Below are 66,104 nucleotides of genomic sequence, written 5' to 3' on the forward strand. Positions count from 1 at the left end.
CAGGTTGATTCACATTAAAAGACAGAAAACAATAAATATACAATAAATCAACCGCAATAAATAAAAGAGCAGAACGGCAACAACAAAACAGCATAAAATATAACATCAGTTTAAAAGGTCTGGGAAAATGGAAAGGTCTGGTGCCATTAGAAATTCATGTAGGTGACAGGGAAGCCTCCCTGGAAAAAAGAATTCCATATGTAGGACATCGTTATTCCGAAGGCCCTCCCCAGTCAGCACCCAGTCTTATCTCAGATAGTGGAGGCAGCCAGAGGAAAATCCCTGGAGAACATCTCTGTGCACTTGCTGATTGTAGGTTGATGAGGGAGTAGATACTATAGCTAGGACAGGGCTAATGAAGAAGATTGGTTGAGGATATGTGTTCCACTTTGGCCCAGCCCTACCATTAGGCAGAGTGAGGTGACTGCCTTTGGCAACAGATGCTGGAAAGGTGTTGAAGAGAAGAATTGTATGTACAATGAGGTATCCCTTGCTAGCCACTGAGCTAGCCTGCTTACCTCAGCTGTAGCAGAGGACACACAGTTCCATTGCCAGTGTAGAAATGAGATTCAAATGTTGACTTTTGTATACAGAATCGGGGAATGCACGATATTCTCCTTTGCCTCAGGCTGCAAGGTGTATTGGGTCGGCTCTAAGCCCACAGTGTTTATGGGAGAAACACACAGATAAGGGCTGCTTTCGTGGCTTAGCCTCTTTGCCGTAAACCAGCTCCCAAGTCCATTTCCAGTCCCCTCCCTCTGAAGGGAAGAGTCTGGAACCTGGACTGTGTCAAGCAGAGCCAGGGGCCAAAATACTCTGCAGCTTAACTAAACAGTTGCTTCTGTGGGCTGGCCTCTTTACCAGCAGGCAGCCCCTGAGTCCAGCTCCAGCTCCTTCCGCCTTCTCGCTCAGGGGTGAAGAGGCTGGATCCTGGACTATGTCATCAACCACCAGGAGCTAGAAGAGACTGCCATACACATACCAACATATCCATGATTTTATTGTACATCTGTGTGGATTTTAATTGCAAGTGACTTTGTAAGCTAATCTTGGCTGAAAAGCAGGATATAACTCACTGACTCCTTCTGCTCTCTACTGTAACTAAGACTGAGCACATGCAACCGAAATATCTTCATGTTGTTTCTCTGTTTACCCACACTTCACTCATTTCTGCTACTCCCCCCTGCACCCTTCCTCTGTCATATTCCCTGCTTAGAATTGCAGACTGTAAACTGGTGGCGCTGTGGTCTAAACCACGGAGCCGCTTGGTCTTGCTGACCAGAAGGTCGGTGGTTCAAATCCCCACGACGGAGTGAGCTCCCGTTGCTCTGTCTCAGCTCCTGCCAACCTAGCAGTTCGAAAGCACGCCTATGCAAGTAGATAAATAGGTACCGCTGCCGCGGGAAGGTAAACGGCGTTTCCATGGGCTCTGGTTTCCCTCATGGTGTTCCATTGTGCCAGAAGTGGTTTAGTCATGCTGGCCACATGACCCAGAAAGCTGTCTGTGGACAAACGCCGGCTCCCTCGGCCTGAAAGCAAGATGAATGCCGCAACCCCATAGTCGCCTTTGACTGGACTTAACTGTCCAGGGGTCCTTTACCTTTTACCTTTTTACCACATAATTTCAGACTGTAAGCTCCTTGAGGCAGGGACTTTTCCTTTTGTACTCAATAAAGGGCCATGCACATTGTTGACACTAAAGAAAGGGCTGGAAATAGACTTGCAGAGACCTTTACAACAGGGATGGAGAACCTGTGGCCCTCCAGATGTTGTTGGACTCCAAATCCCATCAGCCCCAGCCAGAATGAACAATTGTCAGAGATTAAGGGAGTTGCAGCCCAGCAGTAGATGCAGCACCTCAAGCTATTCCTTCTCCGACTTCAGGACATGTGACAGCCATGACTGGAACTCCCAAATGTGCCGTTCTTTTTTCTAAAAGCAGCTACAGTGTGTGCATGCCACAACCGTAATTCAAACCTCTCCCTGAAAACAATTATTAGCCACAGAGGAGGAAACATACAGGTGCAAGGGCCTGTGTATTTTCCCCTCTGCGGCTAATAAAAACTCTAGGAAAGGGACAATTTGGGTACCTGAGGCAATGAGGAGGGAGAGAAAAGGGTTAGACCATCCCTGCACCACAGTCCCAATCCAAAGTGGGCGCCCCACAGGTTCTTTGAGAAGAGAGGAGTTGCTGGATCTATGTGCACCTGCTCTGCAAAGTAGGGACAGGGTAGAAATTTGATTCACTTCCTGTTTAAAGGTGAGCCTGTCAAATCTCCACTATCTGGTACAGTTCACGAACTGAGACCCAAGTGTCCTTCAAAATTCACACTTTTCTGAATTTTGCAATCCAGTTCTTCAGCCAAATAACGTGGAGAGAAATGCATATAGTAGGTAAAGTGCCCATAAAAATGCATGTGTTAGTGAAAATAATATACAAAAATCCTAAGGGTGCAAGATTTCAACCCCAGGTGCTGCTTCAATCTAGCTGTGTGCTCCATTGAAAACGCCTTTGCCATGCGAACCGATAAGTGTTCTCTCCAGACAATGGAATGACTCTTCTTTTCTTATCTCTGTGGCTGCAATCTCCTGGGTGACACGGATGCCGTTAGTGTTTGCCCCACAAGAGACTGGATACTGAAGGCAAATGTACACACAGACTGTGGTTCTTTATCAGGGAAAAGGGGCATAATGCAAAAGCAATTTCCTGACCCTTGAAGTGGTTACGGATCCCAGATCAGATAAACTGCAGTTTAGGAGGCCGTTCTATATAATCTGCCCAGCTAGAGTTAGGATGCCAGCTGTCCCCTCCCCCAGTGAAATATATTCAGGGTTCAGCTCTAAACGGTAATGTTTGGGGAAAGCACAATCTAAAACAGACAAATCTGTATGTGTTTAGGTTTTGCTTTCTTTCCACTTTTAAATATTAAAAATTGACTCCAGCTGTGGGGTAAAGTAACGCCCAGCCTATAAAGACATTGACAAATAAATCACAGTGCAATTTGCTGCGCATTTTTGTGAGGTCTAAACACCAGTTCTTGAAGGGAATTTTCCATTATTACATCTTGGGAAGAGGTCTCTGCCACCAACAACTCATTTGACTTTTATACTTCATAGAATCATAGAATTGTAGAGTTGGAAGAGACCATGAAAATAATAATAATAATAATCACTGGATTCCAGTGGGACCAGCTTCTGCCATTACTCTTCTGGAAGATGGGTCATTGTGTTCAACTCCCAAGCTTGTAAGCCAAACTCCACAGAGGTGGTCACGTTAATCTTCTGTAGTGAAAGCAACAGACAGTCTAGTACAAGGGGAGTTCATGTAGTGCCTTCTACCACCCACCAGCCCCAGCCAACATGGCGAATGGTCAAAAATTATGAGAGTTGTAGTCCAACAATATCTGTAGGGCCCACACTGGCGACCTCTGGGATGATGAGGACTCAGGACTCCTGTAGAAACGTACAACTGAAAGTAGGACCTTAAAGGTTTTTCTGTTTGTTCTTTAAAAAGGAACAAAAAGCTAGGAGGAAGTTAGGGCTTTCAGTTGCATGGAACCACCTACATTATGGGAGAGGAAGCAGAGGCTTTTTATGTCAATAATGTGAAAAGAAAAATCCTGTGAGATTCTTTGTGAAATTTCATTGTCAGTCCATATCATACATTTAAAGCATATGGCTCCTCCCAAAGAATAATGGGAATGTAGTTTACCCCCACAGAGCTACAATTCCCAGCATCCTTAACAAACAACAGCTCCCAGAATTCTTTGGGGTAAACCAAGTACTTTAAATGTATGGCATGGTGGTGACCTAATATTGCTATTTAGTGACTTTTGGTTTTTGAACAGAGAACCTGTTTTAACTATTAAATAAGTCCTTTGCTTTGGTTATTTAACTTTAGGGAGGTTAAATATTCATAGGGCAGATTTTCCTTCAGGTGAGAGTGGGCTCTAATTTCACTGAAATACCTTGGCAATTCTTGATCTGAGGGATAAAACTGACACCAACAGATTGTACAGGTACATTGAGAACTTAAGTAGGACTGGGTGGGCCTGGGTAAGTCAGGCCAATGCTTCATCTAGCTCAACATTGTTTGCTCTCTAGGGTTTCAGATGGTGGTGGGGAGCATTCCCAGCCCTACCTGAAGATGGCAGGGCTTGAATCTCTCCAGCTACTGCTGAGCTACAGCCCTTCCATAACTCTATGGCAGACCATTCATTTTTTCTTTCTTAAAAACCCCATAAACCACAATTAGAAAAGTTCTCAGAATGGTGTTCAAAGTTTATAAATTTCATCCTTTCCCCAATTCTGTTCCTCAGATGAACTTTATTATTGCTCCCTTTCTACTGAAGATGTAGCTGAGATGATGGCTTCTTACTATGACTGAACTATTATTTGAATGGAGAACCAAACCCTAAACAATCTACACTGAAGCACACTCCTTTGAAGCTCCGACAGCTGTACAAAAGCACTTATCATCAAATCACTATTTTCTTTTCGTGTCCACTTGGATACGAAATGCAGAGTTGTGGGGGAAATTGTGCAGTTGGGAAGAGGATAGTGTCCAGACTGGAAAAGCGAGGGGTGGAGAATTAGACATGGTAGGCTTATGTGGTTATCAAACACTGAATGGTAGGCAATGTCAGCATGTACACAAGTTACATATGGGTAGTGTGCTCATTTTTATACTACATTAAAATGCCTTATTCTTCTGGGCCAGAACCACTGCATCATCTTGCAGCAGGTGACACCAGAGCAAGGACACCAGTAGAGATGCTCAGCCAGCTTTCCAGAAGGAAAATGTCCTGTGATTTGTGACCACACAATTCCAAGTCAATTTATATCTGGAATGGCGCAACCTTTGCTTGTTTGTCTCCCAAAGCGAAGACAAATGAGAGAAGATCAATTGGTCCTTTCCTCTCTTTGTCTGGCGCTGATTAAAACAAAGAAGAAGTGGTGTCTGGGTTTTGGCTGCTCAGTGCTGGGATCAAAAGGGCACCCAGTCCTTTTAGTCAAGGATTAAAATGGGTGGGGCGGGGGATACTGTGAAGCAGCCTGCTATGATCTCGACTGTTTAAAATTCAGACCCTCTTTAGTGGCAAAGCATCATCTGCTCCCCACCATCTGGCAGCTGTGAAGAAAATAAAATTGCATGTACAAGTACTGTCAATTTACAATTTAAATGGGGTTCTTATGTATGGTTAAAAAAACAAACAAAAAAGTTGGGTAACAAGAGATCTGTTTATATTAGGTTAATTACACTTCATATGTATCATGGGAGGCGAACACTGTTCCTTTATCCCAATTAGCTTTCTCTATGAGGAAAGGTTAAGCAATTTAGGCTTTTTAGTTAGGAACATGGGAACATAGGAAGCTGTCTTAGACTGAGTCGTACCATTAGTCCAGGCATAGACAAACTCAGCCCTCCAGATGTTTTGGGACTGCAACTCCCATCATCCCTAGCTAACAGGACCAGTGGTCAGGGATGATGGGAGTTGTAGTACCAAAACATCTGGAGGGCCGAGTTTGCCTATGCCTGCATTAGTCCATGCAGATCAGTTTGGTCTCCAGCTCTCCAGCAGCATTCCAGGATTTCAGAGATAAGTTTCTCCTAGCTCTACATGGAAATACTTGGGACTGAGCCTGGGATCTTTGGCCTACAAATCACAAGCCACAGCCCTTCCTACTTTTTATTTGGTTTAGAAAAACAGAAGTAGGCAAACAGGTTGTTTTCACAAACGAGCATTAAATCCCTTCAGTTGGATGTGTGATTGAAATGCAAGCCCACATTGGACAGAATGCCCATTTATTTTTGTGTTTGTTTATTGGGCACCCTCAATCTGAATAGTTCTTTACAATAGGGACTGGGAAATTGTGTCGTCGTCCCCCCAACTCAGATGTTAAACTACAGCTCCTGTATTCCCTAACCAATGAGAGCACCGAGATGAAATTGGGATGAGGCCATCAGGGTAGCCACTAATGGACTGCCGGCGGGAAAAAAGAGGGAATGCATCACCCGAAAATGATAAAGGCAAAAGGAATGCAGATTTGCATAAATATTTCCACATGCTAATGAATGCAGATTTGAAATGATTATTATCATCCTCTTGTAGGAGACATATGGGCCTTCTCGTGTGCTAATGGTTGGTGAACATGTTCCAACCAAGCTCCTGTGCTTAAATATATACCAGACTTGGGGCAAAGAGGGCAGCCCTTCAAACAGAGAACTGCCCTCCTGACAGTCCTTCAAATCAAGAACTGTAAAGGACATGGAGGACTTATGCAGGATCTTGGAGAAGGCAGGAGAAGACAAACCACAGAAAATACTTCTTGACATAGTACATCATAACAGGATGTTTAGATAGTTTTTTTTCACGGAGCAGAAATCATTAACAACTAGTTGTGATGATAGCTAAATTAAACACAGAAGTACAGAAGCAGTGTTTCTATACCACTGGAACATATGAAGCTACTTTGTACTGAGTCAGACCCACTAGTTTTTAACATTGTCTATCCTGACTTGCAGTGGCTCTTCAGACAGGGAGTCTGTCTGAGCCCTACCTGGAGATGTCAGAGATTTGAAGGGCTCCCTTCTTTGTCCAAGTCTGGTTTGCCCATGATAAAGAAACACAAGAACAGTGGCCTGGAAGTTGCTCAGCAAGATCTATCTGGGACCTTCTTCATGGGAAACAGATGCTCTACCACTGAGATTGGCTCTTCCCTGCACCAGATGATGGGACAAACATCCAGAGATGGCCTTCACGCCTTGCTTGTGGGTTTCTGGAGGCATCTGGCGGGCTGCTTTTGGAAGCAGAAATACTAGGATAGATGGGCCTTGTTTTGTTCCAACAGGGAAGTTCTTATCACAGCATCAATATACATAATAGGGCCCGAATGTGCTTGTGTATGCACATTTTTTCATACTACCGTCATGAAAGATCGTGAAATAGCACCTTTTATTTTCCTAGCCCCTCAACATGTGCATACTGTAATTTAAAAGGTGCACAGCAAAGGTTTTAAGGGGAAAGATGAAAGTAGTTGTGAGCTCGGAAGACAGCTCAGAAATATGGCTTGGGTACAGCAAAGCACATGTGTAGTTCTCTTCAAGTCCAAGGTTCCATCAGATGCAGAACGATGTAGATCAGATAAAAAATGACTGCCATGTATATATTTGTAAAGATTACAAGTGTGCTTCGCTTGTTTGATGAGACCAAGAGTAGTTAGCATAGATGCTTTAAATGAACAGATAAATGAACAGATGCTAAGACAAATGTAGGTACAACTCCATCCATCCACAAAGCAAAAAGATTAAGAGGAACAGATTTCAGGGGGAAAGGCAGTGCTCTCTAGATGGATGTTATGTTGAGAATAGATTACAAGGTGAAATAGAGGGAATATGGGTATCAAGATGTTTAGCATGACTAAGGCACAGATCATAGAGAGTGCTGTGACATTTCAGTATGGGGGAATGAGATTTCCGCCATATTGCACCCATCAGCCCCTGCCAACATGGTAAATGATCAAGGATGATGGGGTTGGAGTCCTAAATATTTGAAGAGCATTGCAGGAGACAGATATAGCCAATTCCAATGGATATCTGCAAAGTACCCACCCACAAATTAAATTCAGGGTGCAGAGAGAATACATGACTGTGAGGAAAAATGACCCCATAAAAGATTATGTCCAAGATGTTAAGAGGACATCTTGGAGACATCTTTACATGTAACATACACAACTATGTGCCACTTCAAGTGTTCAATGTTACCGAGGGGGAACATTCTTGGGCAGGAAATACTGTGGTGCCATTGTGCAGATTATCTTTTAAACACATATGGACGTCTGAGAAGCCACAGCTAATTGGCGGCTGGTTTGTGATAAGATCTAAAAAGACGTAGCCCCTTTTGCTTCTGGGCACTCACTCCAAAGAAATGACTTTTTAAATCATCACCTCACAATTTTAGGAAATATATTCCCTTACCATAAGTGCTAGATTCTCAAAGTACCTTTAGATCTCCTTAAGGCAATTAATTTATTAAAAATAAAAAAGACATTTTGCTAAGTTCCACCTACGCAATAGCTGTAGAAGCCAAGTTTTGGGGTTGTTTTTTTTTAAAAGATAAATGGGGCTTTTGTTTTTGTGGGGGTGGATTCATGGGAGCTACATTTACATTGAAGATCTGGATTTAGGGCCTCCATGAATAATTCCCAGCAGCTTAAAAACATGGGAGCAAGCCCCTTCCTTGCATTTGCACAGCTGCGATCAGCGCTTTAAGTTTTTAATGATGCTGTTCTACCCCTGCGCTCATATGGCTGCTGCTTCTGACTTAAAACCACTCTCTCTTTTCAATCTGCTTTTTTCCTTTGTGGTTAGTGTCATGCACAATCTCATCAAGAGGAATCTCATCAGAAGCCACTTCAAAGACAATTCCCCCCCTTTTTACAATGGTAACATCATCTCTCATGCTTCAGCAGCGCTCGCATGCACTGGAAAACATCTATGTGTGATGGGAGGGGTGGGGTAGGAGAGCAGAGGAAACAATGCATCACGGAGGGAGTCCTTAAAAGGCATCAAAACCAAACTGAAAGTCCGTGATTGCAAATGCTTTCAAGGCCTGGGAGTGGTGGACAGGATTCCAAGGGAGCAGCCAGATGCAAATATTGCTGCAGCTCTCAGTACTGAAGTTATGTCCCCATGGTTTTAAGCACCAAGATTACCATGGTCTGCTATGAGGCTGTCGATTCCCAGGGGTTTTTTAAAATTAAAATGGGGTAAGTGGGAAGCATTCACTTGTTTGCAAGTGCAGGATGAATGGGATGGGAGGTGCTGGAGTAAAGGGTGTGCTATAGAGGTATCCTTTTGCAGTATTTTTCTGGGAGGACAAGGTATACTATGGTAAATTATAGCATTCAGAAAAGCAGAGGGGGCAGCAATGGCTTCAGGCCATCTCCTCTACTGATCCTACCTGGCAGGTAACCTGGTGACTTGGCTACAGAGGCTCCTGGTCCAGTGCTGCTGCAATTCTTATTATGTGCCACATCAGCACATAATAAGGCCATAGTTTAGCTATGAATGAGGGAGCTCACCTGACTTGTATAGCTGAGACCTGGGTGGGTGAATTGGGTGGAGTGGAATTTAATCAGTTCTGCCTCCAGCTACCCCTAGGGTACTTGGTGCTAGAAGGCTGCTGTGGCCCATAAGACATCTATTCTGCTCACCAGAAAGTCCCTTTGTCTTGGAGTTGGCTTTGAATATGTTTACCTGTTGTGGGAAAGATTGGGGATGCTGTTGGTGTTACCCAATGTTCTCCTTTACTGAGCTGGCAGAGGTCAATTTGAGTGCAGTGTTGTATAACTCCAAAACAAAAAAAAATCCTTCCAGTAGCACCTTAAAGACCAACTAAGTTAGTTCTTGGTATGAGCTTTCGTGTGCATGCACACTTCTTCAGATACACTGAAACAGAAGTTACTCCAAGTCAGTGTTGTAGGACTGGCAACGTTCATGCTGAGCCTGCCTTGCCTGGAGCAGCTCAGGACTTCATGGCTGTCCCATGTTGTCAGTGGACCACACATAGGGATGAGCACACACTTGATTTGGTCTTCACTGCTGAGAGAGTGGGAGGGTGGTCTGGCTATTGGAAGGATAAAGCACATCACCTTGCCTTGGCCAAAGCACTATCTGGTAACGTTTTGGCTTATGACAGCAGTTTCCTATCCCCTGTCCCCTCACAGGAGCAGGGCCACCTTATCCATAGGCATTAGAGGTGCAGGGCACCAGGCCGAGAGTCCGGGGTCTGAGAGTTAAGTCCGGGGAAGAGCCTGCCCGTTGGTCGGAGTGCCGCGGTGGGCTCTTCTGCTTCGGGAAGCTCTGCACCGTGAGTTCAGGGACGACCGAGCCAGTGAGATGCTGAGGCAGCTGGCTGGCTCCGCCCTCCTGCACACCTGGGAGTGGGCAACCTGGGGGGGGCACTGGGCAGATCTTTGCACCCTGGTGCCACATATGCTTAAGACAGCCCTGCACAGGAGGCATGGGGAACCACTTCAGGTGGTTCGTCTCCTGAGATATATAGAACCAGACAGAATCCTAAAGCCTCTCATGAATTTTCTTTCACCCAAAGCTGGTGATTCTGCTGAGGCATTTTAAAAATGAAATCCTCACAGGGCTCTGGCTTTGGCATTCTGAACCACTGTTTATGTGCTGTTTATTTCATTAATTATCTGCTTTTATTCTTCTCTGTGATGGAAATGTTTATGCTGCAAATTGTTATTTTATGATATTGTGCTTTTAATTGGATGTTATTATTTCATGCTGTGAGCCACCCAGGGAAATTTTTTTATTGGGTGGCTCTATTTAAATATAGTAAATAAAGAAAATAAATAGAAGAACAGAGCTTACATTGCTCCATTGCTTACAATAATGAAATAATGTGAGGTAAGAATGGAATCACCTCTCCCTCCCTTCTGCTTGTGGACCAGTTGGACTACAATTGTCACGAAGAGTCGGACACGATTAAACGACTAAACAACAATGACAACAACTTCCACCAACCCTGAAAATACTCACTGGCTGCTGATGAAAGCTGGAGTCCAACAACAACTGAAGGAACAGAGTTTCCCCACCTCTTTATAAACAGAACCTCATGTGCTTCATATGTGAATGTGATAGAAATGTCAACAACTGCCTCAAGACATTTAGTTTGGTTCTCCATCAGTCAAAATCCCAAATGGAAGAGGAAGAGTGCAAAACACAAGGTCATCCACCAACTGGGAGCGCGAACGCTTTCTGCAAACGAATAAGGAAAAGTCCAATTCACAATTGTCTTTTTGCAAAGACTCCCACACGGCGAGCTCTCTTTGTGTGTTCTCCAGCAAGACTAGAATTGATAGCCATCCCATTTCCAGAGGGCACCACTCACCCCTAATGTTGAAACAAAACCAACTTTAATAACTTTACTTTATATATACTCCATACTTTAATAGTGATTTTATAACCTATGATAATCAAATGAGAAATTCTTGAACTCGCCAAGCTGTGCCTGTTTTATGGAAGAGAAACTATTGCACTGGATTATATAGATTCGTCATGTATTTCTCCAAACTGCTCTGCATTGTTATTATTGTTTTTAAAGCCCAACCCAAAAATTCTCAATCAACTAGAAAGTGAACTTGCCTCCCCCGCCCCACCCCACTATGCATATGTGGTGGGATTACTGTCCTTCAAAAAAACACACAAAAACTTTTTCTTGTAAGAGTAAATTACAAAGCTAAAGAAAGCCTTGGGGGCTTGGAATTTGGGTAGATTCCATTTATTCCATATGTGTGAAAACTGGACATGGAACAAGATGATCCACAACAACCAGCTCTATGTGTTACGCCCATAAGCCTCTCTGATTGAAATCCCCATAAATCTTTTCCATCTATAATCAACTTCCTTGTCTGGTACAGCTTGATTTCAATTTAGGACTCTCTCTCTCTTTCTTTTACATTATTCTTTCCATCATGTTTATACCCACAGTAAAAAGCCAATCTCTAAATACTGTATATCAAACGACCTTTAATACACACACAAAAAAAGTTATTTTCAAAAGAAAGATCAGTTCCTGATGCCTAAACAAGCCAAAAAGGGGACACAGCCATGAAATATGGAATAAACCACTGACCTTTTAACTTTAAAATTGTTATAATATGGTGGAAACATAATAAATATGATAAGGAATGTTCTGCAGATTCTAAACACAGAATCAAATTCATGACAAGAAAAGATTTACCTCCCCTGAAGGAAGGTAAATCTTGCGTGGCATTTCTGCAAAACATATTTTACATACCAATTGTTTTCAAAAAGGGTTCAGCAACATTGTTAACAGAAAACTGGTGTGTGGGTTGTGTGCCTGAGTGTGTGTGTGTCTGCACATGTGTGCTTGAAGTAAGCAAATTATGTACCTATCCAAGTCATTTCATTTGGTTTCTTACAGTGGGCTGCTCAGAAAGTACTCTGCCTTAAGGGAGCAGACAGTATAACCTGAAGTATGTATCTACATTTGATTGCCATGTACTAACAATTATTATGGTAGTGTCAGTGACATGATAAATCCCCCTGGCAGTAATTGGTTGAACCACTCAAATATCACAAAGGGATGTGGCAAGCAGGACATAACAGAGGGGTAACCAAAGCTTAAGAAATGAATAGCCTGCGGAGGCAGCAGAATGTTACAGCCTCCCTAAGAGGCTACTGCCCGTTGGGGCTGGTGGGACAGAAGCCAAGGAGACCAAAAGTAGATGGAACCAGAGCCAACAACAGATGCAAAAAAATAATAATCTACAGATGTAAACCATGGTTTGTACAAATCATAGTTTGCCTGTAAACCAAAACTGAAAATGCCAGTCAAGTTATTTGGATGTAACGGCAAGCTATGGTTGACCACAAAAGTAAAAGTGCAAGAGCAAATTGGTGTGTGTGAGAGAGAGGAGAAGGAACTTTGTGAGCCTAAGGCTCATTCAAGTAATGTCGAACTATGGTTTGGTGTTATGTCCAAACAGAGCTAATACCATGTCTCTTCCAGTCAAAGTAGGCCAGGTTTTCCCTTCCAGGTATTAAGGACTACAACTTTCATCATCCCTGACCATTGGCCATGTCCCTGGAGCTGATCTGGGTTGTAACCCAAAATTTCTGGAGGGCACCAAACTGGGGAAGGCTGGTGTGCCCAGTTTCAGGTTAGATGGACCAAAGATCTGCCATGTATAGGGCAGCTTTCTGTGTTCTATATTTCAAAGCTTTACCCTTTTAGAAGTTAGCTCTGGACTACGTTTAAGCACATTCCACCAGCCTTAACTGCTGAATCAGAGTTAAAAAACACTGAGTTGCTGAAGAATTGTGGGTTTTCAAGACACATTTAAGCATTTTAGTTTCACCGAGAAGTGATCAAGTTAGATCGACAGCACTTACCATCTCTCAAGGCAGCTAAACTCCTGCTACTTTGCCTGCACGGTGGGTGGAAAACAATGGCATGCTATGGCAATTGCTCCATCAGTGCTTGCATATCAGCTTGCCACATGGAACAATTCCCTCTCTCTTCCCACCGTGCACTGTGTTGTGGGTTCTCCTGACCCCTGCAAGCCAATCTGAGGCTCATAGGGGGCACACAGGGAGGAGGGGAAAGCCCCATTGTGCTAGGGAAGTCCTTGTACAGGCTTCTTATAGCTCTACTCCTAAATTAATCTGGCCCACTCCCTTCAGGTTGCCCAAGCCCATTACTGGGGCTCAATAATTAGCAGCGTCCTAAAAGGGAAATCACTTGCCATCAACTAAGTTTCCTTAGCAATAGCAGATCCATAGAAGAGAGCTGGACATGTTCTAGGGTACACTAGCAATCTGAGCAGATGAAGAATTGGATGCAACATCCCTGCCCTTTACTCTGTGAGGCAAATGGAGAGCTCAGCTTAGAACTTTCACAATTCTAGAAAACAGCTGAGAATCCTTGCCAGCGCATGGGAATGCAGTGGCAAACATGCAGGGGTTCCTCAGTAGACAAATAAATGTAGAAAAATATTCTCTGAGTGCAGATTGTTTGAAAACCACCAGGACAGACAATATGGCTTGTATTTATATGCCAGCCATATGGCGCTATAGCTCCTTCTGCAAAGCTATTCTTATTTTATCATCTCCGTATTCTTCAGCAGAAGCGTAGAGCTTCTGAATATGTTTTGCAGATTGGAGTTTCACTGGAAAAGATGAAGGCATCAGCTGAGAAAGCTTAGGCTGGGAGAGCATTGGTTTGAAATCTACCTGAACTGTTTTGCATATATATTCAGGCTACATAATGTGTAGCATTTGATATTTGGGGCTGAGGCAATCTTCTCTCTGTGGGGCAGCACAGAAACAATCCAGTTTGTCCAAAAAGAGGGACATGTTTGCACAACTCTGCATGGATGGAACCTGCTTTGCTTTTAGGAAAGTCCCATGCTTGCTTTTAGTCAAGTAGTGTATGCTGACATCTGGTGGCACTGGGGAACCAGGTCTTTGGTAAAGAAAGAGAGCACGATAGGCTTTCAGAGGCTCCTGTTCTTCATCCGTTTCTCATTTATTATTCAGCAGTTCCTTTTTTTTATTACTGATTTCAGAACTTAGTGCTGCAATGTTAACTGCACTGTGCTTAGAAGCAGTGAACTAGCTTAATGATAGTAAAGAGTAAATTGCCCCAAATCCAACTAGCTTCAGCCGAATGCATGACATCTGTTAGAACAGAATTTTTGCTGGGAAGGAGCATTCAGTTATATATGAAAGGACTGCACACCTGCAATCTAAAGTGGCACAAAGGATGCTGGGAATGCTAGCTTGCTAAGGGTGTTTTGAGTTGTATCCCTTGCAGAGCTAAAGTTCCTAACGTTCCCTTGGAAGAGGCGTTGCTTGTGAAACCATTCTGGAAAAGTGGAGCCCTGAATGTGCATTGATAAAACAAGGCAACTAAAGACATCAAGGAGGTTACAATTTGTCAAGTTTACATAAAATTAATGGCAAAACAAAAACCTCTCAACAAAGCCCAAATAATTATCAGATAAGAAGCAGTACAGTTTGAGGAATATATTTATAATACTATTCAAACTGACATTTTAAGACACCATCTGAATAAGAAGGAACCCAACCATTTTGCTTGTTTGATAATCAGTTGTCAAGGTTTACAAGAGATCCATTATAGGACTGTTTCTTGCATTAAATTTTGGATTAACGTTACATTTAAATATCACTTCCTTTACTCTTACCCTGCTTTTGATTAGCTTCAAGAGTAGCTGATGGTCTTGTGACTTGGATTTTTTTTAATTTTAATATTTTGTGTACATGGACTGGAATTTTATATGAAATTGTGGGTTTGATCTCTGACCTCTGTTTACTGGAATACTGATTTCCCACTAATTTGATAGCATAGGTCCCTACCAGTATAAGGGTCTACTGTAAACAAGCTGCTCACTTTACATAGCTGTGTTTGGCTCCTAAGTGAAGAAGTATGCATGGTGTATATTTTGGATACTGTAGTCTACTACAGGAATAATAAAAACCACATAATAGCTGTTCAGCTTCACAGGTAGCATACACATTTGGGGGGGGTGGAAATGCTACATGACTGTTAGGGAGAGAAAGATCATTTTCATACAGTCAGAACCTGTGATTACTCAGAAGTAAGTTCCACTGTATCGAGTTCAATGCGGTTTACTTCCATACAACTGCATGTGACATTTCAGCCTTAGAACTCAACCCTATGCATATTTGCACAGAAGTAAATCCCATTTAGCTTGATAAGCCTTACTCTCAGGTAAGCCTTAGTCACTTGATGGTGGGATGCTTGAGAACTATAATCTGCTTCATTTGTTTGTCATTGAGATCTGTTGCTGTTGGCATTAGCCAAAGGAGGAAAACAATGGTGCAAGGACTAGCCAGAAACAAAGAGCTTTGAAATCTAATATAATCAGCTCTTGAAGAATGGTTTTTTCTCATTCCTTGTTTTGGCTGCACCTTGAGCAGGATGGGGAATCTGTGGTCTTCTAGATGGATTACAGCTCCCATAGCCTCTGACCTTTGGCCATGCTGGCTTGGACTGATGGATATTGAAGGCCAACACCATCTGGAAGGTCACCATTCTTGAACGTCAAGCTGATCTTGGTTAGCTATCTGTGCTTTACCAAGCTCAAGTTCTCTCATGTCCATCCTGACCTTCTGGTTGGTCAGAAGAAGCCCTGCAGGAACCCTTCTGGGTCAGCCTCAGTTCTGAACGTTCTCTCTGCATCTCCTTGCAAAGAAAACAGAACTTCCTTGCCTAAGCCTGTGCAACCATTCCATCTTTGTGTCCCTTGTGACCTTGCCTTCTATTTACTTTTGATATAGATTCCGTCCCTGTGACTTCAGTTTCCAATTAGCTAAAGAAGAGACCTCACAAATCTGACTCAGCTACTAGACTCAGGTACTAAGTTAACTGGAATCTGTTGGCCAGGTTCCTGATACTACCTGCAGCATAGCTGCCAACTCCCTGGAGCCCTGGGTGTCCGAGCACCCACAAAATTCCCCATGAGGTGTCCGGGCACCCACAAATTCCAGTACCAGGGCCATCCATGCTGCATGGCACTCATGGCCCTGGGCACCCACACTCATGGGGCCAGTTTGGCACTCCTGACCGCACAGATTAACTAGACAAGAGTCAATCTTCTGATGCATTCTAATCAATGCAGGTGTGGAAAAGACCAGGTAATTGATTGCACCTCATGGGATGGGCAGGGACCACCGTCAACAGAAATACTGTTTTTGGTGGCATCAATGTGCTTCAATGAAATGGTAAAAAGGAGGATGCAAATGAAAAATCTTTTCTCACATTCTTTATGTTTTTACCTCTAAGTTTGGCTTGATTTTCCAAAAGGAGAAGAAGGGTATTTAAAACAACGAGGCACTTTAGATCCAGCAGCTGCAGTGACAGGAGTTTAATAAAAGCTGACAGAACTGGTCCAAGGTAGGACTTTGCCTGAGGTGTCAAATTTCAGGGGCACCTAGGTTAGGTATGCAAATGTATTGGATGGAGAATATCACTGCCTCCATGTTTAGAAGGTGTACACAGTTTAGCAGTGCATGGGGTGGTTAATATCCTCTCTGTTCAGCAGGCACTGTGGAGTGACATTGGGTAGGAAGACACGGCAGGCTGTACGAATGAAAATGAGAATACAATATCCCGGTCAAGGCTTGATCATTTAATGGGCTATTGTTATGCTCAGCATAAAATAAGGCACAAGAAGGCAAACCTTTTAATATGCTGCAGGGAAGGGCAGCCATGACTGGAGCCAAATAGCCTGCAGTTTATTAAAGTTAATGTGACCCTCCTCTGGGGTCATAAGCTGGTTCTCTTAAGAATATATTAACAGAGTTTTGAAACTAATCTGCATAAGGTGCCAGAGTCAATTTAAAAGTGTCAGAATACCTTCAAGGTTTTAGCAGCGAGGAGGCTGGGACTGAAGTACCTGAACTGAGGTTACACTAAGGGTTTGAAGTCGACTTCATTAGTGATATCTCACTAAAAGCAAAATGTTGTCTGATGAATCTGGCAACTTGTAATATATAGTTGACTTTGGGGACTTTTATTTTGTTGTCTCCAATCCCAGCTGCATGACCTACCACTGACCATTTCTATCAGATCTCATCACCCTATTCAATAAGTCTTACTCTAAGTTAACCGTGTAAAGGATTGCAGTCTAAGGGGGCAATACAATACTGCTGTTTTTGTCTTTCCCTTTTGATTTAGGACTTCCAACCCCACAACATAAATGTTGGTGTTTTTGGTAGATCAAGGCAAAAGGAATATTCTGTTTCAGAACATTATCTGCATTAAGGTTGTGATCTTACAGAGCTTTCTACTGCATATAATTGTGTGTGTGTGTGTGTACGTACTCCTTGTTTATACCCTTTCGACTATTTTCACAGTATGACTCGTAGAAAATTCAACCTAACCAGTATTAACATATTGGAAGTGGCTCTGTGTTTCTTGATTTTGAATAACCTTTCACTGACTTTTTATTTTATTTAAAAGAGCACTGAAATGCATTTTTAGATTTAAAAATAATAATAATGTGTAAACAGAAATATAAACTTCAAAAGTATTTACACAATGGAATTGTAGCCAGGGTGGGAGCCACCATTGTTAGACCAGAAGTAACTTTTCTTCTGACATCCCACCCTAAAAACAAATCTTCCCTGTGAATATACTGAGTTTTAAAAAAGTATTGTACTGTCCTTCTCCAACCCAGAGGTCAATGTGCAGTCTTGCAAATAAGGGTCCTTTTCACAAGTGGATATCCCCATCCACTTTAATGAAGGGAGCAGCTCTACACAAACATTCCTTTGCACATCTGGGGCTGTTGAAGCAACTGAGAAATCCTATAGAAGTTCCTTGAATGCATTGGATTTCATACCCCTACAAAACACTGCTGGATCAGGATTATATTGATTGCCTTTTATATCCAAGAGATGTACTGGCATTTTCTGGCAGGGATATTAGCCTTTGTGTATTTTTTAAAATATATATATATTGCATTTATTTATTGCCTGAGTGCCCCAAATCTCTGAGAATTCAGCAGCCAATTAGTGCAGCCAACGATGAGCAAGCTGATGATGCATTGAGGGCGCTTCAATACAGGAACACCTCGAAAGCATTAAGGGCATTGTCAGAGGGGACTGAGAGTGTGAGAAAAAGGGGCTGGGATTAGCCAGAACAAGTCATGGTTTCTTGGGTCATGTCTGAGACTGAAACTTGGCTTAATGCAGGCATAGGCAAACACAGCCCTCCAGATGTTTTGGGACTACAACTCCCATCATCCCTGACCACTGGTCCTGTTAGCTAGGGATGATTGGAGTTGTAGTCCCAAAACATCTGGAGGGGCGAGTTTGCCTATGAAGAGTTTGGATTTGATATCCCGCTTTATCACTACCCGAAGGAGTCTCAAAGCGGCTAACATTCTCCTTTCCCTTCCTCCCCCACAACAAACACTCTGTGAGGTGAGTGGGGCTGAGAGACTTCAAAGAAGTGTGACTGGCCCAAGGTCACCCAGCAGCTGCATGTGGAGGAGCGGAGACGCGAACCCGGTTCACCAGATTACGAGTCTACTTCTCTTAAACACTGGCTCTCTGCCTAGCTTAATGTGAGCACAGGTCTCCAACACTGGCCACGACCAACCAGGTGGCTCTGGGAAGCTCAGGTAGTGAGTGTGTGAGAGGTAGCAATTCCCTATAGTCTGCACCACTCGCTATCAGTTATTGACAGGCCTGCCTCTCCTGAATTTGTCTAATCCTTTAAAAACCCTTCTAAGCTAGCGCAATTATCATCTACTGCCTAACGAAAGCACTTCCTTTTGTTTGTTCTCTTCTGTTCTCCTTCCTCTCTGTTTCCCATCCAAATTGCTCTCGCGGCGATTCCTCAATAGTAATATGTGCATTCATTGCCAGTGGAGCCATGAGTCTTTTCTCACAGTAAATGAGCAGAGATGTACTAGAAGGGCATGCTGCTATTATTACGGCTGAATGGCTTGTGTTTCTGGGACTATTGCCCAGTAATAATAATAAGCAAACCTGGAGTGGAGCAGAGAAAGAGTGCAGGCTGCCAACCTAATTATTCAATCAAAGAGTTTTGCTTGAAAATATGGTCTCCCTCCTGTGCCAGTTTAAGGAAATGGCAGCAGCGTTCTGGCTCTGGAGCCGCAGAAGGCTTACAGGTGGGCGGTATTAAACATTAAGGGCCAAAGAAAATGGGCACTTCTTCTGAAGGTTTCATACCCTTTTCAGGCAGCTTTCCCACAAACAAAAAAAAGAGAGAAATATTAATATACCTAAATATAAACCTGCCATACCCAGTAAGCACGCCAATGGCTCCCTTCATTATGCTATAACCTGGGGATAGGGCATCTCTGGTCCTCCAGATGTTGTTGGACTACAGTTCCCATCCTTCTTGACTATTGACCTTGTTGGCTGGGGCTGATGGGAACTGGAGTCCAGCAATCTCTACAGAACACAGGTTTCCCTACTGTAACCACATTCCCTCGGTGTCCCTTTAAACATTAAGGCTCCCTTTATAGAACAGTTGGAGAAGCTTTGGACATGATTGACACGTTTAGGTGGGTGTACAGAAAGTGAAATTCTCCATACTTCCCCATTTCACACTTCTCTGCCGCATGCAAAACAGAGCATCAGATCTCTCCCAGTAATTAAATGTGCAACATAGGAAGTTGCCTGGGTCAGAGTGTTGATCTATCTAACTCAATATAGTCTAAACTGACTGGCAGTGGTCTTCCAGCATTTCAGCCCCGGCGTCTTTCCCACTCCTACTGCAGATGCTGTGGATTGAACTTGGGACCTCCTACATGCAAAGTGGATGCTCAGCTACTGAGCCATGGCCCTTCCACGGGTTTAAGTTCTTAGAGATAATTTGGAAATCCAACCCTGGGGAGATTTGTGCAGCAGGAGAGGGACTCCCCAGCTGGTTCCTCCCACCATTCCTCTGCACCCAACCGGTCAATGACATTGGGCCTATACTGATTGGATACCAGTGTGTCCAGTTCACATGATCAACCAGCTTGCTGTTTGGCACTTGTGTGCACATGTGAGTGCACATACAGCCACTTCTTACTTATTTAGGACTTTCTTACCTGCTTTTCAGCTGAAAAGAGTCCCATTGGACTGGCCCATTGGTGGGATTCGCACAACGTCATGCTGGTGTTGCAGCATGATCTTTTGCAATAACCAGGCAAGAGGCACAATGAGTGAAACCGAAGGAATTTCATGTGAAACAACTCAGTGGTGCTGGCCAGCATACCTAAGATTGCCCCATGTGCCAGATCCAATTGGATTTTTACATATGATGATGAACATGGGGTCTTCATGCTCAAACGAGTGTCAAAGTGTTGGTACTGAATTTTAAAGCCCTAAACGGCCTTGGCCCAGTGTACCTGAAGAAGCGTCTCCACCCCCATCATTCAGCCCAGACACTGAGGTCCAGCGCCGAGGGCCTTCTGGTGGTTCCCTCCATGTGAGAAGTGAGGTTACAGGCAGAGGGCCTTCTTGGTAGTGGCAGCCACCCTGTGGAACGCCCTCCCTTCAGATGTCAAGGAAATAAAACAACTGTCTGACTTTTAGAAGACATCTGAAGGCAGCCCTGTTTAGGGAAGTTTTTAATGTTTGATGTTTGATTGTGCTTTTAATTCTGCTGGGAGCTGCCCAGAGTGGTTTGGGAAACCCAGCCAAATGGGCGGGGTATAAATAAATTATTATTATTATTATTATTATTATTATTATTATTATCCAACACTATCCAGGGGAAAATATTTTTGCCCAAGGCACTATGAAGTAACAAGAAATAGGATTCAGCACAGTAACTTAAACTCACCCATTGCCAAAACGCAAGACTTTGATAATACTTTCTGGATTTAATCTACATATCGCGGCTTTTCTGCTCCCAGTCTTGCAGGATCTCTCCTTTTTTTTTTTTTACTGAGGATTTACAAACACTGCACTGTCCCTTGGCTTAGCCTTAATGCAGTCCAATATGTCCCCATTCAGAAGGAACGTCTTGGGCGCTTGCATTCCCACGGCCATTGGGAAATCCATTGCAACCCTATGGCCGTTCGCAAGGAATCGATGCATTTCATTGGGCGTTCATTTGAACATGCCCCCTTCCCTCTGATCCAACGGCCTTTCGGTGTGATTCTTTTCTATTGTCTCCTCCGTTGGTATTGAAAGAGTTAAATGGCAGGCTGCTGCAGCTCAAACAGGAGGTAGGTGGGGCTGGAATATACGAAGCACACAAGCAGCCTTCAAATCTACCCTTGCGCTGCTGCAGAACTGTCCACAGCTACTTGCAATATTTTCCTCCCTCGCGCAAAAACAATAAAAGGAAAACACCTAAATAAATAAATAAATAAATAAATAAATAAATACCGCGCCCCCCCAAATCTCAGCAAAGGTTCTCTCTTTTGCCAAGAGCTCTTTAAAGCACCTGTGAACTTCCGGGCAAAAGAAAACAGTAACCACTTCTCTCAAAAAACAAACAGTCCTTTCTTCTTCCTCCTCCTCCTCCTCCCCAAACAATCCTAGACCAGGAAGTGGGAGAAAAGTCTGAAATCCGGTTTCCTTTGCTGCGATCGCTGATGGCGTTGCTTGGGGCGACCCGGTTGTCCGAGGCGCGCAGCTGAAGACCCCGGAGAGCGCTTCCAAAAGGTCGCCTTGACAATGGCGAAGGCGCGCTTGGCGCAAAACGCCACCCTCGCGCGTAAAGAGAGCAGCAGCGGGTTTCTTTCCAGCGGGTGGTACTACTCAAACCAGGTAAGCAAAATGTTACACAGAAGTCTTCACCTCTGCCCTGAATAAGGGACTTTTAGGGTCAGAAGTGTGCATCTGGCACACCGATAATGTTTAATGTTGGCCAGTAAAGCAACAACAAGACCTCCGCAATTCCCTACTGCAAGATAGCCTCGTTTTGTCCCTCTCTTTGCACCCAGCACCATAAATGTATTGTCGACGTTACATACAGGACCAGAGAGGTGGTTGTGACGATGCTATAGGGCAAAGGAGAACCATTAATTCTTTGGAGGAGGGGTGCACTAAGTGTGCCAACCTCGTGGGCAGTGTGCAAAAACCAACCAACCACTGGGACACCAGAAACAACCAGAGGCTGTTTTCAGAGAGCGATTTGGCTGGTGGAAATGTTTCAAAATCTGGGTGGCCTGTGGTAGCTCTTCTGTGGGGTGATAGGGATGCCCGAAATGTGGAACCACTGGTGTCAGATGCTGCGCCCTGTGAAATTGTGGGAAAGAGTGCAGGAAGGCAAATAACTTCTCCTCACCTTCCCTTTCTACGGGTGGTAACCTTCTGCTTGCGAGGCAGCCTACCACTGAGCTACAGCCCTTCCCTGAGGCAGTGACTAGTTCAAAATGACTTAGCCAATGAGCAAAACATTTCTCCTCTTCGTTCCCCAGGCAAAAGTGGTTTTGCCACCCTAACAGCATAAAGTAGATACGAGGAGGTGACGGTGGCAGCTGTATCCTTCAGAAATGAAACACATGATGTGGCCTCATTGCAACCAGTGTTCCTCATTCTCTTGCAAGGGGCAGACAGTGAGCTGAGGTGGGGGAAATGTGGAGTGTTATGATGTCAGGTCACACCACTTTTGTTTTACTGGATGTTACCATGGCAATGCACGGGAACGATGCGGTTGGCCATAGCTACGTCTACTCAGTAATGTCTAGTTAAGCCTTTTTTAGGACAGTAGAACCTTGGATTATTACCAAATGCTAATCAAACTGTAGAATGTGAGTAAACAGCATTAGCATTTTGAGATCAACTTTCTCTGGACCCAAAATGTGAACAATGGCTCCAAGAGAGAAGTTTTTTGATGGCTAACCCCTCCATCTTGGGGACTTATCAGAAGTCTGAGATTTAGTTCCACCCAGACTGAGGTCACATTGCTTTGCGTGGGAGTTCAGCACATGCTTAACCCTTGCTCATTAAAATCAGCAGGATGTAAATGTACTTAAATTTGGCTGGATTATGCCCACAGTATTATTTTTTAAATCAAAATTGGCATTTTATCTTCTTGGCTTTATCTTGTTTTTATTGTTCCTTTGTAATTATTGTGACATATGTTATTATTCTGAACTTCAGTCCATTGGGATGGGGTGTAATATACATGAAATAATTTTTTTGTGATGGTCTAGAGAGGTTGTTTAAATGCACATTTGGTGACTATTGTGTTGCCAGAGGAGCTAGGAAACGCTTGCATTTAGTATACATACATTATCCCGTTGGTATTTCTGTTAATGCAAAGCAGAAACAAGAAACAACCTCCCTTTAGATCTCAGATTATTTGTAAAGAATTCGTGCGAAAGCTTAATTGCAATATTTATTACACCAGATCTTATTATGTGTGTATTTATTATTTATCTTCCATGATCCTCAAAGGTGCCGCTATTAGTTACATAAGCTTTTTTAGGTGCCTTGCCCTTTTTATTGTTGAAAATGATGTTGTGGTCTTAACCAAACCACACCTGATGAGGTGTTTCTCTTTTTATGATAACACAGCATGGTACTGCCCTAAATTTTTCTTGTTTGCTGTCGCTTTGTTAGCTATAGTTGATCCTCAACATTAGTAATACTCAGAGTAGACCCACTGAAACTGAAATCACTCCAGTTGATTGATTTCAGCAGCTGTGTTCCAAGTATCGCTGGATATAAGTAGATCTTGTGGATTGGTAAATAAATATACAAATCCAGCAGTTAACACAGTTATATAAAACTTTCACTCTGGGCATTTCAAATATTCTAACCTTGGTTTAGTTCAAGCCAGCTATTTTTTTTCCTCCAAACTTCTATAAAAATTCTGAATGGTTCTTTCAGAAAGGTTTCAGCCTTGATATTTTTACATGTCAAATCTAGTAAGGCACCTTATATTCAGCAAAAGCTGGAGGACTTAAGCAATGCAAAACTAAAGCTGGAATTAATCCAGGGTTGTTGTTGTTTTTCCTTTTAGGTGGTGCTTGGATTTAAACCGATCTGTTGCTTTTGAAATATAGTTAGGAGTCTCAGAAGTGTGACAGAACACAGATATTTGGCACGGAACCTTGATGTTCTCTCTAGAAGTGCCTTCATATTTCAGTCATGCTTAAGCCCAATTCCACCAGCAGAAATATCTGTAACAGGATTAAAACCCCAAAGTATCAAGTTTCCTGTGTCACTGGTGTGATGTGGTGTCAAAGGAGAATTTACCTTTTCTCGGGGGTCACTTCCATGACAAGTGAACCATTCTTGGATTGTACAGCCAATTCTGATTCAGTAGTGTCCAGTGGCACACCATTGTGGACTGACGTTCACCTGGAGTGTAGGCTCAGCTGCACTGAACTGGTGGACCCTATCCATTACATCAGAGCCTACTGGGTTTATCCTGTGGCAGTGTCTCTTCCATCAGGCTGGAAGCATATCTGAGCAGTAGGATATATACTGCCTAAATCATCTCTTGTGTACAGTGGTACCTCGGGTTAAAGACGCTTCAGGTTACAGACGCTTCAGGTTACAGACTCCGCTAACCCAGAAATAGTACCTCGGGTTAAGAACTTTGCTTCAGGATGAGAACAGAAATTGTGTGGCGGCGGCGTGGCGGCAGCAGCAGGAGGCCCCATTAGCTAAAGTGGTACCTCAGGTTAAGAACAGTTTCAGGTTAGGAACAGACCTCCAGAATGAATTAAGTTCTTAACCTGAGGTACCATTGTATATGTATAATGTTGGTGCGATGAGAAAGGCCTGTTATGCTGCCATGCCAGGAGTGGGAAACCTGCGGCTCTCTAGATGTTGGCCTCCAACTTTCAATAGCCACAGCCTCATGGCCCATCGCTCAGGATGATGGGAACTGTAGTTCAACAACATTTGGAAGGCTGCAGGTTTCCCATGCCTGCGCTATCTATATCACTTTGTATTGACATTGCGGAAATGTGGCTATTTGGGTAACATTGTGAGAGTCAACGGCATGTTCTTTTAGTTTTTTGATGGTCGCATATAGCATAAAAATATTGAGTGTGCTGTTGGTGAGAAACAAGTGGGATCTGAAACAAAATGCTGTAAGTGATTTCATTGAGTCATGCCCTTTCTCTGGTTCTTCATCCCTATTGCTATAGAACCTTTGGCTATAAAACTATCTTTAGGGAGCTGTTTGAGTAGCCTTAGAGGAAATGAGCAGTCAATCTTGGAAAGGTTTTGTTTCAAGCTTAAGCAGTGAAGCTAAGTTTATCTGAACAGTATGTTAGAAGTTTAGGAATGGAGCATGCTAGAAAAAAATCCACCCTCTTGAAGCAGAGGTTGTCTAATGCATCTCTTTAGATGGACAGAGTAACTATAGTGTATCAGCATCTAAAGTAGCACCATTGTATAAATATTTCTACTCTGCTGCCTTGTGATTTTAAGGACTTAGAGAAAGAGAGCGAGAGGATGGCTGTTACAAAACAGCCTGGTTAGATCTGTTGCCTTAAGCTGCATTAGAAGGAAGGTATAGAAATGTGTCGTACAGTTGCAGGAGCGTCCTGCAGCCAATTGGAAGCTGTGACAGACGTTCGGCTTCCAAAAATTGTTCGAAAACCAAAACACTCACTTCCGGTTTTTGATCATTTGGGAGCCGAAACATACGAGTTCCAAGGCGTTCAGCAACCAAGGTACGGCTGTACTTTGAAAGTATCTCTCCTTGTAGCTTAAACCAAATTGTAAACTTTCTACATGTTGTTATATACTGTCCTTTATATATTTCTTTGAGAAAGCAATACCTGGAACAGATTTGTATACAGTTACGAAAACTGCACATTTTCCTTTGGCAATAAAGTAATTGATGAGATAATAAAATTCTATAGGGAGAACACTGTGTTTTGCCAAGTTGATTCAGAATCTTAAGCTTACGTTGGTTTTGCATACTTTTAATCAGATTTGCATAATTTATATATATTTTTTCCGTTTTAGTATTTGCTAGAAATCCAGAACTCTTTTATTTACTTGTTGAATTCACATCCTGCACTTTCTCCCAAAGGAGTCCAGGGTGGCAAACCACAGATAAAATAATACAATTAAAAATCATTTTTTAAAAATAAAATACTTAAAGCAAATAAAAATATGTGAAACAGTCACAGATTTTCACACCCAATAATTTCAAGTTGCTAGGAGCTGTCTCTTTCAGCCACTGAATACCTGGGGGTTAACAAGGATGTTTTAAAATTCCTCCTGAAAGTTAGTAATGAGGGAGGGAGACACATCTCACCAGGGATGGAATTCTACAAATAGGGAAGCACCTCTGAGAAGACCTAGCCAATGGGGAGCTTCCAATGAGAGACGACCGCACCCCAATTGGTTCCATTGCTGAACTAGTCCAGTATGTTGGCATTGTCTCACATGAACAACCAATTCTACTTTCTGTATGATTCGGGCGTGGGGTGGGAATCAATGTTGGCAGCTCCTTAGGATTCTCGGTCTTTTTTCTTCTTTTTCAATAATTTTCTTTGTGGGCAAGATGGGGAAATTGGGGAGCTGGTATGCAAGATGCGTACCGTAGATGAATATTCAGCATGTCTCGGGTACTTTTACCGTTTAGGCTCTGCTGTTAGGATACGGAAGAGTGTTTGTAAATAGCAGGCAACATAGCTCAGCCCTACCCTTGAAAGAGCAGGAAGTATTGCCGCCCCAATCCCCAGCAAGTTATTCTATAAATGAATGAAACTGTGTGCATATTTGCCTGCTGTTCCACTAATTATCTGTATTACTGTACACAAATGTTTTGTTTCTGCAGACTTTGCTCTTAGGCGTCTTGTTGGCAATCGCAGGAAACATTCTCATTAGCATCTCTTTGAATCTGCAGGTAAGAAAAATCTCCTTTGTATGGTGATTGGTAATGAGATCTAAGCAGCAAACTGTGTGCACAGGCTTCCAGCCATAATATTTAATGTTGGTTAATAGCGCACTTACATAACACAGCACTGAGCTACTGATTACCTTACAATATGCTTTGAGTTTTATTCCTCTGTTCAGGCATAAAAGCACACTCAAAGTTCTGTGACTTTTATATTTAATTCGTTGATATTTGACTACACAACTTATTTTCAACCTTCTTCCTGTGAATCGTATTTAGTATTGTGATTCATTTGGGGTATTTTTTTGTATGCTAGACAAAAGTTCCTAAGCATAGGAGCCACCATATCAAATTTCCATATAAACAAGAGCCACATCCCTGTGCCTCCTTAACAGTTGCCACATTTCCTTCTCTTCGGTCCCTATACTTTGCCCATATTAAGGCAAAACGTCTGAAAGTGAGCTAAGCATTGGCTTGCAGCGCAGAGCAGTGATCGGATTACCACCCTTCCATGAAATCAATGCTCACCACGCACTCAGTAATCCTTGTCCCGCAGTAAAGATCTTTTGACTACCAATTTGAATGTTACAGCTCCCATGTGGAAGCCAATGGAAATTGATTCTGTATGCGAGCGCTTGGCTTAATCGCTCTACCATTTGAAAGCAGCTTTTCATATTGCCACCTTCCCCTCTCTTTCCAGTGTTCAGATTGTTGTTGTTGTTGTTGTTATGATGATGATGATGATGATGATGATGCGTTCCTCATCAAGGTGACCCAAAACAACTTACCAAAATAGGATAAATACTATAACCAATTATAACAAAACACAACCAATAAAAGCCCAAAAAAACACATGTATGCAAATATAGGTCAGGTCTTACAGATCCTGCACCGCTAAAAGAAACCACAAAACATAGAATTGTAGGGTTGGAAGGGACCACAAGGGCCATTTCAAGTCCTTGCAATGCAGAAATCTTTTGCCCAACATGGGGCTAGAACCCACAACCCCGAGATTCAGAGTCTCATGCTGTACCGACTGAGCTATTCCAGGTTCAAATATCTGAAGCCATTCAAATTAAGGACCAAAATCCTGGGTAAAAAGGAAGTGTTTTGCCTGGCAGCTAAAAACAAAAAATGTCTCAGGACATGTCTCCTTGTGGAGAGTGGGGAACTGACAAGGTGTGTTCTCATGTTGCCATCATTCTGCTCATTTAGGGCCAGGTATGTGTATGACATAGAGGGCAAAACAGAGAACTGCATGGGGTCCACTGTGTCTGTCAAGAAGCTGTGCCCCTTCTGTAGCAGTTTAGTATAAAAAGGTAAAGGTAAAGGGACCCCTGACCATTAGGTCCAGTTGTGGCTGACTCTGGGGTTGCGGCGCTCATCTCACTTTACTGGCCGAGGGAGCCGGTGTACAGCTTCTGGGTCATGTGGCCAGCATGACTAAGCTGCTTCTGGTGAACCAGAGCAGCGCACAGAAACGCCGTTTACCTTCCCGCCGGAGCTGTACCTATTTATCAACTTGCACTTTGACGTGCTTTCAAACTGCTAGGTTGGCAGGAGCAGGGACCGAGCAATGGGAGCTCACCCCATTCCGGGGATTCGAACCGCCGACCTTCTTATTGGCAAGTCCTAGGCTCTGTGGTTTAACCCACAGTGCCACTCGCGTCCCTTGCAGTTTCGTATAGTAGCTGATTATTGCTTTTCATTAGTAATACTATTTTTGAAAGCACTATCTCAGAGCTTATCCAGACTTACCTTTTGTCCCACTCTTTGCAGGCCCCGGTCCACACTTAAAAGCTTCGTGTCTGAGCGATTTGGGGTGTGGTTTTTTTGCCCCAAGTTTTCCCTGTGAAAACCTACTCTTTAAGTCTGAATTGGAGCAAATGCCAATTCAGGTTATCTGCAAATGGGGGTTTCCTCCAATTGAGCTTTAAAGAGTAGATTTTCCCAGGGAAAGCACCAGGGCAAAAGAAAAGATTGCTTCGATATGGAGCTTTTAATTGTGGACTGTGCTTGGAGAGAGTGGTAAGTCTGGAGAAACCCTCAACGAATCGCAGACAATCCTAATTACTGATTGTGTGAACCGAGTTTCCTCTGTCCAGATCTAAATAATTCCATTTAGAGCTTTCTGCCAAAGAAATCAAATATTAATTTTGGTCATTTGGTGGTCTCTTTGTATTCCTGGTTACATGCAGTTTCCCACCTTCCCCACTTAAGTGAATCTAATGTCTTATCAGTCTTATTCAGACTGGCACCTGGCTGGATCTTTCATTCTTTTTGGTTTCTTGGCATTGACACCTGGATGTCCCTAAGAATTCGAAGAGTTTTCTGAAAAATTCATTATTTTGAAAGTAGCTCCAAAGTCATGCATTGCAAACCACCTACACAGAATGCTAACGTCAGCTCACGCTGTCATTTTTATTCCAGGAGTGTTTATTTAGGGACTGGAGATTTATATAATTCCTTCAGCACTGATAGCAGGATGCACAAAGCTTCTGCAATGCCATATTGATGTCAAGTACAATATCTGTTACATGCATGCAAAGCCATGTCTTTCGTTCACATGTTCTCCATCACATCTAACTTTTAGAAATACTGTCATCTTCGACTCATGCGTCAAGGCAGTCAGAAGCCCTTTTACAGAAGCAAGCTTTGGTGGTTCGGCATTATACTCATGGGGACTGGAGAAATTGGGAATTTCGCCGCCTACGGATTTGCTTCAGTCATGCTCGTTGCTCCATTAGGAAATGTGGCTGTCATAGGTAAGATGACCCGACCCCTGACCCCATCCTGTATTCATTGTCAAAGAACGAGCCAGAAATCACTCACACAGTTCAAAGTTGGGGTTAACTCTTTATTACCAAAAACACGACTTCACAGACTCAGCTAAGTGTCAGGTCTAATGAGCAAAGCAGCTCATCCATGGTAGTTCTTACCTCATGAATCAGTTGTCGAGACTGACAATCTCCACCTCCCCACAGCTGCCTTAAGTCTCCTCTTCTCCAGAGTTTTCCCCCCCAAGCAATCAGAGACTATGCCTGTGTGCAGCCAAGCTCTCCTCTGCCTTTTTCATGCCTCTTCTGGTTCTGGGAGTCAAGGGAAGAGGGCAGGAGGGGGAGACCCTTGTGACTTTTCACCAGTCCGACACATTCCTACCTCTTGGCTGCCTCCCTCCAACTCTCTTGCTTCAGCTTCTGCTTCTGAGCCTCTCTGCCACAGATTCTCTCAGCTCACTAAGGCCTGTTACGTCTTCATCCTCGAACACCTCCTCTTCCCAGTCTTCTCCCTCTGAGCACTCATTGTCCTGCCACCACTCCCTGGGATTTGAGCCTTCGTCCCTTAGTGGTTCCCCAGCTGGTTCCTCCCACCTTTCCTCTGTGACATCCATGGAGATTTTTCTTTAAATTATTTAAGATAATTGCAGAAATGGTTAAGGAAAGTTAAGAGACATATAAGGGAGATCCCTGGAGAGAGATATTTGCTAAAACTGGAAGTATTCCAGTGGAAGGGATGTGCTATAAAATCCCTGCGCTTTTCTATATTGTAACATTGTCTTGGATTCCAAGATGCTGTTGCATGAGCATACTGGATCATGGGACAGAACAGCTTTCCCCAATATAGTGCTTTCCAGATGTCTTGCGCTACAACTCCCACCATCCCCAGCCAACATGGCCAATGGTCAGAGGTGATTTGGAGGGTCATACCTGCTCTGTTTGTATAGCTTTGTCCCAACATTATGTTGGGTGGTATTATAGGATTCAATTGCATGGATTTTCATTCTATGATAACTGCATATATGGCATAAAAATATTGATAGGCCGTTAGAGAAAAATGAGTGGCACCCACAACAAAAAAGTGTAATTTGCCTGTTCTGTCCAGTCACACCCTTTGCCAGGATATTCCCTTTCCTTTAACCCTCAGCTTTCTGACTCCCTGCCTCCCCAAGTTGAACAGCATTTCTACTGAGCATGCGTCATCCTCATGGGGCTGTTTTGAGTTCACCAGTACCTTAAGGGTTGCCCCCCTTAAATATATGTTGCATACTTACATACATTAAGATTTCCCAAAGTCTGCTGATAGCTTCCTCTTGTGTCTGAATAGCACCTTTTCAGACATCATTAGTGTCTATGATGAGGATGAGTTCTCATGACTAATTCCAGCTGTGATAGCTGTGGAAAAAAACAATTCTGGGATGATATCTGACTGCTTTAGCCTGTACCAAGCCAAATTCTGCTTTTTGCTATGTCACAGTTAAGTCAAAGCACTGCATGGCAACCGGGTGCAAATGACTGGCTCCATATAGACTGAAGTAGCTGCAATTCAGCACAGGGTACTTTTTTGTGTCGGGGGACAGAAATGCTTGAGCAAATAAACCCTGTGTCAGTTAGATAATCGTTATAGCAACTGTCTCGGTACCTTGGTGATATTTGAAAGCCCAGTGTCAGTTTCAGGCCTAGTTTTTCCACACAGAGTATAAGAATTTCAGGGGGGAAGTTTGTCCCTTTCTCCCAGTGTGGGGGCTGTTTTTCATACCAGAGCTTTTAGTCATGTGATCCCCATCCCTCCCCAACCACAGTCTGAAGTGGTACCAGTGAGACAGAAGTCTACCACCATGAGGCATCATTGAGAGAAATAATTTATATTCTAGGTTGGTTCTTTTTCCCCTGCCTCAACACACACACAATTTTTCAGTCAGAGAGCTGCAGTTTTACAAGATGTTGCTTGGATACTAGCACTTTCTGCTCACGAAAGCTGTCACCCTAATATTTCACATGAAATGGGAATCTTAAGTTGATAGGTTTCTTAAGTGCATTTCAAGTAACTCCTTTTTAAAAAGACCTTTGCTATTATTATCCTCTCGTCATAATTTATACAGCCCCCAGTAGCTCGTTATAGCAATTATACTTAAATTATTTCTAGGGAGAAGAAAGTTATGTGTCCTCAGGGGGAGGTTTCCTGCTGATGAAGCAAGTGTACACACTGCTGTTTATCTCTTTTTAATCCCTTGACAGCATTTGAAACAGGACACTGATTTTAACAAATGTTTTGCAATGCTTGGAAGAACCATATGTGAGTTTTCTGCTGCAAATGCCATTTTCTTCATTGGCTGTTTCTATGGGTCATTGACAAAATGGAAATATGCTAGATTTACTTTTATTTTTTTGAGAACAGCAGAAACTTTTTTAAATGTTCCATCGGAGAAAAAACTCGCTACAAATGCAACACAAGCCCATCGGGTAGTGGGTTGCACCAGGATATTTCTCTGTGCTGTTTATATGTACTACTTCAGGATTTTAACCACTTCATTTGTAAATTAAGCAAGTCTCTGTGGGGCTGAGATACTGCCTGAAAGGAATTTCCCATGGTGCATAATTCACATCCCTGTTGTGACGCATATACGTATCACCTATGTGTACCACCTAACAAGGTCTCGTAAGAATGTTCTTGTGGTGTGACCACAATAAAAGGGCATCAAATTCTATTGAGCAATGGGAACCACAATGCCCCTGTCCATGTATGGCAGGGATTAGAGTTGGAAAGAAGCAGAAATCATGGCGGAAATGGCACATATCAAAGCCTGTAAAGTCATGTGGAAGGCACTGTTGAAAGTCCACAACCATTTGTTGCCAGGAGAGTGCCCAAGTTATATATACACAAGGAGAAGTGGGTAGTATTGGTGGCAGTTTAAAAGCCCCCAAATAAGAGTGTTTGAGGGATGTGCTGTGGAGAGCACTCCTTTCACAAGCCCTGTCTCTTGGGTTGTAGCCAGTTTACCATGGGATTATTATTTTTAAGTGTGTGGAAGTAAACTAGGAGTCTAGTTCCAGCACCAGGATTTGCCAGGATTATATTGCTGATGTGGAGGCAAATGGGTTCTTTTCTTGTTATTATTGTTAAGCAATGTTATCACAGGCGACTTCATCATCTTTAATATATTCTCTTATTATGTAACATTTAACAATGACTGTTTGTTCCCCAGGTAGTGCAGTTATTTCTGTCTTATTCCTAAAAGAGTACATAAGATCCGAAGGTATATTAGGTAAGTAAATGATTCCTGCCAGTCTAATTCTTGGAGTGCTGTTTTGATAAGGGAAATAATGCTGCATTAATAGCAAGATATATTTATGCCCCCAACATTTGTCAGCTTATTTTAAAATAGGTTGGAACATAGTTTTAATAATAGGCAGGGTCGGGTTTTGCTCCAAAAAATGTTATGCAAGCCTGGATTTTAAACCCCACAGTCCATTGAATCTATTTTTTCTGGTAAGTTTTCTTCCTGTTCCAATCATAGACTCATAGAATTGTAGAATTGGAAGGGACCACAAGGGTCATCTAGTCCAACCCCCTGCAATGGAGGAAACTTTTACCCAATGTGGGGCTCAAACCCACGACCATGAGATTAAGAGTCTCATTCTTGGCTGGGCTGTCCTAGGTAGACTTTTGTCTGTATCAATTAAATGGGCATTTTCTGTTTATGCTCATGTTTTTGCTTCCAGTTTTTAAATCGAGAGATAATACTTCAATATTTTACATATTTTGATATGTTTGACAACAGTAGGAGTCCTATCAAAAACAAGACATGATCTAATTGCTTGATCATTCTGCTCACAGCTCTTTTAATGTTGATATTTGCACACAAGCTCTTTTTTATAACATTAAAAAATAGTAACTGTTTGTTCCTTTTATACTAATTTGGTTATTTCCAAGAGCATTTCAGCAATGTTTTGCTGGCACACATGATCTCAGTTGCACAAAACATTGGACTTTATGTCTGCCTCAAAAACATTTTTGCAAATTAAATCTGCCTTGCTCTACGGTTCGTTTATTAGATATGTGACTAGTTCCAGCAGATATTTTGGTTGCTTTATGTAAGACAATGAGTCTATAGCTATTTTTGGCATTTGAGATTACTCTGGCCAATTGCTGCATAAATGTTGTTGACATATTTGAGATGGCTGTGATTCTCAAACTTTGTCACAATGCTTATTCCCACAGCAGCTGCCCATAGTCATAGTTCTGCTCGTGTGCTCTAAAACTCAACCAGAACACTAGGATGTATTCCTGGGGAAAGTATTGTTTTCCCTCACTAACCTTCACCCAATAAAAAGCTTTGGCACCAAATTCTGGAAACCAGCTGGGCAGACAAGTCAGCCCATTCTGGTCTTTGTCTCCACTAAGATGATGGATGGGTGTACCACAATGGGATGTGTCAGTTCAAGGGGTGAAACTTGGTTTTTGCAAATTTATTCAGTGAGGGGTCTTAAAAATATGTTTTGGGGGCGTGAGGAATTCAAATATGCTATTTTTTTGTGACTTGACAAAATTTAGCATGGCAAATCTTCATTTGATTAAAAAGCGCCATCAACTACTCTTGGAAAATCAAATAATTTTAATTTTACCTTCTGAAAATGTTGGGTAATGCTGTAAAATTTTTAGTTTCCCTGCATAAAGCACATGCTACTAAGGATACACTGTAATCATAAAACAACATTAGAAACTAATGACATCGGCTAATAAGAAATTTAAATAAGTTTCATTAAGTCTTGCTTTGATTTGCTCTTGGACACCAGCCTCCGACTTGCTTCTTGGCCTGATTTAGCCCTCACACTTTTTATGTCCATATACCCTGGCCATTTAACCCACAGCGCCACCCAGGACGTGGGTGGTGCTGTGGGTTAAACCACAAAGCCTAGGACTTGCCGATCAGAAGGTCGGCAGTTCGAATCCCCGTGACGGGGTGAGCTCCCGTTGCTCGGTCCCAGTTTCTGCCAACCTAGCAGTTTGAAAGCCCGTCAAAGTGCAAGTAGATAAATAGGTACCACTCCGGTGGGAAGGTAAACGGCGTTTCCATGCGCTGCTCTGGTTCACCAGAAGCGGCTTAGTCATGCTGACCACATGACCTGGAAGCTGTATGCCGGCTCCCTTGGCCAATAAAGCGAGATGAGTGTCGCAACCCCAGAGTTGTCCAGGACTGGACCTAACGGTCAGGGATCCCTTTACCTGTACCTTACCCTGGCCGTTGTCTCTGCAACTTGTTTCACACACCTCTCTATAGACTGAACATGATAGGGCCACTGTGGAATTTGCATGGGCTCGTCAGTGAACTTCTCATATATCCTGTTAGACCAGTCTATCAGCTCCAACAGGGACAAAGCACTGGTGTTGACAGAAGGTGTCTTTCTAGACATACAGAAAGATCTCCCAGTGTTTCATCATCTCTGCCCCTCAGGTCAATGATCTTCTGGACACCAGCTCTCCTCTTCTCATTGTCATAGGAGCATGAGAGGTATGGATTATTTTGCTGAATGCATACCATGCTGAACGCCAGGCAGTTGTCAAAACAGCATCTACCACAGCTGCCTTTTGCAGCCTAACTCACCACAGCTGAAACAAGAAGTGGTGTGGGCCTTCTACTCAAGGAGTGTTTTACTTTGCTGTTGAATACACACAAATGATGTATTCTATTAACAGCCTTTAAGTTGTTGCGGGATTTGCCTTTAAAGCCATGTTTTGGAACCCATACGCAGCAAAACCTGTTTGCTGTTGTTAACCACCTTGAATGGCTCACTGGACCAATTTCAAGAAGGGCCAAATCCATGGGAAGGTTTCCCTGTCCTTATGGCCTGTATGATCCAGTACCCATATCCCTGATCAGTAGACAGATCCCTTATGACATTGTCACTCAGTGAAGCAAGAGGCTCTCTAACTGGGAGTTTGGTGGGTGAAGGATCAATTTCAATTCTGTAGCAACATCTAGCAGTGTTACCTGTCCACTTGCTGTTAGACAAGGTCTTCCCATCAACTGCTTGTGAACAAGTGCCACAGAGGTAATTTGTTGGTGTGGAGGGCTCAAAGCAGCCAGATCAGTTTACGACTAAGCTTGACCTCAAAATAAATAAATAAGTAAATAAATATTTTTTTATTTATACCCCACCCTTCCCGGTTCAGAAAACCGGGCTCAGGGTGGCTAACAACAAATTTAAAACACTTAATTGATGCAACAAAAAACAGCATAAAATACCGTATAAAACGTGCATAACAATAAATTCAATCCATCCAATAAACATTAGATGATCACCAGGGCTAGCTGGCTAAATTAGTCCTATTTGGGCCAGTGAGGAGACCAGGGGAAAATTAGCTGTGGGATCCCAGAGCGGGTAATCTTCATAAAAAGGGGAAGAAGAAGGGAGGGAAGGAAGGTATGATATATATTAGTGAAAATAACATACAAAATGCACTGTATTGCAGACAACTGTTTCCAAAACATGTGTATGTTAGACAAAAATTGTGTTTAGTAGGGGATATTTGCACTAAAAGGCCGGTGGGTTTTCATGAGGCTGGTTTTTGTTTTAATTGTGAACTAGTATGTGGAGAACTGAATTTCAGATTAGAAAAACAGGAAACAGGGAATAACCAAAACTGACAGAATTCACCCATCCCTAGTGACGATTTGCATACTTTTTTCCTACGCAGAAGTGCTATCTGTGTGGGAACGTCTATCTTGTTTGGAGTGCCTGTCATTCGTGCAAAATGAAGAGGAGGACTGGGCTCCCTGCGCAAATAAGCAGGCAGATGATGCAGGCTGTTAGTGTAATGATTGTACGGTAATTGCACAGCTGTTGTGGGCGTTTGGAGAAAGAAATTCAGTGCTGCTCCAATAGCCCTATAATATTTAGTTATTTGGTCCAAGTGATACATGGAGAATTCATCCCTCAGCTGATCATGTTCCCCTTCAGTCTTGTACGCTGCACAATGTTTTAACTAGAGTTCTGGGCTGATTTATTTTATTTCTGCGAGTTTGTCTTTGCCATGGAGGTTTTTTAACAATGTTGCTGCATTCCATTGGAGTTAGCTGTACCATGGCAGATACGGTGATTGTTGGGAGGTTTGTGCAAATACATAAATATAGAACACTGTGGGGATTGTTCCCCCCCCCAACCTCTAAATTGCGAGTTTGCTATTATGTCCCATTGATGTTCTATGCAGTAGTCTGTGCCCCAGAAACTCACGTTCCACATTGATTTATTGATTTGTTTTATTTTATTTTTATGGGATGGGACCTCTGAAATAAAATTAAAAAGCAGCCTAGAAACCGCATAGACCAATTTAAAATTGGCATTTGGCAGCACCGAAGAACACAAGACATACTCATGAAGAAAAGCACATGTCTGTATGCACTTGCACGTTCAAGAACACTCTGTCACAAGCCCACATCCTCTTTTCAATGAATGCAGTTACCACACAGCCCTTCCACGAGTGATGTAAAGAAAGAAACTGCTACCGAAGCAAGGGGAGCAGAAATCCTCACTTTCCTGCGCTGCGATCATTAATTTTCACACTGCTCCCCGCTTGATCTTGAGATATCAGAGTGCTTTCTGAAGGCTTGCTGCCTGGGGAAATCCCCAGAGTCCTCAGGCTTAAGGAAGAGTTCTGGCCACTTTCAGGAGCAGTAGCTATTAGTAGTGAGATGTAGGAGGGCAATGTAACTATCCCAAGGCATCAGAGCTGTGCTATGCAACTACCAGCTCTGCATTCAAACAACTACTACATATACGGTTGCATCCTTGATTTCAGTGATATTTACTTTCCCCCAAATCTGAATGACCCTCAGCCCACAATTAAGATACCTGGCCTGGCATGTTTCACATCATCCTGGCGTCTAGAGGCAGTATTATGACAGAGGGTTAGCATACCAGATGATGTTAACCAGTTTGCACTAGGTAGATACAAATACTGGACAATGAGACTACCAGCATGTCAGAAGGAGGATGGCTCAATGGGTCAGTGTGTCTTGCTGTTAAGCAGAAGGTTGGTGGTTCGAGCCCACCCAGGGATGGCTGTGGACAGGATTCCTGTATTGCGGGGGGTTCGACCCTTAAGGTTCCTTCCAACTCTACAATTCTGTGGAATTGTGTTCTGAAATAAAGTTAAAATGCAAGCAACAAGAATCAAAAACATGCAAAGCAGAACGGAAAGACCACCAAATTAGAGGAAAGGGAAGTTCATTGATTATATTACTTGGTATATCATGGGTAAACTTGGGGAGTAATATAACTGCCTAAGAGAGTTTGGGTGTATATGCAGCCTGATCATAGTCAGGAAAACAAATGCTCTCATTTCTGCAGTCCTAGTAGTAAAGTCCATTGAACTTGGTAGGCCATTCTTCTGAGTAGACATGCATAGAATTGTGCTGCCTCTATGGTTGGAATGTGATCAGGTCATAGGAGATAAATGGAGTTTGTGCATAAATTTCTCCTAAATTTAGTCTCCTAAATTTGATCAAACTGCTGCTGTTTAGAAGGTTCGCTCTAGAGCAGTGTTTCCCAACCTTGTGCCTCCAGCTGTTTTTGAACTACAACTCCCATCATTCCTGACTAGCAAGACCAGTGGCAAGGGATGATGGGAATTGTGGTCCAAAAACATCTGGAGGCACAAGGTTGGGAAACACTGCTCTAGAGGCTTCCAGTTCCGTGTTTTGTAAAAAATAATAATAACAACATGTTTGTCTACATGTATTTATTTTGAAAGGTGGAACTGTGACGTTGGCAGGAACATTTTTGGTGGTGACATTTGCTCCCCGCGTTACCCAGGAAGTCACGGCAAGAAAGATACAGAATGATTTAGTTAACTGGCAGTTCCTGATTTATGTGGTGAGTACAGTATTCAAAAGTCGCTGTTTGCAAATGGGGTCTAGAACAAAACGTCGCAGCGAGAAGTGCTGTGATTGTGGAACCCAGCCATTTGTGCCTCCTTCCAGCATCCTCCAATATAGTCCACCTTCCCCTCTGTACAACAGTCATTTGGCATTCTGTGGCCATTGCCATTTCCACAAGTCCGCTGCTACTTTCCTGTTGTGCATGGAAGGTACCATTTTCGACCATATAACGATCAGCACTCAGAGAATGAGTTCCCTCTTAGTACAGTCATACCTCGAGTTACAGATGCTTCAGGTTGCGATTATTTGGGTTACGGACTGCCGAAACCTGGAAATACCGGAACAGGTTACTTCCGGCTTTCAGCAGTCGCTAATGCACAGAAGCGCTAAATCGCGCTTTGCGCAGAAGCACCAAATCGCAACCCGAGCATCCACTGTACAGGGTAATTCAGGCACTCTTGGTTTGCAGAGTCAACAGGTATTTCTCGTGTGGGAACCGATTGTTCTTTCGGTCAAGGATGTTGCTGTTTGCTTACTTCAGCTTCTACTCCTTCCACATTCCTTGGGTCAAGCGGAGTGTGAATTTAAGAGTGCCTTTCCAAACTGTAGGGAAATGAGCACAGAAAAAAGGCAAAGCCACCTCCGCAGTAAGCTAAAGGCTAGTGTAACAAAACTTTTTTTATACATGTAGGGTAAGTTTGGGTTTGATATGTTTTATGTTAAATTCTCTCAAATGAGAGAGCTGGCCCAAAGATGCTGCAGCATTCTGTACTAGCTGCAGAAACTGACTCTGCAAAGGCTGCCTTGGACTTTCTAGCATTCAAGAAAGGGTGAGAGTAAATCCATACTTTTAGAAGCATGGCATGATGTGCTAGATGTCAGAGAGGGAGGCTCTGCTTGTGGTGGCCTTTGAGTGGAAATGCCTGTTTATGGGAATCTTGACAGAGTGGAAAACATGATTTATGAGTCAGGAATGCATAGGATTCAGGGTATAGTTCAGCACAGACCCTTCATGTCTTGTAATCCACCCCTGAAAGACAAGAGGAGTTTGTTTTTAGGTTTTTTTGTGGGAGAAAGACTGTTCTAGGTGGATGGATTAAATGTATCTCAAAACTGTTTCTTTACTCACATCTGTTCAGAGGTCCTTAATCTTTGGGGACTGGTGAATGCATCTGGAATTTTGATAAAGTGTTGTGGGCGCTGTCACAAAATGGTTGCCATTCATAAACATGCTATGGCATTTTAAAGCAGTATCAGAATCACTTCTGTGATCAACAGCATGCAACGTTTCAAACTTCAGTTGCATATTCTTGCTTGAAAATACGATTGGTGAAAGCACAACTCTGCAACTTCTTGGTTAGTTCTATAAAGGGAAGGAAATGGAAATTTGCATATCAGAAATGAGGGAAGCCAGCAAGCCCATAGTACACGTAACAATTTCCTAGCCGTCATTAAAAGCCTGGAGCCAAAATATCCACTATTCTGCTTCCCCCCCACCCCCATTATTTTAGGCAAGCGCTTTGCCCTGCCAACATGTCCAGTGTCGTTTCTTTCTCAACGAATAAAAAAACTTTCTTAAAATCGTGGACTTGTTAGGGATAAATACCTTTCCTCACCTTCTAAAGCTTTAGGCTGCAGTCCAGGGAAGCACTTAGAACACCCATTTGAACATGTTTTCAGAACATTTACTGGCGACCTATTTTTTTATCTGCGAGAAGTAAAAAGGGGAGTTTCCAAATGTAACTTGCTGCTCTTTATTGACTTGAACAGATTGAGGGCAGTTTTAGAATTTTAAACCTACAGTTCCAGATTTGGAAGCTGGGATACCCAGGAATGCCCATACCTGATTGGCTGTTTTATTTATGTATTTTCTTTAGGTTTTATTGTTTGACCATAAGCCATAACAAAACTGAATATGCAGCACAGATGTCTAAAATCATAATGGAACAGAGTAATCATATAACAAAACACAGATGATTAAAATCAACTGTTTTTTTAAAGAAATGAATCTAACCACATGCTTTTCTGTGCAAATGAGGAAGAGGAAACTTTTTCAGTTACCAAACTCTCCTTACTCACAGGAAATAAAAAAAGGCTTCAGAAATATATATCAGTAATAAAAGTTGAAAAGCAAGGTTCCCCCCCCCTTTCATAGTGGGGGCTCTTCCCCACCTTCCCTGGGGTTCCTTAAGAAAGACTTGTGTGCTGGGAGGGAAGGCAGATGGGGCCAGGAAGCCTGTGCCATCTGCTGTTGCAGAAGAAACCTAATCGGTAGTACTGTATTTTCCCATAGGGGAAAGGCCATAGCTGAATGCTAGAACATCTCTTTGCATGCAGGTCCTTGGTTCAATCCCCAACATCTCTAAGTGGGGCTGGGAAAGTTCCCCTGCCTGATACCCTGGAGATCCACTGTCAGTCAGTGTAGGACCAATGGTCTGACTCAGTACTGGGTCCCTATGCATCTCCAGCTAAAAGGATCAGAGAGCCGTTGCTCGTGAGAGTGCAAGAGGGCTTGGTGGACAAATATTCTTACTCAAAACAGCTCAGTGATATAGAACAACTCTTTTGTCTGCAAAAGATCCAAGGCTCAGTTTTCCTCGGCATCTTCAGGTAGGGCTGCAGTGACCCTTGTCTGAAACGCTTGGAGATCTGCTGCCAGTCAGTGTAGACAATATCGAGTTAGATGGACAATATCAAGTTAGATGTGCAGATGCCTGATGATCGTCTTCCAAAGCAACTACTCTATTCCGAACTTAAAAATGGAAAGCATAATGCTGGTGGTCAACAAAAGAGGTTTAAAAACTCTCTCAAGGCAAATCTAAAAAAATGTAGTATAAACACCGACAACCAGGAAATACTGGCCTGCGAGCGCTCCAATTGGAAAACAGCCTTTACCAATGATGTCAAGGGCTTTGAAGACGCTCAAATTTGGGATGAAAGGGAGAGATGTGCTAAGAGGAAGGCATGCTTGACAAACCCTCACCCTGATCAACTCCCGCCTGGAAACCTATGTTCCCACCGTGGAAGGATGTGTGGATCCAGAACTGGCCTTACTCAGCTACGAGGGATCGCCAAAGAAGAAAAAGAAGATGGACCAATGGCCTAACTCTGTATAAAAAAGTTTCCTGTGTTCCTATGTAAAAGTGCTCGATGGGTGAATAGTATTACCTAGCATAAGGGAATACTAGGTAATACTATATTAGGTCAGGGCCAGCGCAAAAGAGTTTTATGTATTAACATAGCCACCGCTTCCAGGTCAAAGAAGCACCCACCACATCCCAACATCTGCATTGGAAAGTGGAAATTCACCCCATGGAATGTGTCTACTAAGCAGCAATCTCTGGCCCATATGGAAGCCGCTTTGGAGTGGGGCTGCAGTGCATGTGGGGGTGTTGCTGGCGATTCTGAAGCAGCAAGCCCTGTCTGCGTGCAGCGTTAAGGAAATCCCATCTGCAGAATGTCTTGCAAAGCAGCCTCTCCTCGCGTACCATTAACTCTGCTGGTATATTTTTCTTTTATGCAACCTTTTGACAGGTAGTTGGCTAGGCAGTGATTGAAAACCAGTGCAGAGTTACAAATGCATTGCAGGTGTTCTGAGCAGAACTGTGCGTTCAGTCCAAGTTTTATTGATGAGGGTGGAGGAACAGAAGAGTAAGTGAAGGTAATTAATGCAAGCGGTAAGTAAGATAAGCCATAGATTGGGCTGCAATCTTCAAGTCACCTACACCAGAGTAGTCTCGTTGCAATTGGACAATGGCACTGCAACGTACAGTGGTGGCTCAGCGTGATTATACATAGCTAAAACTGGATGTCTTTGCTTGCCAGATTATTACTGCAAGAACTCTCTCTCCTCTCTCCTTTGTTTTAAATCTTTTCAAGGCTGTAAAAATAAAGTAGGCACTTGAAAGGGTAAGAGAACTAGACAGCAAAATGTGAACGTTTCTTAGGAAAGGTTTATAGGAATAATTGTTTGATAAATGGTGGTGAGGTTACCCCTCTTACTCATCCCTTTAAAGGGGGAGATAAGTATGTGACATCTTGTTAAAGATTTTGTCTGAAGCTTTTATTCTGCATTTTAGCAACTTAAGCCTTTTACGCTTTTTCTTTTCAGATCCTGGCAGTAATAGCATTCTGCATTCTTTTGTATTTCCATAAAAGAAAGAAAGTGAATCACATTGTGATTTTGTTAACAATGGTAGCAGTGCTAGGTAAGGCTACGGCTCATCTGCAATGTTTTGTGCTGATCGTTCCTTTGTTCTCTTTTGTTTTGTGGTGGCTGATCCCGAAACTTCTTGCAGGGCTCCAGAATTTTGCCCCCCTTGCCCCACTTCCTCATGCTAACTTATGTGGGTCTTGAGTATCCATGCAGCAGAATGCCACATTAGATATTGGTTCTGCATCAGGCTACAGGTGGAGAATACCGCTGTTGAATCCTATGCCACATCACAAACTCTTGGTGAGTAGAAAGCTAGCACAGAAGGGGACAGGTTCCTGCTGGCTTTCTATTTGCAGGGAAATTTTTAACACAGATGAACATCCATAAATTGTATGTCCAGCCTACGGTCTGAAGAGTGCAGACCATTCAGTCAAATCAGAACTCTGTCCACACCTTTCGGCTGCAAATATACACTTGGGGAGAGATTATACGTCGGGCAGCCAGTACATGAAACATAGGTGCCAAGACTCCACTGTTGCCTTCTCTAAGCTATGACATGTCTTGAACATTTGCCCCACTGAGCATTTCTGGGAATGCTCCTTGATCCATCTTTGTCACTTGAAGCACATAGGGGCACAGTGGCTAGGGATACCTTTTATCAGCTTTAGTTGGTAAGACAGTTATGGCTGTTCTGGACCACTTGATCCCAGAGAGAGTGAATTAGAGAGTCTGTCTGAAATTCCTTGTTGCTTGAAAAGAGATTTCGACCAGCACTAGCTGAAGTAAACAAACCAATAACTCAAGCATAAAAGCCCAAGCCTATCCAAGCACTTTGTGGAAGTGTATATAAGCTGTGCGTCGAGATGGGCAACAGGAGACCTATTCAGTTTTCGTCTCTCATTTGCATACATATTTTCCCCTTAGAGTTGGAGTCAAAGCAAATAAAAAATTTAGTATTGTACATTTGTTTGCGTTTCTTCATGGTGCACTCAAGCTGAAACATATTCCATTGTTTGCACAGTAAAACAGTCTTCAGCCTAGAAGAATAAAAATTATGGATATATGCCACAGTCCCTGGAGAACATTCCTTAGTAAAAACCATTGAATTTAATGGAATACAAGTTATACACTATGTCTTCTGGAGGAGATTGGTCTTGGTGGGCTATGGTCATGGGCTACAGGGTTTTTTAAAAAACTGGTTGTATTAATGATGTTTACACATTGCAATTACCAGCTTGGATTTAGGTGACTCAGTGGAGTATATTTCACACAACATTTATGTGTGCATTAGAAGTTCTCATGTCTCAGCATTTTCTTGGTGACTCTGGGTTTGCTTCTTCCCCCTTTATAATGATACCCAGTTTGGAAAGTGCTTGAAGACATTTAAGGGCCTTACACTGCAATTTTGTACATCTCTACCCTGGAATAAGTCCCACCAAACTCTAAGGGATTTCTAAGTAGTTATGCATAGGATTCCAATATTGATCTGTATCTTTTATGTTGAATTAATCCTCTCCTATTGAATTCAGCTGGAGCAAGACATCGCGATCTCAGAATAGCTCCAGTTTGCACAGAATTTCATGCCTAGAAATTAACTGGTGTGCTGCTGTTTCCTGTAAAACACACGCACAGAGTGTGAACAACAGCCACGTGTCCATAAGCACCCATGTGTGAGAGCTCTGATAGGTCTGTTGCCAATGCACGTAGAGCAGCTTTTAAGAGCACATGTCCTGTCTTTTGCACTTTGCTACAGGAAACACCACTGCATTTGCGTGTTGAGACCTTTAAACCTCATCCCTAAATAAATTCAGACAAGACTCAAATTTTGGTTTGGTTTTTGGCAGAATTTAGGCCACAACTTTATTGATTACAGCAAGTGAATGGTTGCATATGCTCTGGTTCAACTAGCTCCCTGCACCGTTGCAGGTAACGCTGACCCAGGACACCAGCATAGGTCAGCCAAGGGTGAACACCTGGATAAGTGGAAATCCGGGAACAGGCTATCTCCGCCACCCAAGTGCCCCCCTGGAGTCATGCACAGGCACAACCCCCTCACAGGGGTTGACCAAACCATTGAGTCCCTGATTCCTTAAACAGAATACCCGTCACATAGGGATGGCAAGAGCATTCTCCCATCCCTGTCACCTGAACCAGAGCCTATCCACAACCTTACAAGTTGTGACGATTTGCTACATGGCAGGCAAAACCCAAATGGCAACAGCCATTCAGCCAAATGGGGAAAATTCCTGCTGGGCCCCATCCCAGTGACAGACGACACACGATGGCATAGCAAGGTCAAGTGTGCAAGCCCTAATTATAGGGAGCACACACCGAAAAGAGGAAGCTCTGGGTCATGTGCATAGGTATATATAAGTATATGTGCATAGGTATATATAAGTCCCTTGATCCATTTAGCCTGCGTCCCATTGGCCTGATTGAACCCTGCATCAAGGGACCTACCAATCGGGTGTTGTGGCTATCCAAACGTACCCTCCCACAACACAGGGTAGGTTGCCAGGCCCCACTGCAACACGTGCCCTCTTTAAGGAAGGACCTGATTTGTGGCAGACATGATTGTTGCATAAAGTACAGGCTGGAGTTGCCTGCCACAGCTGCACAAGCAAATTCAGTTTGCTTTCTGATGTCACAGCTAGCCAGATATGTACCAATCACGATAAATATGATATCTGTATGGTGTTGTTGCTAGTTTGCTTGGACCAGGGTGTCATTCAGTAGCTGCCAGGAGCAACTGAAGCAGTAGAATAATCAGGGCTTTTTTCCCCAGCCGGAACTTGCCGGAACTCAGTTCTGGCACCTCAGGAAAAATAGCACTGAGGATAATCATTGTTCTAGGTTGGAGGGTGAGGAGATAGAACCACTTGACAAAGTCATTGACTGCGATTTATGACATTTCCAACTTGTTTTATGATTGCCAGTCAAAGAGCACTTTGCTTTGTAAACCATCAAAGGAAGGGTGAATCTCTTTCCCAGTCGTTCAAGAATAGTATCTTTAATATGAGCAGCTAAAAATCCCAGAGCTGGGAATTAGTCCTTATAAATGTGTTAAGATGATGTCCCCATTTGGATATCTTTTTAAATGGAATTTAAGGAGAGTCCTGTTGAACCAGACCAACTCCATCTAGTCTAGCATCCTTTGGGAAGCCCATATGCAATGCATGGAACCAATAGCCTCCCTCTGCTGTTGCTACCCTGCAGCTGGTCTTCAATGGGATATAGTCTGTGAACATGTAAGTTTCAGTGTAGCCATAGATAAACCTCCACAAATTTATCTAATCACCCTTTAGAGCGATTTAAGACCAACACACTTTCCTACATTCCGCCTCCCCTCAGGGCATGATGTGTAAACCAGCAAGGAACTATGCTATAATATTTTATTGTGAAAGAGTTGTTTTAGTGTCTGTCCTCCGTTACCCATATGTACAATTCACTAGAGGTGTGGTGTGGTGTGGTGTGTGGATACTTTCATATATTTGTCACATCGGTCTTAATAAGCAGAGAGATCTGTGTTTCATACATTTGGGTTCGCTTTTATTTCCTCCAGAATAGGAGCAGGGAAGTGTTGGTATAAATCTGCAAACGCTTTGGGCGATGCAGCTCTGGAAACTGACTCACCGAGAAGCACCTTGTTTCATGCCTAATCTGGAATTTACAGTATGGTAGACTGGAGGGGTGAAATGGGAGAGACCGAGCAGGATTTCTGCGTTTCCTGCTGTTGCAGATGATGTCACTTTTCAGCTGCTGCATTGCTAGCTAAAGGGGATCTGTTATCGGAGTCAGCAAAAGCCGTTTGTCCCTCTTTGGTGCTGCGTTAACCAGAAGAACAATTTCTGCATTTAATATTTAAAGAGGCTCTTAGGGGCTTCCTATGCCTGATTGTTAAACTTATATAGAATCTGGGTGGAAAGAATCCCGCCATCTCTGATAATACTGTCAGCTTTAATATATTCACCTTCCAGCAATATAGCTGTCAGCAGGAAGGACGGAAATGGCGGGTTTTATTGGAAAACTTTTATTTTACACCATTTGACTCTATTTCCACATAGCTTCGTGCCAGCACTGAACTTGCCGAGTTTATCTCCCATTGTTTTACCTTGGCGCTTGTGTTGGACAGATGAGGTATAGAACAGTGTAATTGCCTCTGTGAAAAAAGGAGCAATTGTAGATGACAAAATCATAGCACAGCCATAGAGCTTTGTCGCTAGGAGGTTTGTTTCTCCTCTTTACCCAGATATGCCCATCGTATCTGCCCATGTCACATATATTAACAATGTCACTTACTTCTCACCATGTATTTGTGATAGTCCCTACAAGACATAAGGCTTGTCGACACTAGAGCAAAATGTGGATTTGCACCCACCAGTCTCCCCATTGATACAGAAGGGTCCACAAGACATCCTCCCCATTGTAGTGTTGTCTTGGAATTTTCTTTCTTTAAATGTGGTGTGTGTGTGTGTTGATCCTTGGAAAGTCCAAAGTGTCCAGGATCAAGAAACTCCACATTTACAGGGGGAAAGGTTCAGAACAACAGTGGGGCAACGTCTGCTTTTTGCTCTGATTCAGACAAACCCTTAGGATCCAAGCAAGTTACTTGTTTTCCTGTGTGCACCATTGGTGAAGGATGAATTTAGGCTTAGTAAAATATTTCCAGTGAGCTATACCATGTTGTACAGGGAAATGTGAAAGGCTGACTTGTAACATGGGAGACTTTCCTAATGCAAAATATCAAGATCAGATGGGTGAATTTTAAGTCATTCAAAAGATAAGATATCCAGAGGTTTGTGGGTAAACAAATAGGACTGGATCCAGATCCCATTGGAATCAATGGAAGAGGTTAGCCATACCTAAGTTCCATTGATTTCAGTGGTAGTGAAGTGCAGCTAACATGTGGAGAAATCCTGCTCAGAAATCAATCCCTCTGAATTCAGTGGGACTTGCTCTCACATAAGTGTGTGTAGGTTATGCCAGCCTTAGGGTGTGTACACATTAGCAGCTTGAAACACGGTGAGATCATTCCCCCAAGGTTAACACTGCTTTCTTGGATTCCTGTACACACCAGAGAGGGGGCAGAGATGTCTTCACCCAATGCCCAATACTTGATTTGTTTCCCCACACCAAATTCCAGTTCACCATAGCTGTCATCTGCGAATGTACTATCACCTGCACATGTGCAAAGGCTGCTTGAAATGTACACATCTTGCCTTAACTGTGGCTTCTGTTTTATAATTGGATGGAAGCTGGTCTCAGGGGAATATTTCTCAAGAAACTATAGGATATGAATGAATTGTGGCTAATGTCATGTGCATTTAGCTTTAGACACCAGTGTTGGGAGCATGCTGGAGCCAGAGTAAGTGGTAATGTGCACACAGCCTAAGTCTGGAACCAATCCAGAGAAATTAGGCCAAGAAACCAATGAATAATATATGCCTGACCATTGATAGATATTTTTAATATCTATTGGCAGGTACCCTCACTATATTGTTTTAGATGCCTGCTGTAAACCTGGGATGGGGGTGGGATGCCCAGCCTAGCCAGAAACATGATTTAGCTACCTATATTGATTTTTAATTTTTTATATTCGATTTTGATTATGGTTTTCCTGCGTATTTGTTTTTTTAACTGGTTTGTGGATTTTAGCTGTGTTCTATCTATAATTTTATTTGCACACCACTTTTTTTTAATCAAGCAGTTTCTAACATTTCCAAGTAAACAATAAATACAAATGAAAGCAACCAGAAATGAATTCAAACACAATTGGTTCCGCTCACTTAAAACACAACACTTTTCAGCAGTACCTATTCAAGACATTGAGGCAGGAGTCACTGAGAGAGAAGATATTCAGATAATGTGCATGCATGAATCAGCCTCTTTTGTTTTCCAGCATCTCTGAACGTCGTTTCAGTAAAAGCCGTGGCAACCATGATCACACTTTCTGTGAGAGGGAACATGCAGCTAACCTACCCTGTTTTCTATATCATGCTCATTCTGATGGCAGTAACATGTGCTTTCCAAGTCAAGTAAGTTTCTAACATATTCACCTACCATCTTATTACCCTATTAACAGCCATTTGCTAATTTCTGTTCCTCTAGTTAATGCTTCGTGTCATAGCGTAGCTTATACAGCCAACTTCTAACAGGCCCTTGGCCCAACTCAGCGCTGATGGTTTCAGGCCAGATGCATTATTATGCGCTCACTTCTAGTTTTGATTTATGAGCGCAATGCTTTATTTTGCTGTTAACTAGCCATGCAGGTTTTCCTAAATGCACTTTTACATTTGCTGAGGATTTCAGACCAGATGAACCTTGCTGGTTTCCTGCTGCTTTTTCATTCTGACATTTTCCACAGCTTTTACACCCACTGCCAGTCACTAATAAAACTAACACCCTGCTCTGCTTTCACTAATTTCGCCATCTCGTTCCCCCGTGCTGCTTTGTATTCGCAGGTTGTAGCAACACAATTTCCCTTGTCCGTTTTTATTATTATTACTATTAAAGGGGAAGGGGCTTAATCTCCCCAGAATACTCATATAATTATGTCTTCAAAAGCGTTCTTCTTGCAACTGGGATTTCCTTCCTGTCTTTTCAAGGTCTATCCATTGATTAACTTGGCTGTGACGATAGTTCTCGCAGAAGACAGGGGGCTGCCGCCGATAATAGCATTTCCGTGTCTAGTTCTCCCCCAAACCTTTAGACTGTCTAGTAGTTTAACTCACTCTATGCTTTGGTATCATTATGCCCTGTGTTTCTTCACTCTCACCAACTGTAGGCAACGTGAACACAACCTGATGTTGCTATTTTAATAATAGCATTTATTAGCATTTTTGTTGTTCTGTTATAAGACGCTTTGAGCATATATCTATGGGAAAGTGGAACGCAAAATTTAATAAACAAACTAGATGGACCTTTGGTCTGAACTAGCCGGGCTTTTCTAATGTTCTTAGGCTTAAAACGCATTTTCTAATGTTCTTAGGCTTAAACCGCATGTGAGCCAGTGTGGTGTAGTGGTTAAGAGTGGTGGACTCGTAATCTGGTGAACCAGGTTTGCGTCTCTTCTCCTCCACATGCAGCTGCTGGGTGACCTTGGGCCAGTCACACTTCTTTGAAGTCTCTCAGCCCCACTCACCTCACAGAGTGTTTGTTGTGGGGGAGGAAGGGAAAGGAGAATGTTAGCCACTTTGAGACTCCTTTGGGTAGTGATAAAGTGGGATATCAAATCCAAACTCTAAACTCTCTAATCCAACTCTATTCCACCTCCGTCTCTTGAAAGTATCTTGGGAAATGTGGCTTACCCCTCACAGAACTTCAATTCCCTGCACTCTTAACAAACCACACTTCCCATGATTCTTGTGTGTGTGTGTGTGTGCTTTAAATGTATGGTGCGTATACAGCCTTTATGGTGGCTTTCCTAAGACCACCTGGTGCACTGATATCAGAATTAAGATTCAAACCGGGGACTTTGCAGCTGACACTTTTACAGCTTTTCCTCTTGTAGCCAAACATAACTCAAAACATATTTTAGTGCAGGGGTCACTAACCTGTGGCCTTCGGTACGTTACTGAACTACACTTCCCATCAGTTCTAGCCAGCATGGCCAGTGGTTAGGGATGATGGGATTTGTGGTCTATCTATAGCTGGAGAGCCAAAGTTCTGCCATCCCTCTTTTAGTGACTCATTTGAACAGCCTTTTTTTATTTTAGGAGAGGGGGTAGCATCTTCATGCATTTATGTTGGATTTTTTTTCCCAGAGTGTCATTGGTATGACTGGCCAAAAGTAATGAGGTGTCTGCAATGATTTTGAAATCCTGACTATGCCATGAATATGCAGGATTTTTTATTTTATTTTTAAAGCTCCATGGAGACTGCTCAACGGTTGCTAAAATAACCGTGCAGTCACTCCTAATGTCTAAAACAGATTAGAAGCTGGACTTTAATGTTGTATCAATAGGCCATTTGGAGGATCACTCTTTCTAAAGGATGCACAACATTTTCTACATGAAATTAAGACTTCTATTTCAGCTGCTGATCCAGCTTTTTTGGGATGTGGTGGGTGTCCCCCAGTGTATTTTTTTAAAAGCGGCTCTTTTGTTCAGTTGATAAGGCAGAAATGGTTGGAAGCTCCGATGGTCAGGAAAGATTCGAAATTTCCTCACAAAATAAAATATTTAAATTCAGGACTAAATATTAAATAACAGTGTAATGGCTTTAGGGGTTGCTTGTGTGTAAGTTACCGCCTCTCTGGGCTAGGTTGCCTGGTTAAACTGTTTCTCGCTGGACAGCCATCCACTCCGTGGCTGTTCAGTCGCTGGCAGAATCTGTCAGTGGGCGTTTCTTGAACCTCTTCCAGCAAAGAAGCTCTTTGACGCCAAGTTGCCGCCTACTTTCCCTGCGCGGAAGTCTTCTGCGCAGGGTGGGTGTGGGCAGCGGAGGACCTGTGCTCTCCTCGCTGGTCTCCTGCGAAGAGTCCTGGAGCCTCCTCTCTGCTTCCCCTATCGGCCCCCCTCTATCCCTGGTGTAGCGCTGATTTTCTTCCCCAGCCGGAGACCTGCCTCTCTCCCTGCTTGGCCCCTCTCCAGCATCGCTGTGGAGCCTCGCCTCCTCCGCTAGTTGCGATGGCAGTTCCCTGACAAACAGGTTTTGAAACGAGCAGCCGTGCCTACCCTAATAAATAATAATATAATATAACTACTGTTCTTAAAATACATCAACATTTTTATGTTTTGGTGATGTGCAACCCTCTGTTATTTTATGAAATGGCAGTACAGAAATACTTTTATTAAATATGAATATTGGGTTGTTTTTATTTTTATTAGGTATTTTGTGGTTTTATATCTTGATTTTATTCTGTGAACTGCCCTGAGACCCCCAGGTATAGGATGGTATATAAATTCAATAAATAATAATAATATACAGAGTAATTCTTACAACAGCCTTTTAAGGTAGGCCAAACATTACCTTGGGAACATAGGAAGCTGTCCTATAACATGATTGTTTGTCCATCTAGCATAGCATTGTCTACTCTGACCGATAGCAGACCTCACAAGATCTCAGGCAGGATCCCCATTCTGTAAGATTGGGTCTACTAGACAGTGGCTTGACTTGAGCCTGCCTGGTGAGTTTGTGGCAGAAGTGAAATCTTAGCCAGGAATTTCCTGAGCCACTGCACTAAACGAGTTTTTCCGTGCCGTCCATGGCCAAAGGTGCCCAAGGCTGAAGAACATGGGTGATTTCCTTAGTTTCCTCCCTAGAAAGATAAGTAATGGGAAGGGTGGAAGGGTGTGGTGATTTTGCTCACAGGCTTGTTCATCTGTGTTATTCTGCACTGAGTAATGCTTGTGTTTTGAAGTACCTGCCAGGAACCAGAGTATTTTGTAACAAGTTCCATATACTCAAAGAGGCTTTTGGCTTGGGTTTTTAAACAGCATTTATTTATTACATTCATATCCTGCCTTGGTTCTTCTGTTTGCTTCTCTCACTGCCCTTTTATCAGCATAACATCCCTGTGAAGTCAATAATGTTGACAGAGATAGTGGCTGCAAACACACCAGTCATTTGAAGCGCACCCAAAGAGTTCCTCACAGAGCTTCAATTTCCAGTACCCTTAACAAACTATAGATCCTAGGATTCGGGGGGGGTGTGTGTGTGTGTGTGTATTAAATGTATATATGCAGGCAATGACTGGTCCAAGGTTACCTAGTGAGCTTCACTTCTGAGTATGGATTTGAACCTGAGTCGTCTCATTCCTAGACTGAGATTCTACTGATAATACCATACTAGCTGATACTGCCAGGCAAATCACTTTAGAAACATTCAAGAGTCGCTTATGATATAGCCTGGAGGTTTGCTGTTCAAAGAAAGACATTTTAAAAACAACTGAGCATGCTTCCCAAGCCTGTTAGACCCCTGCCTGCAGTATTTGATATTTTGATTTTAACCTAATGTAGTTTGTGGATTTAAAAACATTTTTATTTAATTTTCACCCCTTTTTTGCGGACTTGTTAAAATAAACTTCAAAGCCTAAGAGTTTCCCATAGTTTTGCAAAGCTGCGATCCTGTGCACATTTATCTAGGAGCAAGCTCTGTGGAGCACAGAAGGACTTCCACCTTGGTTGATGTACAGAGGAGTGTGTTCCAACTCTCTATGCCAGGGGTCAGCAAACTTTTTCAGCAGGGGGCCGGTCCACTGTCCCTCAGAACTTGCGGGGGGCTGGACTATATTTTGAAAAAAATAATAATAATGAACTAATTCCTATGCCCCACAAATAGCCCAGAGATGCGTTTTAAATAAAAGGACACATTCTACTCATGTAAAAACATGCTGATTCCTGGACCATCCGCGGGCTGGATTGAGAAGGCAATAGGGCCGGATCCGGCCCCCCGGGCCTTAGTTTGCCTACCCATGCTCTATGCCAGCGGTTCTCAACCTGTGGGTCCCCAGATGTTGTTGGACTACAACTCCCATCATCCCTGAGGTCCCTGAGGATGATGGGAGTTGTAGTCCAACAACATCTGGGGACCCACAGGTTGAGAACCACTGCCTATGCAATATGAACCAGGTCAAACTTAAAAGATCAGAATGTCATCTGCACCAAAAAAAAAGGGGGGGGGGGACTGAGGTCTATGGAAATAGAATCATAGAAACTTAGAGTTGGAAGGGATACCAATGGTCATCTAGTCCAACCCCCTGCAATGCGGGAACCTCAGCTAAAGCCTCCATGACAGATAACCATCCAACCTCTGTTTAAAAACCTCCAAGGAAGGAGAGTCACCACCTCTCATGAGAGTCTGTTCCATCGCTGAACAGCTCTTACTGTCAGAAAGTTTTTCCGAATCTTTAGTCAGAATCTCCTTTCTTGCAACTTGAAGCCATTGGTTCAAGTCCTACCCTCCAGAGCAGGAGAAAAAGAAGCATTCTCCCTCCTCCATGTGACAGCCCTTAAGATATTTGAAGATAGCTATCATATCTCCTCTCAGTCTCCTCTTTTCCAGGCTAAACATACCCAGCTCCTTCAAGCGCTCCTCATAAGGCTTAGTTTCCAGACCCTTGGTCGCCTTGGTTGTTGCATATATGACGAATGCTGATACTTTGGGTTTTTCTGTTTTTTAGTAATGGTGGAAAAGCAGCCCAGGAAGAGCTGATCTCAAGAGCATGCATTGCGTCTCCTTGGAGGGTTGGAATGCCAACTGCCCAGTTGTTGATAAATGTTGGCTGCCCTGGCCTGTGAATTCTTATTGACATGACTCTAAAAGTGCATTGACTTTCTTCTCATAGGTTTTTAAATGAAGCAATGAAGCTCTATGGTGCAGAAGAGGTCATCCCAATGAACTACATATTCTTCAGCATTAGCGCTATTGTGGCAGGTTAGTAGCTACCCTTGTCAACCAAATAAAGGCATCAGAGCTGGGAGCTCCATTGTGTTCTTGTGTGCAGAGCTCACAAAGATTCATTATGACTCCCCGCCCTCCACCCAGGGGGCCCTGAAATATATGGGACCTCTCTCTTTTCCTCTGGCTTACCAATGAGTATTTGCTTAGCATCGTATGTGGCAGTCACGATGCAGTCAGAGTTAATCACTTTGCAAGTTCCATTGACGGCAATGATAGAGAGTCATTTGACATCTTTCTGCAGGGCCTGCAAGATGGAGTTCTTCCGCCAGGCCTTTGGTCAGGGCTCAGCCTGACTCCCCTCTTGTTTTTGTATAAGAACTAATAGGAAAGAGGCCACCCAGCACTCTCACAGGCCCATATAAGATCAGTGTAAACAGTTGGGCCGATGAGCACTTACTGTTCCCAACCCTAACCCTGCGGAAAGCCTTCTAATTAGACTTTAATTTGATTTTTTAGGAGGTAATTTAATTATTGTTTGATTTTATACTAATGTTATATATCTGATGTTAGCTGCCCTGAGCCCGACTTCGGCTAGGGGGGGCGGGATATAAATAAAAGTTTATTATTATTATTATTATTATTATTATTATTTGCTCAAGTCTCTCATTGAAATCTATGGGATGTAAAAATGCTCCTTTGAGGCTGGAGCATGCCCAGCGTTCAGAGATGCATTTTGGTTATGACTTAGAGGGGACAAAAGTCTACTGTCATCAAAATGTCGTTTTCTCAGGCCTGACATTCCCCATCCATCCTGCTTTACCGGTTTTATTACAGGTGCCTGCAGTGACATACAATGAATGTTTTCCCCATGTGCACATTGGCTTCCCATTCTCTTACCTGCTAAAGTAATTTCAGCAATGAAGCAAGCCCTTAAGATAACAACCAGCTGTGCTCCTTAGCAGTCAGAGTGTATATTCTGTTTCAGCAGGCTTTCCGTGCTAGGCTACAGCGAAGGAATTAGAATGAATCCAAAGCCATTTTAAGCTATTAACATTTTATCCTGGGTGAGAACTTTTGAACTGGATATGATTGAAAAGAGACTCCAGTTCCCTGGGATTGTATGGTGTGGTAAGAACAAGCAAGCAAAGGGGGACCAATATGCTGCCTTTGCAGTGAGCCAAGAAGTTATTGTTACTATAACTTTTATGACCCCTTTAACACACACACAGGGGCCTCCTCTGTCATTGGTTTTCAGGAGATCTGCATACAGAAATTCCATTAGTTTATGTCAATTACTTATTCGGAGCTCACCAAAGCTTAAAAAATATGGATTGGTTCAGCAGCTGGATTAAAATAGGCTTGTGCTGTATGATCCAGAGGAAAGATTGACCCAAAACAGCTGTAATGATGTAACCAAATGGAGAATTTGATGGTGTGCACTTCTGGGCCAACTGCTAAATATCCTTACTCATACTGAATTTGACCTAAACAAAGTCCCATTAAAAACTAAAATGAAGGGACTTACCCATCACCCATATATGCCAGGTTTGTTAACGTAAAACAGTTAGCATTGTTATTAATTGTTGGCCCTGTCAAGGGCTCCTTTGCAGATCAATTAGCATTAGGAAGAGTTCCCAGCCTGTTGCCATGGGAGCCTGCCAGGTTCATGCAGTTATTGGGCAATTAGTAAAATAGCCTAGCAAGCTATAAGGAACAGAAATAGACATTTGCTCTTGGCATATCTGCAACTGTTATTCTGGGCCAGGCACTCTTATCATTAAGATTGTGCTGGACTGGTCATCTGAAGTTTAGCACTCATTATCTTTAATACTACATGACCAATCGGCATGAAATTTGGCATTGGAATTAAAATTTCAGGCTTTAATCATGCTAATTGTTGTAACTAAAATTTTAATCAAAGGTCAAGATGTATCTCCATTCAACCAGTGGGGCTGAGAAGCTCAGTTCGCACGTAAAGCTAAGCCAAACTATGGCTTGGAATGAATCAACAAGTATGCTGGTGGTGCACATTTAGCAAATCATGACCAAATGTATGGGCAGGTGGAAGACCTGCTGGTGGGTTTCCCACCCATGGAGGCTAATGGAAAGCTCCAAAACGCATTCTGAGGATGCTGGCTGGCAGAGATTTCCAGGACGTTAAGCAGAGATTTCCCACATCACTAGCAACTGGACCATTTCAGCCAGAGATTCAAAAAGCTAAATTTAGGACTTTGTGTAGGCAAAAACAGATGTTCCACCACTGGTACCAGTTGGCAATTGGGACAATGTGCCTGGCCTCCCCCATCTTCTGCTGCCACTTTGAATGGCCAGGATGCAGCCTCTGTGGTGGAAGCAAGCAGTTTGGATGGGTCTCTCCATATAGAAAAGAATACCTTGAAGTTCCTGTCAAGTCTACCTGCTATTCAAGAGCTGCTGTTTTTGGTTTGTCTCAATCCAGGGGCCATATTTTATCAGGAATTCCGAGGTACTGGTTTGCTGAGTGGCTTCATGTTTCTCTTTGGGTAAGCATATTCCTTGAATACTTTACTCACGTTGGTTGTAAGGCATTTAAGCGAATGTATCAATACTGAGAAAGGCAAGGATACATGGCCAATCCAATCCATGGGAGCAGGAGGGCAGGCTGGCTCTGCTTTCTGCCTACAGGTAAGGAGGGCAACATAGGAAGGAGTCAATCTGACTGTGGCTCCCATTCCACAAATGGAAGGAAATGGAACCGGTCATGTTGCAACCTGACAAAATAGGCTAAACAGTTATGGGGCTTGTGCCAGTGGGGGTGAACTTTTCATTGTATTTATCAGGGATGGGGAATGTGTGACCTTCTGGGTGTTGGAGGAGTACAGATCCCATCAACTCTGGCCATGGATCAACCAATATATATGAGCTAGACTACAGATTATCTCAACCTTAAATAGGCCACTTCTGGATGGCTACAACTCACTTGTGGTGTCTAGCATCTACAGCTTGTCACTTGAATCCTCCTGATGAACAGAACAAAGCAGAGAACAATTCTCATGGATGCACTTCTCACTTATTGTAGCGCCACACGTTTCACAGTAAAACACTCCTTCAGGAACTTGAAAAGCTTACACCTTAAAATCTTTTTTTTAAAAAAACAACCCTTTGTCAGGGAACTGACATCGGAGCCAGAGATGGAGGCAAGGCTCCCAAGCGATGCCGGAGAAGGGCCCAGCAGGGAAAGAGGGAACTCATCGGCTGGGGAAGGAAATCAGCGTAACACCAGGGATAAAGGGGGGCAGATGGGGGAATCGGCGAGGGGGCTCCAGGACTCCTCGCCAGAGACCAACGGGGAGAGCACGGGTCCTCCGCTACCCACACCCACCCTGCGCAGAAGACTTCCACGCAGGGAAAGTAGGCGTAGACTTGGCGTCAAAGAACTTCTTTGCTGGAAGAAGTTCAAGAAACGCCCACTGACGGATTCTGCTAGCGACTGAACAGCCACGAAGTGAAGGGCTGTCCAGCCAGGAAAAGGTTTAACCAGGCAGCCTAGCCAGGAGTGGCGGCAACTTACGCACGAGCAACCCCATATAACCATTACACCCTTCAAGAACCAACTTGAAAAGTGGTAGATCAACATTTTATTCTCACTGCATTGATCATCCCAATTCAGGACTGGGTCTTAAGCTTAGCGGTGAAGCATTATGTTCTAGCATACAGAAGGTCTTGTTCAGTTCCTTGCATCTGCAAGTAAAGATATTGGGTTGCTAGTTATGTGGGAAGTCATTGCTTAAGACCCTGGAAAGCTCTGCCAGTCAGAGGTGAGAGGGAGCCAGAGGGACAAAATGGTCTGACCTGATGTAAGGCAAATTTCTGTGTATTTAATTTGTGGAGGGTTTGCACACCAATACTGGGTAGTGATGGGGACAAGAAAGATTTGTTATGTATCTGAAAGAAAGCAAGGCACGATACAAAGCAAAAGACAGAATTAAGAGCAACAAAATCCTGATCATAAGCTTATAAGCTTATAAATGTAGTGCTGTTTTACTGTTTTATTGCACTGTAATCTACCTTGAGATTATAGGATGAAGGTCTGAAAATTCTCTTATAAGTAAATAATCTCAAGAAACACAGGAAACAGCTTTATGTTGAGTCAGACTTTTGGACGATTGAATTCAATATTGCATTGAATAACACTGGATCTCCAGGGCTTTTGGGAGATGCAGGGCAGTGAACCTGAGGCATTCAGTGTGTAAACCATGTGGTTTTATCATTGAATTATGGCCCTTCCCTAAGAATACATGTTTACTCACTTTAAAGCACTAGGACAGAAATGCAAGTCAGTTGAAGGGATGCAGTCTCAAAGTCCAACTGTGGTAATCAAATGGTGAATGTAGCACACTCTGAGACACCCTGGGAGGAGGAGGAAGAGAGATACTAAATGCTGTTGCCATGGAAAATCTCTGCACAATAGGGAGGACCCGGATTGCCAATTGTGCTAGATGTTGGAGCCAGGGTGTGAAGAGAAACCAGGTGGAAGCAACTTCCCCAAGGGAACAAGATACCGTGTAAGACTGCCTTAAAAGTGCTGTGTGAGATTTTGATCTCAGTGAGTGGAAACTAAGCTTCCACTTGCTGATACGTTCCGTTAAGAAATCTCACAGAATTATAGCTCAGCTAGTAGAATTCCTCAGACTGCATTGCTTCACACATGTCCACAGACAGGACTAGAGCTGGAGGAGAAATTCACATTTGAAAGCAAGCTTATTAATTTTTCCAAAACAAAAAGCGAACTGAAACACAGCTATCCTCCAAAATTCACACGTCCCTGGATTTTACAACACAGTTTCCCAGCCAAGTAAAGTATACGACTGTGTATGTACTGGGGAAACTCTGCATAAAAAGGCATGCATTAGTGACAATGGCATACAGAAATGCATTGTATTGAAGAAAGTTGCATACAAAAATGTGTATATTAAGAGAAATTCAAACTAAAATGCTGATGAATTTCCACGAGGACAGTGTGTGTGTGTGTGTGTGTGTGTGTGTGTGTGTGTGTGTGTGTGCAAGAGAAACCAAAATTGACTGATTTGTCCATCCTTAGACGGGACAGGTGCTATTTATTATCCCACATACCCCCTCACTTCTCACATACACATGCATCAGTGGCATAGGGTAACACAACCTGAAGGCTGTGCTTTCAACATCAAGCAGCACACTCAAGTTCTCCAGAGGTGAAACTATCACAGCACCAGACAGTGGCTGTATCAATGGCATTTCACCATACAAGTGAGCGCTGGGCACAATTTTGGCTTTAGGCACGATCCCTGGAATGCAACCCTGGCGTATGTTGCAGGCTTACTATATGCCAGCTGCTTCACCTACCAACTGGGTGGGTTTAAAAGAGGTTCAAACAAGTTCGGATCCTGCTTGAGGGCAGATCCCACAGGCAACTGTTTGGCCACCCTGAGAACAGGATGCTGGACAAGATCCGGCAAGCTGTTCCTGTGTTCACTTGCTGGAGTAATACAATAAATGCTTGGACTTTAGTGACCAGAGCAGGCCTGGCACCCTTATCTTTTATGACAGACCCCTTAGTTTCTGGTTTTAGAAGGTTATGAGGCTAAAATGGAAGAGAATAGGGGGTCTGTAGATTTCATTAATCAAGAAACTTCCTCCCTCCCTCCCCATCATTTGGAAGAGTTGTGTCACAGGCTCCTTCCACGTGGCCTAAATCTCCAGACCTTACTGAAGCAATTTGGCTTTCCTTGCCAGCAGGGCCCATAATTATACTGTGGTTATCTTGAGCGCTCTCTTTTCATATGCAAACCATGGTGTCGCCTGACTTCATGACTTTGACAATGCTTCCACAGGTGTTTTCTGTCGTTTGTTGGGGTTTTTATACTCACACGGAAAAAAGGCAAGGAATGTTTGAGAAGTTTTTATATCGACTATGGACAGATTCCTGGTAAGTTTTATCCTGGAAATATTTTGCCTGTCATCCCTATCCACACAACTGAAAAGCATCCATGAGCAGAATAGTCAAAGGGGAAAAAAACAAACCCACATCAGATAGCTCTTCCAATCATGTTTAATAAAAATTGCTTCCCCTTAATTTCTCATCCCATTTCCAGTAGGTTTTTCTTTTTTAAAAACCTCCGAATGACTTCCATCCCATTGCCACAGTCTATCATAGCAAAACAAAATGAAGCCTGCAGTGAGAAGCCTTTTAAGAGGAACATAATTAAACTTGTTAGATTTGATGTATCATTGTTGCTCCGAGTCCTTTTTTTAATAAAAAAAACTTCTTCTTTTAATCCCACAGGAAAGGAGATGAGGAGTAAAATACAGCCAGATTCAGCCAGCTTATCCTACGGCTCTTTATGTAATGAAGGTGACTCTGTAAAGACTCAAAGCTAAGAGAATAGAGCGTTTTAAATTCCAGTTAACAAGAGAAGCTTTCCATTTATTGGCTCCGTATTCAACACCACCCTTTTATCACACTTGTTCATTACGTGTCAAGTTATTTTATCCTGACAGTTCTTATGGTTATTTAATCCTCTTTGAGGATCCCCTGGCTATCACAAATGCATTGCGGTTTAAGCCAGCTATTGTGCCTGAAAAAAAGAAGCAGCAGCAAGCAAGCAAGCAGTCATTAAATGGACCCAGGGTGTTTTCCTTTTGCAGTGGATCTTCCTTGCTTTTCTGTAGCCAAAGTGGCTCAGGGCGGGTGGGGATGAAATAAACACACAATTGTGCAAACAGTCTCCTTGATTTCCATTTGAGTGGAACAACGTGAGGGCAGCAAATCAGAATTGCGCCTGAACTATGGTGGCCACTGACACATCACACATGTTGTTGTTGTTTAGTCGTTTAGTCGTGTTCGACTCTTTGTGACACCTTGGATCAGAGCACACCAGGCATTCCTGTCTTCCACTGCCTCCCGCAGTTTGGTCAAGCTCATGCTGGTAGCTTCGAGAACACTGTCCAACCATCTCATCCTCTTTCGTCCCCTTCTCCTTGTGCCCTCAATCTTTCCCAACATCAGGGTCTTTTCCAGGGAGTCTTCTCTTCTCATGAGGCGGCCAAAGTATTGGAGCCTCAGCTTCAGGATCTGTTCTTCCAGTGAGCACTCAGGGCTAATTTCCTTAAGAATGGATGCGTTTGATCTTCTTGCAGTCCATGGGACTCTCAGGAGTCCCATATATCACACATACCCCCCCAATGCATCACAGAAAGGACAAGAGGACACAGATGTTCATTAAAAGGGCATGTGCTAATTTTATGTTTCGATGCAAATTTAGAAATAATTGCTGTAATTTAAATAGAAATATAATACATCTTGCCATATTGGGGAAGACTGTCACAAGGTGACTTGTCTGCCTGCTCAGGCTGCTGTCCATACTGCTAATTGTTGGTGGGCTTAGAGGACCCTGTTGTCCCTTTTCATGGTTGTCTTTAAGCCAGACTTGGACCAGACAGACAGAGGCTTGGCTTGTAACTGATCTTCAGATGCAGCACCTAGAGGGTGACAGGTCACCCCCAGGCCTTGAAGAAGGGGTATTCTTTGTAAAGTGAGACGCATCCTACAAAGAGCATATCCTCACACTTAGTGGTAAGTCATCTGGAATAATTATTCCTCCTGGATCCAGGACTCACATTGCCCAAGCAATGCTTCACATCTTGGATGATCTGGAAAAAGGCAAGCTACATAAATCCAAAACTGTTGTTCTGCTTATGCAAGAAGACACGAAGGCTCTTGAGAACTGCTGTAGGACCTACCAATTATAGTGCTCCGCAAACCCTTAAGCATTTGCAGAACAGCACTATTTCCCTTCCAATCACAGTTTCTACGCGTCCAAGTTTGGATTCAAAGCCATGTGTAGAAAGCAATAGGATTTTTATTTTTTTAAAACCCCTATCTTTAGTAACCTTTCCCAAACTCATTGGCTGGAGATGTTTCCTCTGTGGTGGGCAGCTTTGACTAAGGATTTCCTACTGACCGGCCCATGAGGTCGGGGAGATAAGTGGAGGCATCTGCACTATGTCACAACCACCCACCCCTGCATTATTAGAGCCAACAGCATCAATTGTGATGGTGTACGAACAGGGTGGGACCATCACACACACATTACCACTAGGTGCTGGCTGTGGAAATTTACCTTAATTGCCATAAATGGAATTGCTATCTTTCCAGGATTTCCCCCATAGGCAGCCCAAGGAAGATACAAGGAAGATAATGGGATGGAAACCTGGCAATTCTGTTTAAGATGCTTGATATATTTTTCACATAGAATACAGCTCATCTGTGCTTCAGATGCTAACTAAAATTCAGAATGTTTGCGATGCATTTACTGCCTGCCAGCGGCGTTCATATGGCACTAGTGTTTCTCATCCACGATCATTTTTTTAGCTTGCTATATTAAAGAGACAAGAGTTTAAGCATATTTCTGGGCATGCTGAGCCGTTCAAGGAAATGTGCTGTTCTTAGCGCCAAGTTTTCCATTCTGAATATGTGCCTATGGGTATCAGCTATCAGAACAATTGCCAATTGCCGTGCTATTGCTGTAGTGGACAAATGGTGTAAAGGCAGCCACAAGCAGATTTGTCTAGGGCAGAGGAGGTTTGCTCCAGGAGCAGCAGAACTTGTAACTCCAGGATTGGCAAGTGCATGCAAGGATACTGAAGGTTGAAATCAACATGTTCACTTAGAATCTAGGCCAGAGCTTTCCAAACTGTGTCACGACACGTTAGTGTGTCGGCTGCAGTGTGTAGGTGTGTCGCACAAATGCTCCCCACACTCCTCCCGGGGCTGGTAAAGGGTTAGGTTTAACCTCCAGTTTGCTAGTAAAACTGAATTACTGTGTTGTGAAATGATGCATGTCTAAAAAGTGTGTCACCCACACGAAAAGTTTGGGAAGCTCAGATCTGGGCCTTGACTTCATCGCTGAAGCAAAGGCCGCGTGCCACTTCACACAGAACATCAGAATGGTAGCGACTAACTGCATTCGGCATCACGCCAACTGCTCCATCACTTTCTCTGTGGCTTCCTCGCTGGAAAACTGCCTGCACCTTTTAGCACCCTCCTGATTTCATGGTCAAACGAGGTCATAGTTTGTTTCCTACATATTGAATATAACCTGTCATTATAGTGAAGCACTGTGAGTCAAAAATTCTCCCTCTTCTAGTGCGATGGCTGAAGCTTATCGTCTGGTTCTGCTCTGTTGCTGCAGCCCCAAAAAGAATTACTGCAACCTTACTAGCACTGGCTCACCCTTGTGTTGGCACAGTACTACAGGCTTGTCAAGTGTGTGTGTATGTGTGTGTGTTAGTTGTGCCTGTGCCTTTCACAGAAGTTTAAGCTGCAGGAATCAGTAGGAGCATGGCATGGAGACATGGATTATCACCTGCTAGCAGGCTGCAGGTTACAGCTACTATTAAAAGGCACAAGAGAAGAAAAAGTGGCAACCTTTTAATATGCCAAGATGCCTTGTGCTGATTGCCCTTCGCCTCACTTTTTGGTTGCTGCTGATCTCCCCTGAGTAAAGTGGTGGGGAGGGACCAGAGGCACCAGCTTAGGCAGGTGATGGGGTGGACGGACGTCAGGACACTGGAAGGAGCCAGGGGTGGAGCTGAACACAGCAGCTGCTTGGCTTCAATGGCTGGTGGCAGTGCCACTGGCAGGCGGCTATTTCAATCCTCCTTCCCCTCTGCGGCAAAAGGAGGTGAAAGAGCCTCCATGCTTTTTGGACATGCCCAGCACCAGCCCCAAAAGCATAGGGGGTCAAAAGGGCTTGGGCCCCTGGAGCTGGTGTCCCTAGGAGGGACATACAGACTGACAAAAGGGAGAGGTATCCATCTCTGTTATTCTGACATTTACTCCTTCAGACATAGCACCAAGGCACATAGCCTGCTGCTACTTGCAGAGGCATATCTGGGTGCTTCCCTTTCCCAGAGATTGCTCAAAGCTAATGTGCATTATATTTTACCCTTCTAAATTTGATGCATTGATGCTTCATGTTCTTAGCTGGAGAAAGATAGTTTTATTGGAGCTGCTTAAATGTGTAATTCATTTAGTTCTTTGACGTTAGGTGAATGATATATATAATTAATTCTGTAATCATCATCACCACCACCACCATCATCATCATAAAGAGGGACCTGGAACTTAGATGTGGAAACATCTAAAAAAAACCAACCATGTACTGGCAGCATTGCAAATTCACCATTCAATCCACAACCATGCTGGCTCTTAAAAAGTCAGCACCCTGATCGCCCTGCAGCTCCCTCTAACATAACACTAATGAATCTAGAGTGTGTGCTGCCATACAGTGAGCTATTTTACAGAAGAGATTTAGGGGCGTTTCATGTCATCCTAGTGGCCCCAACCCCAGCAGTCCCCACCCTGGAAGAAGCTTCACATACTGAACAAGAACTGGGCACAGGAAGAGCAAACCGGAGGATACATGAGAATGCCATCCTATATTATTTATGTTTTATAGGCACATGGGGCATATACAACAAAACCGTTGGGCCTATGGCAGCCAGTTCAATGAGTCACACTAGCGCAATGGGACTTCTCAAAAGCTTGCGTTGAGAGAATGACTGCAATAGCGCAATGTTGACTTCCGCCCATGGGGTTGTATCCCATTCTAGCCCTATTCAATGTAAACCCATTGACATGAATAAACATGACTAACTTAGGTCCATTAATTTCAATGGGTCTGCTTGGAGCAAAACATAGCTGGCTATAACCCACGCTTAGTGCTCTGAATAAAGCATGCAACAGGAATCCAAGAACCTGCTTGCATTCCTCTGCCTACGGTGCATAAAAGAGGGGGGAAACTGCATGTGCAGCTCACACTAGATGAAGAGAATCACTCAGAAAGCCCAGCCCACATGGCTCTTGTAACTGATCCCAGGGCTGCATTCACACAGTCCTAGCAGAAAATCGGCAATAGCACCAAGCAGCTTCTTAGGAATGAGAGCAGGTGGGTGAGCTTTGGTCCCTGGTCCTAAGAACACATCTAAGAAATATTTTTTTCAGAACATCAAAGGCACTTTTGTTAGTCTTTAAGGTGCCACAGGACTCTTTGCTGTTTTTAATGTAATGCGTCCAGGATTACATTGCAAATCATTTGAATTAGCAGAACGGCAATATCATGACTAAAATGCTTACTTTGACCGAATTCCCAGCAGACCTTTTCTCCGCTGTCCAGCTTCGCATGTGTTCCTTGAGAAGCCTACAGCGATTTGCTCTGCGATTGGGATGACTCATTTGCTAATGGCTATTTTGCGACCAAAACCTCTTCCAGTGAACCAGGGTTACTGCTCTTTTCCACACATAACATGAAAAATATCCTTCCACCAAGCAGAGTGAGCTCTAGCACATCTGCTGGAACTTGGCTCTCGTTCACTTAAGCATTACACATGCCCTTTGGTAAAGCAAACCACCTGTTGCCTGCGCACAATTTAGCCCCAAGCGCTCTAAATGTTTCTCTGAGGAGGAAATCCATCCAAACCACTGATGGGGAGTGACAACCTTGGCATTCTTTTCTACTCCATTTGCTGGTGTGCCATTTATTGTACTCTCCAAAGAGCCCTGCGGTCTTTAGCCTAGTTTTTGCCCCTGTAACGAAAACAAAATGGGTTCACACGATGCCAAAAGCAAACAGATTCTGCATTTCCCATTTATTAAGTTCTCTCGTTTCCCAAGTGGGAGCAAAATTCCCTCTTTTCCCCCATGTCACCATTCCAGAGCCTAAGAACGTACGTGGTAAATAAGGTTGGGGGGAGGGAGGGTTAACATCCTACACTTTGCAACGTGATATGGTTAAATAAGCTGCTATGCTAATCTAGCCTGTATTTTGTTTCTGGTGCGAGGCCAAAAATTTACTCGTACTTAAATATTTTATTTTTAGAAACATAAGCTAATCAGTAAGAGTGTGCCAGAAGTCCGTTTCAGGCCAGATCGTTTGAGGAATAAAGTTACTAGAATGTATTTTTGCTGACATTTTGTGAGGTTACTGGTGTTTCCTTTCACTTAGACCCCTGCGTGGTGAGAGATCTGAAGATGACCATGTCG

The 66,104-nt window shown here is 43.2% G+C and overlaps 1 protein-coding gene and 1 long non-coding RNA gene across 5 annotated transcripts; both read left to right on the forward strand.

The window, feature by feature from the left end:
- The first annotated feature begins 12,190 nt into the window (after positions 1-12,190).
- Positions 12,191-14,036, forward strand: LOC309374277. Its single transcript, XR_014170482.1, has 2 exons — positions 12,191-12,331; positions 13,705-14,036. It is a non-coding gene; the product is annotated as an uncharacterized lncRNA (long non-coding RNA).
- A 7,407-nt stretch (positions 14,037-21,443) lies between these two features.
- NIPAL2 (NIPA like domain containing 2) lies at positions 21,444-60,697 on the forward strand. Of its 4 annotated transcripts, XM_081919821.1 has the most exons (11): positions 21,451-21,835; positions 26,826-26,894; positions 29,479-29,650; positions 32,869-32,928; positions 38,418-38,539; positions 42,656-42,752; positions 48,600-48,735; positions 53,988-54,076; positions 56,502-56,565; positions 59,893-59,987; positions 60,345-60,697. In XM_081919821.1, exons 1-11 carry the CDS (start codon positions 21,743-21,745, stop codon positions 60,437-60,439), a joined length of 1,092 nt encoding a protein of 363 aa, XP_081775947.1. In that variant the 5' UTR covers positions 21,451-21,742; the 3' UTR covers positions 60,440-60,697. The 4 variants fall into 4 exon arrangements, with proteins under 4 accessions (XP_081775949.1, XP_081775948.1, XP_081775950.1 ...); XM_081919823.1 differs by lacking the exon at positions 56,502-56,565 and having other exon boundaries at positions 21,444-21,835; XM_081919822.1 differs by lacking the exon at positions 32,869-32,928 and having other exon boundaries at positions 21,450-21,835.
- Positions 60,698-66,104: the final 5,407 nt, after the last annotated feature.

This window comes from Podarcis melisellensis (assembly GCF_964234715.1).
Source record: "Podarcis melisellensis genome assembly, chromosome: 7".
In the NCBI taxonomy this organism is placed as follows: Eukaryota; Metazoa; Chordata; class Lepidosauria; order Squamata; family Lacertidae; genus Podarcis; species Podarcis melisellensis.

Excerpts from the sequence above, each read along its gene's own strand:
- NIPAL2 (XM_081919821.1), top strand. The coding sequence starts at position 21,743 with ATGGCGAAGGCGCGCTTGGCGCAAAACGCCACCCTCGCGCGTAAAGAG. Across the intron at positions 54,077-56,501 it reads CATTAGCGCTATTGTGGCAG|GGGCCATATTTTATCAGGAA; the intron begins GTTAGTAGCTAC and ends GTCTCAATCCAG. Across the intron at positions 59,988-60,344 it reads CGACTATGGACAGATTCCTG|GAAAGGAGATGAGGAGTAAA; the intron begins GTAAGTTTTATC and ends TTAATCCCACAG.